The sequence below is a fragment of the Stigmatopora nigra genome, chromosome 14, assembly GCF_051989575.1.
Source record: "Stigmatopora nigra isolate UIUO_SnigA chromosome 14, RoL_Snig_1.1, whole genome shotgun sequence".
Taxonomy (NCBI): domain Eukaryota; kingdom Metazoa; phylum Chordata; class Actinopteri; order Syngnathiformes; family Syngnathidae; genus Stigmatopora; species Stigmatopora nigra.
This window is the reverse complement of record NC_135521.1, coordinates 12,321,232-12,393,320: the sequence shown is the minus strand read 5'-3', so window position 1 is coordinate 12,393,320 and position 72,089 is coordinate 12,321,232. Positions and strand designations below refer to the sequence as shown.

At 39.4% G+C, this 72,089-nt stretch overlaps 4 protein-coding genes across 5 annotated transcripts; 1 reads left to right on the top strand and 3 right to left on the bottom strand.

The window, feature by feature from the left end:
- Positions 1 to 13,471: 13,471 nt before the first annotated feature.
- pcdh12 (protocadherin 12) lies at positions 13,472 to 29,072 on the bottom strand. 2 transcript variants are annotated; one of them, XM_077733522.1, is made up of 5 exons: positions 25,929 to 29,072; positions 19,981 to 20,072; positions 19,298 to 19,449; positions 16,820 to 16,987; positions 13,472 to 14,467 (listed from the first exon to the last, which is right to left on the bottom strand). In XM_077733522.1, exons 1-5 carry the CDS (start codon positions 28,731 to 28,733, stop codon positions 14,244 to 14,246), a joined length of 3,441 nt encoding a protein of 1,146 aa, XP_077589648.1. In that variant the 5' UTR covers positions 28,734 to 29,072; the 3' UTR covers positions 13,472 to 14,243. The 2 variants fall into 2 exon arrangements, with proteins under 2 accessions (XP_077589648.1, XP_077589649.1); XM_077733523.1 differs by having other exon boundaries at positions 19,981 to 20,069.
- Positions 29,073 to 31,776: 2,704 nt separating this feature from the next.
- LOC144207064 (ganglioside GM2 activator-like) lies at positions 31,777 to 36,716 on the bottom strand. Its single transcript, XM_077732283.1, has 5 exons — positions 36,631 to 36,716; positions 35,182 to 35,387; positions 34,929 to 35,078; positions 33,687 to 33,869; positions 31,777 to 31,932 (listed from the first exon to the last, which is right to left on the bottom strand). Exons 2-5 carry the CDS (start codon positions 35,272 to 35,274, stop codon positions 31,777 to 31,779), a joined length of 582 nt encoding a protein of 193 aa, XP_077588409.1. The 5' UTR covers positions 35,275 to 35,387; positions 36,631 to 36,716.
- A 4,955-nt stretch (positions 36,717 to 41,671) lies between these two features.
- On the bottom strand, positions 41,672 to 57,992 carry shtn3 (shootin 3). Its single transcript, XM_077733477.1, has 17 exons — positions 57,671 to 57,992; positions 53,773 to 53,836; positions 51,297 to 51,391; positions 50,945 to 51,116; positions 49,896 to 49,993; positions 49,746 to 49,827; positions 49,584 to 49,678; positions 49,359 to 49,505; positions 47,766 to 47,919; positions 47,090 to 47,246; positions 46,275 to 46,345; positions 46,114 to 46,211; positions 45,998 to 46,012; positions 45,867 to 45,929; positions 45,191 to 45,317; positions 43,357 to 43,609; positions 41,672 to 42,937 (listed from the first exon to the last, which is right to left on the bottom strand). The coding sequence occupies exons 1-17, from the start codon at positions 57,734 to 57,736 to the stop codon at positions 42,781 to 42,783; spliced, it is 1,914 nt and encodes a 637-aa protein (XP_077589603.1). The 5' UTR covers positions 57,737 to 57,992; the 3' UTR covers positions 41,672 to 42,780.
- A 1,240-nt stretch (positions 57,993 to 59,232) lies between these two features.
- On the top strand, positions 59,233 to 64,126 carry thoc3 (THO complex 3). Its single transcript, XM_077733478.1, has 6 exons — positions 59,233 to 59,453; positions 60,732 to 60,888; positions 61,497 to 61,701; positions 62,206 to 62,367; positions 62,435 to 62,535; positions 63,809 to 64,126. Exons 1-6 carry the CDS (start codon positions 59,274 to 59,276, stop codon positions 63,967 to 63,969), a joined length of 966 nt encoding a protein of 321 aa, XP_077589604.1. The 5' UTR covers positions 59,233 to 59,273; the 3' UTR covers positions 63,970 to 64,126.
- The last annotated feature ends 7,963 nt before the right edge of the window (positions 64,127 to 72,089 follow it).

The window sequence follows — 72,089 nt, the reverse complement described above, 5'->3', positions numbered from 1 at the left end:
CTGCCGCGCGGTCACACTCGCCCACACGACGTGACACCCCGTGGCCCCCGCTAGATCAAAAGAGACGACTGATGCTTATCAGATAATTTTGGAGCGCGGACCCAAGTGGTCTGCGCTGTTCCTTACAGCCTGTTGGCCTTTCCTCTTCTTATCAGTGTGATGTCCACCCCGCGATAAGGCACTGCGGCCTGGGGACACTGCTGCCGGCTGGCCGCCCTTGTTGATGCGTCATGTCAGGGGAGCAGTGGAGAGGTCATCTGAGCTCTGTGTCAGATGCATGCTAACAAGAGTGAAAAAGTGAGACATGTATTGAAATAGTTATTGTGGTCAGGAGTGATTTGCCTACACTTAGACACTTTATTGCTTCTCTCTTAGGGTCATCTGTTGTAAATCATCTGTTGACTTGATGTATTATGCTGACATTCATAATTATAAAATTATTATATATATTATTGATAGGTTCATTAATAATTACCCTTCTTTGTAATTATCAATAACTGCAGGCAGACATCTTATTAAATTATTGACATTTAATTAAATAGATTGGATCACAGATAAGAACCTTAAGGGAGGAGATCTTCAAAAGTATCCTCCCGAACAGTATGTTGCGTACGGCTTTAAGGCATTTTGGATAAAACAATCACGCCTTCATTTGACTTTGCCTTGGATAAGTCCATGTGAGATTTGACTAGGCGGCAGTTTATGAAGCCGAACAATAGAAGGACTTTTAATGATTTAACAAAGAAATGAATTACTGCACATATATGTATAATAGTAATACAGAATAAACCCAACAATTATATATATTATATTATTGTAAATATAAAAAAGAGTATTTACTCGATCCCCTTTTTCAGAAATTATTTAAAAATATTTTCATTAAGAAGCATTATATTACTTTTGGGGGGCTTATTTCTGACATGCATCAACTTTTTTTTTTTGCTAAAATAAAATTCCAGCATTCAGATAAAAAAATTAAAATATACTATTTTACCTCCCTTTCTGATCAAGATCTGGAGATAATTAAAAGATATTTCGATATTTATTCATCCACTTTCACGGGGTGCTGGAGGCTTTCCTAAATGATTTGGGGTAAAATACAAACTAGATGCTAGAACATATTACTTTCAAAAGGGAATAGTATTCATACTTTTATGTAAAATGTTACATTAAAAACAAAGAATACTAACTTTTTAAACATTTTTAACAAAACCTTGTGTTTTGCTAGATAATTGTATTGTCGATTATTTATTATTTTTTTCTTGCCAAAAATTTATATCATAGACGATATTCACATTTTGGTGGGCATGCGCAGGTGTTTCTGAGTGGGAATGGTCATTTGTCTCTGTTTTAGGGTGTAGTTTACCTTTCCCCCAAAGTCAACTGGGATAGACTGAATATTCACATTTTTCCTTTTTTTTAAAAATGTGAAATTGTAAAAAACATAAATAAAATATTTTTCATAGTTCCTCCAGTTTTACTTCCTTAAAATGGAAAATAAAAACACAAAAAAGAGATTTTTTTTTAAAACGACCCCTCCCTAAGCTCTTAAAAAATTTGAGGTCATCATATTTATTGAATACCCAAATAGATGACAGTTCATTTGCAAATCTGTTAGTCACACATCAGTTCTAGTTTTCCTGCCAATGACAGCACGAGATGTCCAGTCCATTTCAACTCTGAGGTATGAATGAACCAATGCTCATTTACTAAATGTATATTCATAAAAACAGTCAAAATATCTTCAATATTAAGAGAAATTGGTGATCGACCGGTCTCACAGTTCTCGGGTCAAGAGATAGATCCCGGGTGTGTCATCACTTTGTTGAGTTTGCATGTACTCCCGGGCTTGCGTGTGTTTTCTCCGGGTTTTTCTGGTTTCCTCCCACATTCCAAAAACATGGCGGGTAGGCTGGTTGAAGACTTTAAATTGCCCCTAGGTATGAGTTTGAGTGGTTGTCTCGCTCTCTCTTGTGTCCTGGGATTGGCAGGCCACCAATTCACGGTGTCCCCCGCCTGGTACCCGTGGTCACAGGAGATGGGCTGCAGTACTTCCCACAACCCTTGTGAGGATAAGCAGAAAATGAATGAATGAATAAGAGAAATGATAATAAAACCTCATCTCATTTTCTGAACTGCTTTATCCTCATTAGAGTCACAGGGGTTGCTGGAGCCTATTCCAGCTTACTCTGGGCCAGAGGCAAGGGATACCCTGAATCGATGGCCAGCCAATCGCAGGGCACAAAGGAAAACACAACCATGCACACACACACCCATACCAGCCTACCATTGGAATGTGGGAGGAAATCAGAGTACCCAAAGGAAACCCACACAGGCCCAGGGAGAACATGCAAACTCCACTCAGGTGGGCATGGCCTGGATTTGAATCCAGGACCTTTGCGCTAACCACCCGCCCCACCGGGCCACTGAATAATAAAATACAAGTGATATTTAAATATTTTTATGCTTCCTTTGGTGGCCAAAGCATGCACAACAAAAGGAGCAGCACTAGGTCCATTGAACTTAAGTAAAAAGTCCGTGGTTTCAAATTCAACCACAACTAATTTGGAAATTCTTCTCATTCGGGTTCTGGATAAATAAAAATTTGACAGTGTTAATCATTCATTCAGTCATCATCGGTACCACGCATTCTCGCAAGAGTTGCGGGGGTTATGGAGCCTATCCCAGCAGGCTAGGAGCAAAAGGGAGAGTACACCCTAGATTGGTCACCATTCAGCCATAGGCCACAGAGAGACAGACAAACATTCACATTCACAATCATATGGCACCAGGGGGGAATCGATTCCAAGCTTGCCCGCATCAAAGTCAGGCGAATGAACCACTACAGCATTAGGTGGCTTGGAACAGATTTATGTGATTTCAAACCATTGTATGGGCTAATGTTGATTTTCAAATTGATTTACAATGTCAAAAGTATCGTTAGTTACTAGTGGCATAGTAATTTAATGATAGCCAATGATTGAGACCGACAGACTGACAAGGCAAGACAGTGTCCAAAGTCACGACCCTGCCCTGACCCGGATGAAGGAAATGGTCACACCAGCGGAGACAAAGCCGGCCAAAGGAGAGTCTGAGAGGGGTCGGTCTGCTCGGTCCGCTAACAATGGCCGCGTGCCCGGAGACCTTTGGGAGCACGGGCCACACAAAGGCTCTAGACCCCCGCCACACCTCCTCCTTCCCCCTTCTCCCACATTGCAATGGAGCTGGCATTTCACACCAGCCTGTGAACAGCCATTCAATCAAACTACTGTTTAACCTGACCCCTGGCCTCCACTCAGACCTGGAAGAGTCTGAATTCTCAGTAATTATTTTTGCCATCGCTCAACTCATCAATTCATGTATAAATCGCTTGTATTGCTCTGGGCTTAACATTCTATTCATTAATTGGTATTGGACGCAAATACGTTAACATAACATTTGAATTATTTTTAAAGATCTGCATTTGGCAAGAGCTCAACCGAGCTGTGAATAGCCATTCAATCAAACTACTGTTTAACGTGACCCCTGGCCTCCACTCAGACTTGGAAGAGTACGACAGAATCTCTGTCCAGCTAACTGACCTTTAAGCGCGGACTCTTCAGTGTGGCACGTTCAAATAAAAAAAATGCCCTTTTAAATTATTGTTTATACCGTTCGCTACGCAACAACTCGAGACTCTGCCTGAGATAGCATAGAGTGTTATTTTAATAGCCGATTCAATCGGTGACGCTAGATGTCCGATCTATTTTGAGTGGCAGGCCAAGCAGTCAACGAATGGAGGAACAAACAAATATACTCGTACTTAAATGGATTTGATGTCCATAGCTCTAAATTGCAGTGAATTCCCATTATTTTGGCCACAAGTTGACTTATCAGCTCCAATAGAAATCACCCTATTTAAGCTTTTATTAAACAACATTTTATCTGATACCTAAGAGGGTGCATTGATAAAAACTTGGATGATTATTTTGGAACGATCATTCATTTGGAAAGGAAAAGCAGATCTTTACAAATACCTCATTCTGATCAAAATCACGATGATCCCTTCCCTTAATTGGGGACGATAAAAACATTCCATATGTACTCTTTTTTAATATGATAAATTAATTTATTTAAAACCTTAGAAAACCTTTTGTATTCAAACTATTATAATGATAAAAAATAAACATTTTTCCCCTGTTGTTAATTATGATGAAAAGATCATTGTTTACTTTTTGTTTTTATATATATATATATATATATATATATATATATATATATATATATATATATATATATATATATATATATATATATATATATATATATATATATATATATATATATATATATATATATATATATATATATATATATATATATATATATATATATATATATATATAGGATATTTTTAAAGGGAAATATGTTGTAAATCATATCCGCACAAAGATTGCAGGAGGTGTCATTAGCATGAAGCGTTGGTTCATCCATGCTTATTTGTCAATTTTTTAATCTTTTGATTGCCTGTTCCATTTTAATAAATTTCTGGACCCCTCCTTCCTTTGCACTCACTGTAGATAAATATTTACATAGATTATAGATTTTACAGCACCATATCAATGAAATGTTAATCACAATTATGTCTGTTAACCCTCTTCAACCTTTTAGCCAATTTTGTCAAAATGGAAAAGAAATCATCTTCCTTTGCTGCCTTAAAATAATTCAATACACCATTAATCAAACTAGTCTTGATTTCAACCGGAAAGTATATATTTGGTATCGTAAAAGCCATCATCGTGTCATTGATATTATATTTATATAACATCCAATAATATTTTTTTCTGGATTAGATTAGATTTCAATTCCATGCATTGACTTTCCCCACTGAGATGAACGTGCAGTAAGGCCTCCGTCTGAGGAGGCCCCCGAGGCAAGGAGCAACAGCAGCAGACCCCTCGTCTGGATCGACTCCCCTACGGCCTCCTCAATGGGCTGCTCCTCCCCGCTACCTGCACTCGGGTGTGATCAAGGTGCGGGTGCCGCATATCAAACAGGCCGGGGGTTCCCTTTGATGTAGACGGAAACACAAACAGTGATTTGAGGAGAGTCGTAATAGCTTATTTGTTCCCTTTAGTCATTCATGGAGCCGCTGCTCGCATGTGTAAGCCTTCAAAGGGAGGCCCGGCCAGCGGCCTGCCAACCGCCAGCCCATGGCTAGCTATGGTAGCTGAGTGGGCCTCCAAAGCGCCCCACTTGTGGGAAGGCCATCTGGCTTCCTCTTCCTTTAGATTTGATATTGATTTATTGGCCGTACGCAGCCAGATAAGGGCCACCAGCTGCTGCGACTTCTCCGCCACATCCTCGCAGACAATGGCTCCCCCTTTTATCTACATCCTGCTAAAGAGGTGATGTACCATTCCTCGCTAGGTTTTACAACTGGCGTCAATTCACCCTGTGTTTTGAGCTCGCTGGGCCCATTCAGCCAAGTGACAGTTTACGTTGAGAAAAACATTACACACCAAGGTTGTCCCATTTTGTGGAAGAAGGAACATAAAAATCTCAAGATTATTTTTGCGATTCATCAATTTATCGAATAATATAAATGATTTGAGTTTATTAATCAAAATGAAAAAATATTGGCAGTGCGCAAACGCCATTTACTGGCTAAATTGTAACCTGCTCCATGCACCATGGGTAGTAATGTTTGCAATTAATCAATGAAAACAACAAGCACAATTGTATTATAGCACCAATGGCAACCAATGAGTTAAATAGGAAACAACTAATCACAACATTCTTTTTCTGACCTGTGTGACCTTTGACTTTATGACCCCAAAATGTAATCACCTCTTACATTTCATATCCTGTCTGATGATAATCCCTTTATTTGTTCTTGAATAACTTTTAAACCTAAATATAAAGACATACGGAATCGAATAAAGAAGCGCTGCACCTGTGAATTTTCCTACTGGTGGATGTAATAATTACAGGTAAAAGGTTAATAATAATAACAATAATCGGACATAGGCTTTGTCATCATCATTGACCCGAAAAAAGCTTAATTATCATCGTACCCAGAAATGACGAAATTAAAGACTGAACATTTTTGGTCAGAACATCAAGGGGTGTCCAGTTTTTGGTGCCCTGAAGCAAATTGGATTGGATTGGATTGGATTGGATTGGATAACTTTATTCATTCCGTATTCGAGAAATTTTGTTGTCACAGTAGCAAGAGGGTGAGGATGCAAAAATATGAAAGGCATTTTAGACATGAATAGATAGTTAATAAGCACGTTGATAAATAAATACATGAATCAATATAAAAAAAAACGTGTTGCTGAAATATATTTATATATACATACACATACATATAAATAAGCACATATATACATACATATAGATGTACATGCATGCTTACGGTAGGTCCTAACCATTTTGATGAATGATGGAATGATAATCGCACAAGAAGCTGAAGTTCAAGCTACTTTCTGTTACAAATCACAGCTTTCAATACTAGTTAGAGCTAGTTACTTCAATGGTTATAAGCTATTTAAGTGTTTTGGGAGACTGCCATTTTGGTGAGTTTATTTGATGTAGTTTTTCACATTTATATTTTTTGCAATTGTATTCACTCATACATTTTACAGCTAATCGTCACAACGGTCATGGGGGTCCTGGAGACTATCCTGGCCAATTATGGGCAATAGTTTAGGGAAAACGTGAATTGGTTGCCAGCCAATTGCAGTGTAATTTTCATTCCTAAATAATATTAAACGGATTATACCAAATGATATATTTGAATTTAGTTTATACATTTCTATCTAAAAAAAATAAAGAAATTGGAGGGCAATTTAACATAAAAACTTGAATAAGTTATAACACATAAATTGTACAATCTCAAGCAATCTCATTCATAGATTTACTAAATCAGATTTTTCCGTTTATTAAATCCACAAACGTATAGAAAATGAATAGGGTGAAAACCTTCCGTTTTGTAGACAGTTGCCCCATATGTAATTCTTTGATTAAAGTGAAAACATTTTTTGCGACAGCCCTCATTTTATGATGAGTCCTCTCGCAAAAAAAAAAGCCAAATATATGTGAGAACTGAGGCTAAGAGAAATTAGATGAGTTCCCGCAGCACCCTTGTGAGGTTAACAATGACCGTATTAATGCAAAGCGAATGTTGGCTCTAATGAGGTGCAAACCTACGTTAAAGTAAACCCTTTCACAGAAACTATATTATAAAGTGGGCTCTTTTGCATAACATGTCTCCCCTTCCTGCTAAGTGAGCCGGGAAGATCGGTGGATCAGGGTCTTGTTGTTGGAGGTGGCAACATCAATTGTACTTATGCTTGATTTTTCTCACCAGTGCACCACCCTCAGAAGAAGACACGCAAACAGACAGACTGGGGTGTCGCCAAGCTTGTACCACTAAAGAAAAAAAATCCAGGCCTTTCTTCATTGGGGAGGGCCACTCCGCACCCCCTCTCCTCCCAACACAAGCCTGTGATGTGACTGTCTCAGATAATGAGGTGAGAATTTTATTGCGGGTCTCTGTGATCCTGGCACCAGTCTGCGAGGATGACATCGAGCCCAGTGCCCCCCACCCTCAAAGACCCCGTGTCGTAGTCCCGTGCGCCCCCTCTTGGCCTCCTGTGTCTCTTCCACTGGTCATTCAGTCATTCGCAAAGCTTGCTGCTCCCTCTAGAGGTACATGACATATCACGCAATGTTCTACTAAACTCCAGTTCACTCCTTGGGAAAAATTCCCGTAATTCCCATTCCATGCTAATATCGGGCCTGAGTCAACGAGTAAATCTCATTCTGTCCCACTTCTGTGGAAAGACTCCGGATTCCAACACCTCATCTCATCTCATGTCATTTTCTGAACCACTTTATCCTCATCAGGGTCACGGGGGGTGCTGGAGCCAATCCCAGGTGTCTCCAGGCCAGAGGGGGACACCCTTAAATCGGTGGCCAGCCGATCGCATTGCACAAGGAGAGGGACAAGCATGCACACTCACACCCAAAACTAGGGACAATATAGAGTGTCCAATTAGCCTACCATACACGTTTTTGGAATGTGGGAGGAAACCGGAGTACCCGGAGGAACCTCACGCAGGCCCGTGGAGAACATGCAAACTCCACACAGAACTGAACTTGAACCCAGGACCCCTGAGTTGTGAGGCCGCCGTGCAAAACACTCTCTCCCGCCTGATTCCACCACCTTTCCAGTCCAAATTATTCCTTTTGAAGTTTGTTTTTTAAAAATATTTCTTTTACCAACATCTGTAATTAGATAATTCGGTAAATACATGTATTGCTATTTTTAGATCACTATGTTTTATGCAGTAAAAATCAAATTGACACCAAGAACAATCTGTAAAATTTCAAAAGGACGAATATATGTACTACATTACCAATATTGTTTTCAAAAAACAAAATTGTCATTGCCTTTTGTCCTGATTTTTGTATTCCAGGCAAGCTGCTTGATACCAATAGCTCTATAGATTAAATAAAAGTTAACTGAAACCAGCATTGGTCACAGAATGCCTATCTTGAATAAAGAAACCAAAACATTTTTTCAAAGATGGTTAATTTCAATAAGAAATAGTGCAAAGAAATATGACAAATAAACGTATTAGCATTTTTGGAGTCTGTGTATGGAGAGTAGTGGTACCGTCACGTTTCATGCTCATGAAATTTTCCTACTGAGACCTTCCAACAAGTTGCTCCAATTAATGGATACGTCATTACTGCGCGGTATCATGTGTAGCTCTCTCTTTATACTTTAATCTCCTCCAACCTTCATCTTATTATTGTGTTGTGCTCAAGAGTCCAGTCTGCTGTCTGCGAGTAGTCAGAAATCAAAGCTTTGGGATGTTGGATTGTGTCGTTTTTATGACATGTCTCACAGATTACCAAATGTCGAATGTTGAAATCTTACATTGTAATAACTCCTGGGAAAAAGGGTGAATGTAATGGATGGGTTGATGGCTTGACTCGTCATTGGAATAGTAATGAAGCGTGGCCTTGTAACAGTGTAAACACCTCGTTTGACATTGTACTGTGGTTCAGAAATCTTTGTAGCAGTGAGGAAAGGAGAGTTTTTTTTGTCAAGTTATGTCAAAAGTTCATTCCAGTGACAATAATAAAAATCAAGAAAATTATTAGCAAGAGATTTCAATGTATCACATTACATCATTTCTTAGAATGATTATAATAGTCCAGATAGTAAAATCATACATCGGCAATACATTTGATAGTATAAATATATATATTTACTCTAGTGAAACAAATTAAGCAGAACAAACAGAGCCTTAAATTCTAGAAAAAAAAACATGCCACACAACTGATTTGGAACCCCCCAATTTTTTTTCGCTAATAATATAGTAGATATGACTTGAACGTTGGATAGCTTTGTCAAAATTGGGGGGGGGGGGGGGGGGGGATTACACTTGGATATGCTAATTTTCCATTCTTACTAGATTTCTGAGGTGTTGGATTGGAACTCAGTATCAGCAGATACACAAAATCTGGTGAGTAGGATTCGATTCGCATGCAAAAACATGTATTTGGGAACATTAGAGAACGCGGCCAGTTCAGATAAATGGTATATTATGGTCATCAAAGGCAGCCCATTGTTTATAACTGAAAGAGTGAATCATCTTTACCAGTGCACCCAAGGTAGTGCACTTCAAAGTGAGACTACAAGGGTGGATTTGCGCATGCCATGCAGGGAATGACAATGCCTAAGGCGCAGCGATTCAACGCTCACCAGAGACAATAGCCGGCGTGAGGAATTCCTCATTCAACAGTGGCTTAATGCGCTGGTTTGACTATTTTCAATACAAAGGGAAGAACGAAGGCCACACATAAATACAAATATTGTCAGTGCTGTCCAGTCACAACGCAGATTTTGACCTTTACCCACATTGAGTTGATGCCATATAGAGAGCTAAGATCGAGCCAAAAAATTCCAGCCGACATGGCCCGACGGATTAAAAACCCGACCCGACATGGCCCGACGGTTTAAGAACCCGACCCGTCACGGCCCGACGGTTTAAGAACCGAACCCGCCCCAAACCTGCCAAATTAACTTGATTTGCAGCCCCGAGCCCGAAGCAAACCAGCAATGTCATATTTTATTTGTGGGCACTTGGGTCGGGAGGAGGAGTAGTGATTTATGGGAACAGGTTAGAGCCTGTTTTTTAATAACAAAATGTAAGTTAAGCATGATTGTATAAACATTTACATTTTTATATGATAATATGTAGATGTGTTGAAGATTTCAAGTGTTTAAATGCCTACTCAGCGTCGAGGTGCCAGTCTTTTTGCTGTCGTATGAGAGCTAAGCGACACCTTGACTACATTCAGTTTTCCTGTTTATTTCTCCTTAATGTCTTGCAGCATTCCCGTGACGTGCGTAGAGCATCCTCTGGCTCTGCGGCTTTGCCTCTAGTTGCAATTACATTACAGCGCCTTCTCTGCTTATCCAAATTATCATTTACATTTTTTAATTCTTAGTTAAGTGTCCACACATTGTTATAGTATACATTTTTATGAATATATATATATATATATATATATATATATATATATATATATATATATATATATATATATATATATATATATATATATATATATATATATATATATATATATATATATATATATATATATATATATATATATATATATATATATATATATATATATATATATATATATATATATATATATATATATATATATATATATATATATATATATATATATATATATATATATATATATATATATATATATATATATATATATATATATATACATACATACATACAAAATAAGGTACTCCCTGTAAGACAGTTCGTTGTTTTCCTGAATGAGGCTCACAACTGCTGTGTCATCCGCGCATTCATAGCGTACTTTACTAACCGTTGCGTACAGGAATGAATTCGCTGCTGTACCTGGGGCAACAGTTGTTAGTCATCAGTAGCAGAGGGCTCAGGACATATCCCTGGGGGGAACTAGTGTACAGGGAGATGATGAGACTGCATGTGTGGTTAACCTCTCTTAACAGTAGATGGCAATAGTCACTTAAACAGTACCTCCATATTTTCTAACTCTCTCTCTTTCTCTCTTCTCTCTCTCTCTCTCTCTCTCTCTCTCTCTCTCTCTCTCTCTCTCTCTCTCTCTCTCTCTCTCTCTCTCTCTCTCTCTCTCTCTCTCTCTCTCTCGCGCTCTCTCTCTTTCTTTTTCTGAAGCACTTTATCCTTACTAGGGTCTCAGGAGGTGCTGGAGCCTATCCTAGCTGACTTCGGGCCAGAGGCACGGGTCAGCTAGTGGCCAGCCAATCGCAGGGCACAAGGAGACAAACAACCATTCACGCTCACACTCATACCTATGGGCAATTTAGAATGCCCAATCAGCCTACCACGCATGTCTTTGGAATGTGGGAGGAAACCGGAGTACCCAGAGAAAACCCATGCAAGGAGAACATGCAAACTCCACACAGGTGGACCGGCCTGGATTTGAACCCAGGTCCACCACTGTGAGGCCGACGCGCTGACCACTCCACCGCTCGGCCACCCCCTCCAAATGTATCATCTGAAATTAAAACTGGATTATTTTTACAGTTTTTTTTTTTGGGTGACCCCAGCCAGGACAAAAAAAACCCTTGTTTTTGTTTCCATGACATTGACTAGAGCAGAAACGAAAATTCAGACACAAAGAGCCAACATTTTAAACTGTGAAAATCAAAGAGCCACATCAGAAGCAGCATTAAAAAAATCAGCAAAATTATTCTTTGAATATAATTTATTATTTATTTTTAATGAACCCTAATGAATCTGAGTGTGTTTTTAGACATTACAAATTTGAGAAACATGAAACAAGGCAAAGAGCCATAGTATGTACAAAATAGAATATAAGGCAAAGAACCGCAATCATTTTGGTCGGGAGCCGCATCCGGCTCGAATGAAGCGTGTTCACCATCCCTTCACAAGGGCATTGCCGCATTTGTGTGTTGGGTCAAGAAGGGCATCCAGCGTGAAATTGTGTGCCATATCTATCAGGAGATTTTACGGATTCGCTGTGGCGACCCTTAAGGAGATGAAAGGAAAGTCCAACACCGCCAGTGCCTACTAGGCTGTGCCACGGGATGAATAAAGTTAAATCTAATCTAATAACACTTTTCAAATAAAACAAATAATTATTTTGGAAAACAAAAACAAATGTTGGCTGTTAGAGTAATGAAACTAAACCGAAGAGGTATGTGAAGAGCCCATACCTGTCAATTTACACTATTTACACACAATTTACACGTTTTTTTATCATTTAAAATTGTGTACGCCATATAACAGTTTTTGAAGGTTTTCTTTTGCAACAACCAATCTCATTTTACCTATTTTGGCACCAATCCGGATAAATCAAATCATTTCAAAAGCCTTTATTGTCATTATACACTGCTGCGTATAACAGAATTGGTGGTGCTACTCCCTAAAGTGTGTTTTCCCAGTAAAAACATAAAAAAAGTAATATAAAGATATAAAAAAAGTCACGTCCAGGGAAGGTAAACCTTGGATAGACTAGGTCCTTGGTAGCAGACGAAAACGTCATCATGGACCTCTAATATTGTCATGCTTTAAGCATGATATACGCATGTGCATTCCCCTTTCACACTTCTGCTTTGTCAGCAAGCAATGTACCCAGACAGTCAAGCTGTCAGCGTCATACAGTGACAGTTACAGAACCTTGAATTTAGTGTATACTGATTGGAGTGGTTGAGTGTTCAAGCAGCCTAGCATGCATGTTTTGAGATGTGGTAAGAAACCAGAGTACCTGGAGGAAAATATACAAAGGGACAAACAAGTTATGTATATAATGTACTTTTTATGTGTACATCTACGTACATATAAACATGAACTTAAATTTATTGTAGAGAGGTACAAAACATGTTTGATATGGAACATAAGTGTATACAAATATTTTTTTTTCCCACTAACAACATTTTTTTTGTGTCTGCTCACTCAATCTGGTCAACATGTTTTCATGGCAGGTGAAGGCAGCCCCCACATACATAAACCGCCACATATGTGCACCTCCCTTTAGAAGCCAGTTTAAAAACAAACAAAAAAACTTTACATGCCATTAACCCGACTTCCTTTCTCAAACTTCCTGTTTCCAGTTTCATTGTTTCCAACTACAAACCTCCTCATGACTATTTGTCTATTTGTCGTCAAAGACAAAAGTATCTTTGTCTACCTATTTCCAGTACAAAGTCAAATTATATTCAGTGATACGGCAAATAAAATTGGATCAAGGCAAAATGGTGCTCATTTGTCAGTGCAATCAATTGTCACATTTCAACATTTTAAATCTACTCTAACATTTTTTTGGAACTTCAGTTTGACTAAAATATAAAAATGCATATATAAAATGTGAAACACTTCAATTTTGATTACAATTCTGTTAAAATACAAATACCACGAGAAGTATCAGAAAGAAAAGACAGAAATTTAACAATTTTATGTTTGATGTTGGCATTTTTAGGGTCACTTTCAGAACTCTCTGATACCTGACCTGTTTTATTAACAAAAAATCTACAGCCCTTGGAGTAAGTTTCTCTAAGCCTTTTGAAATGTGGCAAATACGTTAATCACAAGTAGTTGACCAAAAAAGTCTCAAGAACCTGAAGTAAAAATTGAACAGGGTGGCTTCTATTCTGCTTTGAAGTACCAATCATCGGAATCATTTTCTAGGGTCTTTGTCTACCTTTGGTACATTTAGTGGACATGTCAATCTGGAGTTGTCGAACAAAAAAAGTTAAAAGTAAAAAATAAAAATAGCAGGAAGGCTTCTATTCTGATTATGAAGTGACTGTTTTACACTAATTTGTTGCAACATCACAGATGGAAGATGCTGAATAGCAAAAATCAAATTATCATCATTAGATGTCACCTTTACCACATTCTTATCTTGTCATGTTCTCCTGTGTAATTAGACTTGTAAAAGTGTTTTGCATTTTACTATGTAATTTTGTAAAGTTAAATATGCTACCTTAACCACTATCACTACAACAAAACAAAAACAGCTATCTCCAAAGGACAATGATCAAAAGAAACTTGGGTCACTTGGGAACTATTTGGACACACGTCATGTGCGGCAAAAGTTGCAGTCCGGCTGAATTGATTTAAATTAACAAACAAACAAGATAATGTAAAGCTTCTTGTAATATGTTTTGGTATCCAGTGTTAAAAGCGTCCAGGGAGCGGCGCCAGGTTCATCGGGCCGGCAGTAGCAGGTGTAGCAACGTCTGCTTCTAGTGAGCACCGATACGCCGAAGAAAGCCGGTAAAGGATATCGGCTCGAGGACCTGGATGGGTATCTGCCTTCTGCGTCATTAGCATCTCGAAAAGTGTGCTGACTTCCGACAGCAATGTCCCGCCCAGTGGGTTGTCTTTGTCCGGGCTTTTTCCTGAAGGAAATAGTAACAAAAGTCTGAGAACAGATTTTTTTTTCATCATTTATGAAATGATGTGTCAAAGTGGCTGTACACACACACACCTCAACCCAAAACCCTAACAAGGCGTGACAGTACCCCCCACAAAGGGACAAATCCCATAAAAAAAGAAGGCAGCAGGTGCATAGTCCAAAACGCGAGACAAACCCTGAATGTTTATGACAGAAAAAAAACACAGGCTGGGTGGGCATGGTAGGGCTTTGAGACATAGTCCAGCCAGTCCGGCAGCCAGTCGTCTGGTCCGACCCTGGTCACCTGAAGGGCCACCGGCCGCTCCGTCCATTCTGGTCGCCTGAAGGGTCGCCTTGTCCTGTGAGCATGAAGGGACTCTCGTCACCTCACCCTGGAAACTTGGTGGGTCCCAGGCGTCGGGGGACTGTCTTGGTCAGCGTCGACATCTTATGGCGGAACAGGCGCTCGGACGTGCGGCGTTGGCACTGGGACTCTTATCTCTGCTGGTTGAGAACCTGGAGTTTCTAAGGGCTCTGGATGTTGTGAGGCTGTCTTGGTTGACAAGCCTCTGCAACATCACATGGACATTGGGGACATTGCCACTGGATTGGCAGACTGGTAGTTCCCCTGTTTAAAAAGGGGGACCAGAGGGTCTTTTCCAGTTATAGCGGATTCGCACTCCTCAGCCTCCCCAGGAAGGTCTTTACTGGAGAGGATCGTCTGCCGCAAGGTAGAATCTTGGATTCAGGAGGAGCAGTGTGGTTTTCGTCCTGGCTGTGGAACAGTGGATCAGCTCGACACCCTCAGTTGGGTCCTCGGGGGGCATGGAAGTTTGCTCAACCAGTCCACATGTGCTTAATGGACTTGAAGAAGGTGGTTTGACCGTGTCCCCTGGGGAGTCCTGTAGGGGGTATTCCAGGAGTAAGAGGGTCCTGAACCCTTGTTACGCCTATCCCTGTACGACCGGTGTCAGAGTCTGGTTCGCGTAGCCGGCAGTAAGTCGGATCAGATTCCGGTCGGGGTTGGCCAAGGCTTCCCTTATGTCACTGATTCTGTTCATCACTTTTATGGACAGAATACCTAGGTGCAACCGTGGGATTGAGGGGGTCTGTATTGGTAGGTTCAGGATTGCATCCCTGCTTTTTGGATACGTTGTTGTTCTGGTGGCTTAATCAAGCCGTCATCTCCAATTCTGGCTGGAATGATTTTCAAAAAGTGTGGAGCGGTCGGGATGATAATGACCCTCAGTTGAAAAAAGGGGGCAGGCCCACTGAGGGTAAGGGATTAGGTCCTTACCCAGGGTGAGGAGTTTAAGTATATTGGGGTATGGTTCATGAGTGAGGGAAAAATGGAAAACGAGATTGACAGGTGGATCGGTGCATCGTCTGCAGTGATATGGACTCTGCAGCGGTAAGTATAGACTTTTTATCTCTTGATATATTTTTGGGGGATTTTTGGAAATACCTGCTAAGATGCCCAGAGAAGAGAGCTTTGGGTTGGACGGTCACGCTCTTATTTCACAGGTGGCTGCTAACCAGCTCAGGCTGGCTCTTGCGTCTACCTAGAGTGCCCTGTTTTCGGGTCAGCCTGGCACCGTTCCCACCTTTCGCACACATTGGCCAATAGCCTGCTCGGGGCGGCTCTTGCGTCCTCCTACAATGTCCTAACCTAAGGTCTGGCATCTTGGAGATGCAACTCCCTTCTAGCCAATAGGAGGCCAGCGGAATGCGGGGACAGTCATGGAAGAGCAACTCTATCATGACAATTTCAAAATAAAATATAGGATGTCACACAAGGAAGTTTGAATTTTCAGATTTTAAGTTTCGATACTTGATATCTTTCGGAACTGGCGGCCCGGTAGGGCGAGTGGTTAGCGCGTCAGCCTCACAGCTCTGGGGACCTGGGTTCAAGTACAGATCGTTCCTCCTGTGTGGAGTTTGCATGTTGTTCCTGGGTCTGCGTGGGTTTCCCCCGGGTACTCCTGTTTCTTCCCACATTCCAAAAGAATACATGGTAGACTGATTGGACCCTCTGAATTGCCCCTAGGTATGGGTGTGAGTGTGCATGGTTGTCCATCTCCTTACGCCTTGCGATTGCCTGGCCACCAATTCAGGGTGTCCCCCACCATTGCCCCGAAGAAAGCTAGGATTGGCTCAATCACCCCCTGTGATCCTAATGAGGATAAAGCGGGTCAAAAAATGAAATTTCAGAAAATAGTCTATGGTGCATTTTTTTTACAAGTCACAAACAAATAAGTCCCTGCAGAATGTGGGGGGTAGAGTGTGATATATTCTAATGGTTGAACTGTTAGTGAAGTTACAAGACATCGTGATAGAGAAATTTGGTCATGCTTACCAAAAGTGGAGAAAGAGGACGAGGAGTCCAAGGCATGACGGGGCATCAGTTCACTGTCGGAGGACGGTGGTTCGTTGGGCACAAAGACGTTGTCGTGATAATCTCCTGATAAGGTAACGGACAAACGTGCCATCCACGATGGGTCACCGACTTCTGAAAAGGTGTCATCTGAAGAAACAGAAATGTTTGATTGGCAGCTTACTATTTATTTTGTGACAGTGAAGACATTTGCACACACGTTATGCATATTTTGTACATATTTATTTTTATTTGTTTTGCCCGTGTCCTGTTCGAGACATTTTTCTTTCAGTTTTATACTTTTTCATGCTTGTTCAAAGTTTTCATATAGTTCTGATTTTATTCTTCAGTTCTTGTGATCTATCCTGTTTTTGAGCCATTTGTCTCAGGTTTTTTTTTACTTTACCCCTAGTCCTGTCTTGTTTCGTCCTTGTATTTCTGCCCAGGTCTCGTACTGACCTTGCCACCTTTTCTCTCGTCTCTGTCCATTTTCATGTTTTGGTTTGTTGCTCTTATAGTCCTGTTTGTCTGACCTCACTGTGTCCTATTCTTGTTTTTCCAATCTGTTTGTATTGTTCAACTTTTCAGTCTTTTTCTGTTCCTGTTTTACTGTGGCCTCTTTTTCTTCTTTTTTATGCTCTTCTGGTTCAGTGCTTGTAATGGTTCTATGCTTTGTTTTTGTCCTTTTTTTTAGTTTTGCCATTTTTCTTATCGCACTTCTGTCCTGTTCTTATTTTCTTTTTTTATTGTTCAGGCCTTCAGTACTTGTTATGGTCTTTTTCTGGTCCTGTTCTAGTCGTTCTGTTCTTCTTCTTCTATGCTGTTCTGGGTTAGTTCTAATACAGAAATACTGCAACATACCAGTGGCTTAAGATACGAGAAAAATTTGAGATATGAGTAAAATTCCAACCAAATATCTGCTTTGAGATAGGAACAAATTTTGAGATACGAGCATACGAGACAGGCTGCTTATGATAACAGCGCGGTTGGAATCTTCATCGAGGTGTCTCCTGAGAGGGGTCTCCCTAACCCTTCAAATCCAACACAACCACCCAGGAATGTGGTGCCCTACGTTTTTCATACAGCCAGAGAGTATGCAGTACTTCAGCATCCACCTAAAGCTGAAGGCCTGCCGAGGTGTCACTCAGGTAGTTGTTGTTTTTGTGGAATCTAGATTTGAAGTCCTATTCCTGCACCATACATGAACAGTCCTTTAGTCCTGCTGATAATTAAAATAAGTTTGTTGATAGAAGATGAATGGATTGGACGTCTTGTCGCTGATTATAGCAGCCAATGAATTAATTAACTGCAGGCCAATCACTGCCTTTGTTGCCTGTAGACCATGAGTTAAGCCTTCATGACTTTCTCTGTTTCTCTAAACTTTTTTAGAAAATATTATTTTATTATATTTTTTACAGTAATTTTTGTGAATCATTGCTACAAATTAAAACTAAACCATTTTTAAAAAAAAAATTGTTATGTTTTATTTGCCTACTGAATTATATTTTATCATTACTTTTAATTTTAGTTATTGGGATTTTACAATAATTTCTTTTTTATTTCGAATATGTTGTTGACTTTATTTGCCTTTATTTTTTTTTCTTTTGGCATCTGTCACATCACCACTAACTAAAGTATACACAATAGATCTGAAAACTGTAGACAGCAACTGTTCTCTTCATCCATCTTCTTCGAGTTTAACTAAATTGTCAGCCCGCAGGAGAAAAGAAAAAAGTCAAACGACTCAAAAAAAAAAAAAAAGAACAAACGAGCATTGGAATGTTGGCAGCAGAATCAAAGGTTCCACTCATTGTATGTAACACAGGTGTGAGCTACACACGTAGTCTTTGAATGTTGCATGTTAACTCATTCCGTGCCATTGATCAAGACAGATTTTCAATCGCATGGTGTATGATAATCTTTCTGTCGTGGATTTATATGAGCTTCTCAGAAGTAGGTGTCGAAGTTTCCTTCATTCGCTCTAAGCAAAATTGATTGATTTCTGTTGGCTTCTATTTTGAAATCTAACCTAGTATTCATTCATTCATCTTCCACGTCGTCAAAAGAGGTGCTGAGGTTTCTAGAGGGCTAAACTCTAGACTGGTCGCCAGTCAGTCATAGGGCACACAGAGAGACAAACAACCAGTGGGAATCAAGCCTGTGGCTACACGTCAGACAAGTGATCGTCTATCGTGTAGACTCTACACCACAAGGCGGTGTAATGGGTTGTTATGTGATTTTTTCACTTTTGATTGTAGTGCAGCTAGTATGGCAACACACAGGCGAGCCAAGTGCGGGCGGATGTATGTGATTTCCTCTTTGCATTGCAAGCAAGGCCATTGTTCAAAGTTTTTTCCTTTTTTTCTGCCAAAGTAGCTTTCAACAGGAAGTCGACATAATCACAAATGACCGCCCGTAGCGCTATTAGAGCAAATTCAACATGTCCGCTGTTCTCTGTACCTGTGTCGTAGAGCAGGTCGTGTAGCCCATCCTCCAGCTGTGGGACGTCGGGCGACTCCCTTTCTGCCTCCCAGTCCACGTCGCCCGCCTCACTCTCGCCATGCCCACTGTCCTTGGTGCTGTGCCAATCAGAACAGTCCTGACCCGTGTACCTACAAACATAGTTCACCTTAATTGACAACTCCAATATACAGTAATACCTTGAGGAGTGCCCCAACATACGAGAAATTTGAGATACGTGTAAAATTCTGTGCAAATATTTGCCCTTAAATATAATACAAATTTTGATGTACGAGCATACGAGACCGCCAGGTGGCCGAGAAGATGAGAGGCTGCAAGTTCCATGTTTATTCACATTTTATTTCATTCATAGACCTCAAAATATGTTTTTTATAATTTGTGCACATATAAGCCACACCCTTGATTCAGTTATCTTTTCCTTTTTCTTTTTTTTTGCGACAAATACAGCATCCATGCGAGAAAATACGGTATATTTTTGCTGCAAAAAGTGTTAGGTGATGACCAACTATTCATTTATTCCTAGCATGGAAAACCTAAAAATATATATATATTCTTAAAGCTGTCCCTGAACTCACCTTAAAGAAAACTTACAAAAGTTGGTGTTTTTTTTATGTGCAAAAAAGGAGGAAGAAATGGAGAGGAAAAATAGAATGAACACTGACCTTGCACCTCGCTGTGAGTATTTGTTCCCGCGGAAGTTGGTCCGAGGCTGCAGCTGACCTTGACGAAGAAGCGACAGCAGCTGGGAAATCTGCTACAATATGGAAAAAAAACAAAAAAAAGTAAACTGGCACCTGAGCAATAGAATAACAACTATATTCCGTGGTGTAATAAATCTGTTGTGCAAGTAGTAATTGATTAAATTGAGTATACAAGTTTGATGCGGAAAAAAAGCTTTTTTTGTATCGATTAATTGTTTAATCAGAGTTGGGTTTTAACTGTTTTTTTAAATTGCTGTAGTACTTAGTTTTATTGATTCGGGAAAGCTGCCTAATGTGTCATGGTACTTTGTTGGTTCTGAAGTCCGAAGTCAGCTGTAATAGCCTCCGGCAACCTTTAGGACAGGGGTGGCGAACACGTGGCTCTCGAGCCATATGAGGCTCACGGCCAAAATTAATGCAGCTCTTTGCTTCTTATCATATTTTTTTTATACTGTGGCTTTTTGCTCTGCTCATATGTCGATTTACTCACATCTTAATTCAATGTTTCCCATAGAAATGACCTAAATACAAATTAATTAGTTCCAAAACTCTGAAAAGACACAAAAAACTGGATATTACAAAGGAAAAACATTTTATTCGTTTTAATTCGTCATCTATTAGCAGAGTACTAAATTTAGACGCATTTGGCGTAGGGGAGAGAGAGAGAGATTGAGGGGGAGAGAGAGAAAAAAAGAGAGAGAAAGAGAGAGAGAGAGAGAGAGAGAGAGAGAGAGAGAGAGAGAGAGAGAGAGAGAGAGAGAGAGAGAGAGAGAGAGAGAGAGAGAGAGAGAGAGAGAGAAGGGGGGAGGGGCAGAGAGAAAGAGAGAGAGAGACTTTTTGCATGGCAACGTGGTCGTAACATAACATAAACAAATTTAAATGAACTTGGATTACAATACAGACACATTCAAAAATAAATTTAATCTAACCTTACACTAAACTTAATTCAAATTTTGTTTTAAACTTGTATACCTTTCTTTTTTCTTGGCTCTATTTGCCCCGCCTCCACCCTGATTTTCAGCAGTTTTTACAAGGAACCTATCGAGGGTTGTTTGCTTTTGTTTTCAAAATATTCAGAAAATGATGAACACAAATGTCCTCACAATAGGATAACACACGACCACTTGCGAACGAGAAGTAGCATACTCCTCTCATATTGGCGAGCAAGATCCACCACGCATACACCATTCGGCACTGACTAACGTTCGTATTCGACAAAATATGTGGAAGCCGTCTCCAGAAGGACTGACATGTGCACTTCAGCGTGACACAAGGTGGAATTACTGACTATAAAATGCACGCAGAAGGACCCAAACACAAAGATAAACCTATTTCCATTATGCCATACAATTTTAAATAGTTTGCAAAAACACAATATTTCAATTATTTTAAAAACATAATAATAACAGTTTGATTTAAATTGTCCTAAGATGACTCTTTTTAGGTTTCTTTTTGTGTGAATCGCCTTCAGTCCAGAAATACTCCGGAAAGGGACAAGGGTTCTCCTGAAAACGGGTTGACGGAGGTTGGTAGTTCCGATTAAGACTAGAGGTGGGAACCGCTGGATACCTCACAATACGAAGCAATTTACAAAACAAGGCTCACGATAATTCATATCTTACGATAAGATGATACAATAATAATCAATACATTAAAAATAACTTGGCAATATTAAATTAAATTATAAAATTGATTTTTGTTTTTTATTTCTTGTTTGAAAGTGACAACTATTGCAGTAATATGAACCATCGAAAAAAAAAGAGAGATATTTTGACATTAGAAGCAATTTGGTATCCACATCTTAAACTTCTGAAAAGAAAATTATAATTTCTGTCATTAAAAAGCAACATGTCAGCATAGACTTATTTATTGTTTCAAATTGAATTATTTGATATTTTACATTTACAAAGATAGACATATTAACTTCCTTATGATATTGACCCTAAGAATGTGCTTCTGATTCATACAGTATCTCAGAAATACCCGAGCAATGATTTTTCTTTAAAGTAACACATTTGTACTCCCTATTAAAACCATAAATAAAGAGTTGAAAATTGTGAATCAGAGGGCGGCTTATACGCGAGAAATTGTAAAATTCAACTTTTTAAAGGCAGCTTTAAGGGAGTGGCTTATACGCGCGGGGCAGCTTTATGCGAGTAAATACAGTAATCTATGTAAATCATATAGGCATTTTAGTAGTCTCATGATGGGCAGAAGTTGAGATATAAGACAAATATAAATGCCAATGAAACAAAAACGACAAATCGCAGTGAGTTTGTTTTCATATTATGTGAAAAGTAGCTGCTGATGTCCATCACACACACACACACACACGGATATACATACACATGACAGTGAAGGTTAATCTCTCAGCGTACGTCTGTTTTTGCACGACTATTTTACAGGAAGTGACCTTCACGTTAAAAAAAAAAAAAAAAATCTATTCTCCTTTTCTGGCTTCTTTCCTTCCAGGATGGGAGGGCGAAATGAGTGTAACGTCGGTGCGCTGCCAAATGGGCCATGGGGGCAGGTGGAATGGGGTCATTGTAGAGTGACGCATGCTGGGAAGAAACATTAATGGCTTCCTTTTCCGGCCAAGAATTTTGTCGGAGCGTCAACAGTGCAATGTGAACATCCTCCGCCATGACAAGAGATAAATGTCTAATTAAAGCACATTAGCTCCTTTACAGGAATACATAAATTACCAAACAGGTAACGGCCTCAAATTCAACACAAAATTGAACAGGAAATGTGTGTGCCAAATATTTAACTTGCATTAAGTGGCATTGTATAATGCCACGCAAACAAATTATACACACATTGACACACGAACACAAAAATAGAGGCGGGGGACACCCTGAATCAGTGGCCAGCCAATCACAGGGCAGGAGACGGACAACCACGCACACTCACACCAATACCTAGGGGCAATTTAGAGTATCAAATCAGCCCACCATGCATACTTTTCAGAAATTTGGAGGAAACCGGAGTACCTGGAGGAAACCCACAAAGGCCCGGAGAGAACATGCAAACTCCACACAGATGGACAGGACCTGGATTTGAACCCAGGACCCCTGAGCTGTGAGGCCGACGTGATTATCACTCACTCCACCGAGCCGCCCTAATTATTAATTATGGTTAAAAAAAAACTATTATTTGATCATATGTCGGTCATTGATATGAATTGAAGTTTTAGCGAAATAAAAAAAAGTAATGGGACAAGCGCCAGCCGATTTGTATGAACCCCATGCACTTTCAGTTCATCTTTGAATAAAAATGTCCGAAATGGCATCCTATTTCAAAAAGGAAAACCTCGTCCACGTTTCAAAACTTGCTCCGATAGATAACCAACATAATCAACGTAGCTTTTTGCTGCTTCCCGCTCTGTCGGCCGAGGAGGCTTATTCACGGCACTTAGATGAGTCTGAGGTTCATCTTCATTGTCTTCGTCAGGAGCTAAGCTATCGTAAAAGGTATTGGCTTTAGTTCTAATCATGTTGGTATCCAGAGGAAGCATCTTCTCCCAATAGGGCATTCTCTATCTTAACAATGATTTTATTCCTCGTGGTACCGAATGTTCGCTTCTTCTTGCTGTAACGCACAATGGTTTCATTTCTGATGCATTAAATCAGGTGTGTCAAACATACGACCCACGGGCCGGATCCGGCCCGTCTGGTGGTTTGGTACGGCCCGGGGAAGAAAGCTGCATTGTATAAAAAAGTATGAATTCTCTTTAAAATTTGTAGTTCTTGTATTATCCGCTAGGGGGCACAGTGTTTTAAATGTGCAGACAACATGAATTGACATTTATTTATGTTCTTATGTTATTCTCTTGTACATAATATATTGTTCATAATGTAAAAGGAAAATTCTTTTAATAAACATTTTGATAATTTACTCATTCTTTGCACTAATTATTAGAATTAGTGACTAATACAAAGGAAAAAAAGTGGGCTTATTGTTAGTTCTATGTAATTTTGCAATGAGTTTACTGGTCAGAACCGCTTGATCTCAAATTAAGCTGTATTCAGCCCGCAGACCAACGGGAGTTTGACACCCCTGCATTAGATGATGCAGGACGTTTAAGAAGTATTTTCAACGCCGATTCAAAATCCATACAATGCTGAAAGAGGCTCGGTGTAGTCTATATGCGCGATGTGAAAAGTATGTCATGTAATTTGAAGAAAAGGCACTAAACTGTTTGCATTATCGGTGCGTGATTCTTCAACTGTGAATTCATTTTTTCTTCTGGCTGATTGCCACCTATTTCAGCGCCAAAGAAGAAGCGTTGCCCTGACCACTGACATTTTTTACTGCCATTTTTCACCACCAGTTCTCACTGCCATGGTTCTTTTCCTGTCTTTGCGAGTTTCAATGTATATTTTGACACTTTTATGATTTTTTTAATACTTATGATTAAAAATAAAAACACGATGTACTAAAGCCGCGAATGTTAAAGCCGCGAAATGGGGAAGATCACAGTAATATCGTAATAATAATTGCGGTGATTTTACTCAGTGGTTTTTCGATTATCACATTTTCTAGGAAATATGAGGGATTACTTTATTGTGTATTCATTCATTTTCCATAGTGCTTATACTCACAAAGATTGCAGGGGGTCTCAGCAAACTGTGGGCACTAGGCAGGGACCAGCAGGGATTGTTGGACCAGCCAATCACAGGGCCTGTTTTGTGTAATTATTATTATTTTCCATTATTTTGGCATTTTGTTTCTTAAAATTAAAAATTGCCATTGGGAAAAACTTAAATAAAATGAAAATAACATTTAGAAAATTTAATTAAATTTGATTAAATCAGAAATACACTAGTTATGCCACCAAAACTACAAATTTGTGTTTAACTCTTTGACTGCCATTGACAACGATAAAATATTCCTTTCTTTTAAACGGGGAGAACAGTCTGTAACATTTGTAAATGTTCATACTTGAGTGCCATTGACAGCACTAGACGTACACTCTATTTCAAGAATGAACATTCCCGGTGTGTGAAATGTTCACGACCCGCCTGACTTTAAATCCTTTCCATTTGCCTTTGTAAGTCAAGTCAGAAAACGAAACATTTTAGCTGCTTTTGTCAGCGCGGTATTGCCTTACACGCATTCATTGTACTCTGATATCCGAGCTTGACTTGAAAGCAACATTTCTGGAGGCAGATGACAATGACAAATGACACCACAGCGTGCATACAAATTCGGCTTTTTGGCCTTCACACACACATTTTTCTCAAGCTCCTATTTGATGACTTCCTCAGACTGCCTGTTCGTTACTCCCAAGTCTCCAGTGGACTTGGTTTCAGATTAATTTCAAAGCCTGCGGGGGAGGGTGGAAGGGGAGCGACGACGAGGCTGGGTTGGGGGTGCGCAAGTTAATTAGCCAATAACCCATGTTAACTGTAAGCACATGTTGGATGCAAAGTGATCACAGATTTGGGAAGGTGGGAGAACACTGATGACTTCAACAAAGCATGTTTAAAGACTGTTCTGCCTAAGTTTATCCAGTATATGAAATGTAGAGGAGATAAAACTCTAGACCATATTTAATCTAATATCAAACATGCCTATAGAGCCACATCCCTCGCTCACCTTGCTGGATCAGACCATCTCTGCCTGTCCCTCACCCCCACATACACCCCACTCCAGAGGCTAACAAGGCCAAAACGAAAGATGATAAAAACATGGCCCGAGGACTCTCTTTCTCAGCTGCAGGACAGTTTTTCCCGCACCATTTGGGATTTTTGAACACCACAACCGCCAGGACTACACAGACACTGTACTTTCCGACATGAAAAACTGCACGGGCAACGTCACTGTTGATAAACGGATGCAGGTTTTTCCTGACCTTAAACCCTGGATGACCAGTGACACAGGCACTCACACTTTTTAGGACTCACCTGCACTTCGGGGGAGGCGGAAGAGAGCTCAATGGAGTCCGCGAAGGCCACCATGGACAGCCGCACCAAATTCCGGAGCAACTGCTGCCGTTCGGCGTCGCTCGATCTGTGACCCTCTGACATCTTGGGCCTCCTGAGCGTCGCTTGAGGCGCGAGAGCTGCCGTCTCCGCCGTTTCCATCTTCAATGTGCTCAAACAGGACCCTGACGAAGACGTGGACGACGAGTTTCTCGACTTTCCAACGGTTTGGTAAGATGTTGCGGGGGTCAGAGTTAAAGTTGGATCCAGCTGGATGTTCGCGGGTTTCCGTAATGTTCTGCTGGGAGGGGTGTCGCCCTCCAGGTGGGTTTGGGAATGGAAGCTCCCATTCGTCATCAGCTGCGTCAATTCAAATTGTTTCTCTGAATGTGGCAGAGTTAGCGGGATTTTTTCGCTCCAGTTCGACGGGGGCTCCTCTCTGCTGTCCCTCAGTACGGGAATCAGCTGAATGTCTGACTTCCTGATGTTCTTCTGTGGGCGTCGTGGGTGGCGGGTGTATGTGGATTCGGCCTGCCTACAATTATAGGCCCGGTGGTCCCTTTTGTCAGCACGGCAGAAGGTGGTGACTGTGGCGATGGCAAAAAGAAGCAAGAAGCATGTAGCGCCCAAGCAGATGGCTAGCATCATGGTGAAGCTGAGCCGCCCCCGATCCCCGGCAGATGAGTTTTTCAGGTGGTCTTTGAGGTTGATGAAAGTCACCTCCAGTTTTGCCTCGGTGGATAAACTGGGGGTCCCCATGTCGGACACGGAAATGTCCACCGTCACCGTTTTCCCAATTAGATGAGTGGCATTGGTGGTGTTGACGAACAGTTGGCCAGTGACCCGGTCCAACCAGAAAAGCCCATCAGGGTTCCCCTCCGTGATAAAGTACTGGAGTTCTCCATTCAGTCCAGAGTCAGAATCTTCGGCTTTAATGATGTAGGCAATATATCTGTTGAATCCCTCTTGGACTGAGTGGCTGGCAGCCGACCCTCCTTCTGTATCATTTACCTGCTCTGAAACAACCTCTCCATGATCTGAGTCGATGGGGACGCTAATCCGAGCGACACCGCCTTTAAGTCTAGGCTCCTTGATGACTGGGGGGTTGTCATTCTCATCCTGGATATTAATTTCCACTCTGGCCGTAGTCCTAAGAGGCGGGTGACCCTGGTCCATGGCCTCCACCAGGAACATGTACGAGCTGTGTTCTTCGTAGTCCAAAGGCTGAAGGACATTGATGACACCGCTTGTCGGGTGTATGGAGAATGGCCGAGTGGGTGATTTTGAATCGCTAAGATTGTGAACGTGGTACAAAACTCGACCACTGAGCTCAGAATCGGCGTCGTGCGCTTGGACCTTCAGTGCGCAATAGCCTGCCATGTTGTTCTCCTTAAAAGATGCTTTGTAGACAGCAGACGAAAACACTGGCGCATTGTCGTTTTCATCCAAAACTCGGACCGGCAGATGTTTCACGCAGGACAACGGCGGATCTCCATAATCTTGTGCCACCAGCGTCACGTTATAGTCCGTCACTTTCTCCCAGTCCAAGACGCCAGCAGTGACAATCAGGTAATTGTCACCGTGGACTTTTTTAATACGGAAGGGCCCAGAACCGTGTTGCATCATAGCTGTCACTTTTCCGTTTTCTCCCGAGTCGGCATCAGAAACAATCACCAAGGCAAGGAAAGTGTCCACTGGAGCACCCTCCAGTACTGTCGCGGCCAGGGAGCTGGGGTGGGTCCAGGTCATGTGGATTCTAGGGGCATTGTCGTTGATGTCCACAACCTTCACGTGGAGCTTGCAATGAGAGGGAATGGAGTTGGGTCCACGGTCACGGGCCTGGATGATCACTTCGTGGCTTGTCTGGGCCTCATAGTCCAGAGGAGCTCTGATGCTCACAGCGCCACTGTGTGGATCCACAAAAAAGAGCTTCTGGATGTCAGGATGGGCGTGTTTGCTTAATGAGTACTCCACTTCCCCATTGCTGCCCTGGTCAGCATCCGTGGCTCTCACCTGAATAATTGTTGTGCCACGTTCGGTATCCTCGGGTATCTCGACCGTGGGAGCATTGTCCTCAAATGTGGGACTATTATCGTTGGAGTCCAGAATATGAACTTGGATTAAAGTACTGCCGGACTTTGGGGGGTTTCCTTTGTCCCAAGCCAGCAGTGTTAGTTCAAAGGACCCCTGAACTTCCCTGTCAAGTTCTTGGATCACCACTAGCTCTGCCTGTTTGGTCCCACCTGGTCCAGAAGCTAGAGCAAAATGCTGGTTGTCAGACAATGAGTAGGTCTGTAGACCATTGCTCCCCGCGTCTGGATCCACTGCGCACTCCAAAGGGATCCGCATCCATAGACCGGCCATCTCTGAGATTTCTACATCCTGCACGGAACTGGAAAAGCTGGGATTGTGGTCGTTCAGGTCCATCACCTCCACGTGAACTCGCAGGTAGTGCACCACTCCGCTCTTCCAGTACAGAACACTAAAGGAAATTTCACATTCATCTGTCCCGCGGCACAGCTCTTCCCGGTCCAAGCGGCCTTGGGTAGTGACTTCGCCCTCTCCGGCGTTGACGGCGAAAGGAAGAGCCCGCCCGTGTTCCACGATTCGGAAGTTCTCCAGAGGACCCAACTGGTCCATTTGCCGGAGGTCATCCACCAGGCGGCCGACCCGAGTCCCTGCGAGTTGCTCTTCCCAGACACGGTACCGGACGGTGATGGGCTCATGCTCTGAGCAGCCAACCTTCCAGTTAATGCCCAGGAGCAAAATTAAATGAAGGAGAAGCATGGCCAAAATGTCTACTGAGTTACCGGTAGAATCACATAAAGTGAAATTTTCGATTTGTGAAAGTCTGGACAGAGGAGAGGTTCAAGTCCGGTACATTTCAGGTCCAGCTCGGTCAAAAAAAGATCACGACCGTATCAAAAAAAAATCCAAAACAATGATCTTAACATTGAAAGTGAGTCAAATCATTTTCTCAGTTGTAAACCCTCCCGAAATTAACTTTTAGGTCCAGATGCAGATTCACTTTAAGTCTAGAAGATAATAATTTCCATTCTGGCGGTCACTCTGACAGCTGCTGCCACCATTCAGTCGCACATTTCATCCTCCTCCTCTCTGCTGCAAAGTTTTTCCTCAACTGAGGAAGTTTGGAAGCGAGCACCCACATGCTGGCAGGCTCGGCCAATGGAGAAGCAGGTAGGAAAGGCGCTATGCAAATCAATCCTCCCCCCATCTGGTGGAAACTTGACACCGAGGTACAGTTTTTTTCCCCCCAACCTGAGGATAATTCCCAAAGTTTTTTGTGTCGAGCGGAGGTGGCTGGAGGACATAGCTGGCGCTTTTGTGGGGACCTTTTGAATCTGGCGTCAAGTCACACATTACAATTATAGCCTTCAGATGCTCTATGCAAAACTTGTTGTTGTTTGTGGTTGTGGATGGCAGTAGGGAATTTGAACTCAAAATGGTTTCAGTGACATTGGCGGTGATAGATATCCAATCCAGCCAATGACTGGATGAATTCCAGGCCGTAAAAAAATGTCGGACAATTTTCTAATGCTATAGTGGTCAGTCAGTTTCACAACACACACCACATTAACTCATATTTCTACGCAGATGCCCCTTAACCTAAACTAAAATGCTACATATTTTTTTGATGAATGCAATGATAGCTTAATGTTGCATTGATGAGGAAATTGACATCGAGTGAAATATTGGGCTGTTGCCTACCTGTGGAAATGGGGACTTCTTTGTATTAATTAAAAAATGGAGTTAGCCCTCTATATGTCCATAGCACAATGCAACCAAAACTCAGTAAATAAATCCGATGTTCTGTGTGAGTGCCTATAAAATTGTTCAAAAAAGGGGGAAAGGGATTGCTGTATACCTGTTAAAATGGGCATTATTTGTAATTATTACAGTAGCTTTGGATTGGAAAAAATCTAAATGACGTGAGCCCACTATCGTTCAGATGATCAATTCATACTTCATGGAAGCAACTTTGTTTTGTGTGTGTGTTGTATGTGAAATGAGTCCCAAAATTCTTCAAATCTACCCAAGTTTCACAACTAAAACACTACTTACATTCTTCTATTAATGTGTTGATAGCTCAGCGTTGCTCTATCTTTGTCAACTGATTTAATGCACGAGATGTTTTCAGTCAAATGTGCGTCAACAACCATTGAACTTATTCACCTTTTTTTCTCTTCAATTGTTCTGTGCTGCCGATTGTGGCTGACCCCTGACCTCTCGGCTTCCCTCCCCATCAGCAGTCCGTCGACTCCTTCGTCTGTCTTTGCCTCCCTCGCAGCTTTCTTTTCGCTTCCCGTGGAGGAAGCGTGGAAGGTCGCGGGAGGAAGGGGGAGGGATTTCAAGGGGCACACAAGACACAACAAATGTTCTTTGTTGTTCTGTATTTTTCTAGAAATGTAAATCCTTCACTGATATGAAGTGTTTTTACATATAATTTACTATAGTACTATATTGTATTTTTTTTCTATTGATTTCATCTGATTGGCTGACATCTATACAGACCAGGTAAAAATTATATGTAAATTTTAAGTTTTTACCCTTGTCCATTACTATGTATACATCATTATCTTATCTTTGCCAGACCCCCGATGGACATCTGATATTGTCCAACACGCCCACACAAAGCCCAGAGGCCCCCCTGAAGCCTCCGTCTCCCCTCAGACAAATAAACACTTAGACCTTTCAGGGACCAAAGGTCATGGCTTTGTTCGGTGCTCTGTTACATGAAGGTAAAGTAATGCAATGACTTACTAGCTTTTTAAAGTTATTTAATGTTAAGTCACATTACAAAATGTTGGGTGCCATCATTTATGGATTATTTCAAGATGTGTGTGGAATTCCTCACTTTTTCCATTTATATTTTATTATTTATTTGTATTTGCACCCCACGTTATGATAAATCTCTACAATGAGACAACAGTTAAATTTCAAACATTAAAAAATGTAAAATTTATTTTAAAAAATATATAATTTCATAAGAAAACTAATGCAATATTTGCAGTGTTTTTATAGTTAGCAAAATTTGTTTAGTACTAAAGGAATATATATAAAAAAAACTAATCATTAGAGAATACCTAATGGAGAAAATTAAATTCTACCATTAAAAATAGCCCTTCCAGTTCAACTGGATTGGACACCTTTCATACTCAATGGAAACGGACAGTTTATTGTGTGCTTATCATGTGTGTGTGTGTGTGTGTGTGTGTTTGTGTGTGTGTGTGTGTGTGTGTGTGTGTGTGTATCATATGGATAGTTTCAAAACTTATTCATACTTACTTTTCTGCCTTCTAGTGGATAAGTAATGTGCTACTCTTTTGTGTTTGTCTTTTTTAAATACATTTTTCCCTCATTAAGGTTGCGGGGGGTGCTGGAACCTGACTCTGGTCCAAAGGCAGGGAACACTCTGAATCGATGCCCAGCCGATCGCAAGACAGTGGACGGACAACCATGCACAATCACACTCATAGCAAATTAGTATTCAATCAGGCATCCATGCATGTCTTCGGAATGTGGGAGGAAACCAGAGTACCTGGAGAAAACCCACACAGACCCGTGGAGAACATGCAAACTCCACATAGGATTTAAACCCAAGACCCCAGAACTGTGAGGCTGATGCCCGCTCGCGCCACCGGGCCTCCACTAAGTGTAATTTTTAAAGAAAATCTGGGGTTATTGATATAAATGTAAATTCAGAATTTTGTTATATCAGTAGTTAAAAAAACACGATAATGGTTATGACGTTTTATTGATTCCAAAGATATTTAGGAGTCATTCATGACGTCTTTATACGTGCTACTCCTCATTCAGCGTGCACGGACAGCGTCGCCTTGAGGCAGCCTAGCTCTTTCTTGTCATCACTCAAATGCACCTCAATTTTATAATCGCCATTTGTGAGCGAAGATGGAAAATTTATGGCGGGGACCGTGAAGTCGGTCGGCGGGAGCTTATAAAAGCCCTGAGAAAAAAAGACATTGGTAGTTAATACAGCACAGCGAGTAAGAAAAAATGAATAAATAAACAAGAAAGTGGCTCAAATCTGTAAAATTAACAACAGATTAAAAACGTTTTTTATCACGTTAGAGATGGATTCTATATGCAGAAGCCTGAATTTGTTCCAACCGTTCTAAAGTCCCCAATACTACTTATGAAACCTTTCATATGCAAAAAACTAAAAAGAGAAGATTATTATTTAATAAGGCATGCCAAGACTCAATTAGGGTGACTTATTGAGGAGGCAAATGCAAACATACCTACATACAGATACTTAACTACACGACTTGACTTCAAATTATGTTACGTTTAATGTATTTGCTCACTTTTGATAATTTCCTCAAATGCGAAGGTACCGTATTTTACCGTATAAAAGACTGAATCAAGGGTACATTTTAAATGCGCACAAGATACTATAATTATTTTTTTTACCAGTAGATATTGGCAAAGTAACTTAGCATTTACTATTTGTTGGTTATTTTCTGTTTTGCAGTGAGAAAAAAAACATTGCGGAATTAATTAACTTTCTATGATTATTGACCCTAACAATGTGCTTTTTATTCATAAGCTTATTTTTAAGATGTTCCCTTCAAAGTAACACATTTGTACACATTTGTTGTCCCTATTAAAACCATGAATATGGAGGTGAAAATTGTGGGCGGCTTATTCATGCGAAATTGTAAAATTTGACAATTCTAAGGCAATTTTAAGGGTGCGCCTTATATGCGGTGTTGGCATATACACGGTGTCGGCTTACATGCGAGTAAATACTATATGTCGTCAAGCTTGGCAAGTGTAAAACATTTTTCGATTTCGTGTTTCTTATCTAGAGAAAAAGGTTTCTATAACGTGAATATTTTATATGGAGACGTTCAAAAGGTGAAGTACCACTGTATTACATATATATATATATATATATATATATATATATATATATATATATATATATATATATATATATATATATATATATATATATATATATATATATATATATATATATATATATATATATATATATATATATATATATATATATATATATATATATAGATATATATATATATATATATATAGATATATAGATATATAGATATATAGATAGATATATATATATATATATATATATATATATATATATATATATATATATATATATATATATATATATATATATATATATATATATATATATATATATATATATATATATATATATATATATATATATATATATATATATATATATATATATATATATATATATATATATATATATATATATATATATATATATATATATATATATATATATATATATATATATATATATATATATATATATATATATATATGATTGCTGCCCCGCAGTATTGAAATGTTTGTTTGCAATTGATCACATAATTTAGATTTTTTGATTTTTTAAAGTGCCAATTATTATTATAAATTATTATATGCATAACAGTATTCTTATCTTTTGATTATTTTTCCTGGACCCCCTAATCAATTCACTGCCATAAACATCAAATCTATTTCAGCCAGGAAGGCTGCCATGGACTAATCATATTTCACATCCATTGACAGCGATAGAATTTAACTGGGGGGCCAGCAGCAACCAAACTACAATAATGTTACAATTAAAAAAATAAATGAATAAATTGATTTTTTTTTCGCCTGTATAAGAAAGGACACTAGATTATATATTTTTTGATTGCTTACGCTCTCAAAGGGACAGTGACAAGGCAGACCATTTGTGTGTAGAGGTTCTGGGCAGTCATTTCCAGGTGGGGTGATATGATTTAAAATGTCACAGATGTTGGGGTAGTAACAACTTCCCACGTTGGATTTACACGGCACTTCCCACCAAAAGAAACGCGCCGACTTCTTCAGAATGACCTTAACCTGGAACACAAATCCACAAGAAGAATTCCGTGTTATTTAACTTCCTACATACCATTGGCAACATTGGACATGTTTCTGTGCAATTGATGGCGACAATCCATTTTGACTGGTTGGGAATTTTCTAATATTTTTGCCCCAAATTTTTTTTAAATGTAATTAAAAGTAATAATAATGAAAATTATATTTCTTTTTCCTTTCCTGTTTATTTTTGTAACTTAAATATGTATTGGTAAAATTAATATTTACGTTAAGCTGGTTGGATGCTCTCCCCAATCCCCTTTTTTATTATTTTTATCAAATGTTTTTTAATTTAAAAAAATGAAAAATATTGTATCTGATTTTCCTTTCATGTTTTTTATGTTAAATGTGTATTGAGAAAATATTTATCTTGAGCTCTTTAGATGCCACTGACACCGTTAGACGGCCAATTCATTTTGAATGAAAGAAACGGCAGCAATTGTTCAATTACTGCTTGTAGAAAACTAAATTTTCATTCAGTCTTTTTCTGAAATGCTTATCTTCAAGGGTCACGGGGGTGCTGGAGCCTATCCCAGCTGACAAGGTGGGGGACACCCTAAATCTGCGGCCAGACAACTTTTAGTTTGCACAGTGTTATTTGTGAATCTGTGCCAAGATGGATAGAATAAATTCATCACTTTGAGAAAGCTGGGCCGCCTGTGGGCTCAGTGGTTAGAGCGTCGGCCTCACAGTGGGGGTTAAAATCCAGCTCGATCCACCTATGTGGAGTTTGCATGTTCTCCCCGGGCCTGCGTGGGTTTTCCCAGGTACTCCGGTTTCCTCCCACATCCCAAAGACATGCATGGTAGGCTGATTGGACACTCTAAATTGCCCCTAGGTGTAAGTGTAAGCATGAATAGTTTCTTGTCTCCTTGTGCCCCGCGATTGGCTGGCCACCAATTCAATCAGCAGGGATAGGCTCCAGCACCCTCCATTACCCTATTGAGTATGACGCGGTTTGGAAAATGAGATGAGAAAGCCACTCGTGTCTGTCGGTACCTGGAGGAGTTACAATAAGTGTTTGTGGCAGCTAATACTAACATTTAAGGGGGCCCGAAGCTCCACGGACATGTTGCCCGACGCAGACACCGTCACACGACCAGGTATGTTGATGGGGTCTGGGGACACACTGAGGGTGTTCAGCACCACCTCTTCCGCTGTCCCGCAGTTCTCCCACGAAAACTTGGAAACCTACACAGGTAACATAAAAACGTTTTGTTTCCATACTAAATTCATTGAATTGCTTTTCATCACCTTTTTCATACTTTTTGTGTCAGTGAAGTGTCCACCTTACCTTTGCGTTGTTGATTTCTCTCCAGTCGTGCTGACTTTCACCTAACACTACAACTCCCAGCATGCTTAGTGCCAACATCGCAACAGTCTTCATATTTGTTTCGTTTCGGCGAAAAGTCAAACGAATCAAATGGAATAAAAGACAGCCGAAAAGGGTGCCAAGACAATGTTGTTCAGGTAGAGCCGTGTAGAGCAGCTATCTGGAACCTTTTTGACAGAAAGAGCCATAAAGAATTAGTATTTTAAATGCTTTTCCTTGAGAGCCGTACATGTAAAAATACATGAAAATGCATCATGTTTTGTCATGCCACCACTTTTAAAGTCTGAATTATTTAGAAAACATTGTTACTCTGTTTCTCATCAATGAGTGGAAATAAGAGAATACAAGCAGAAGAATGTAAAAAAAAAAGAAAAAAGAGGATTATGATTAAAGCGGCGGTAAAGCGAGGTAATGTTGTCAACACAATGTCGACGTAACACATCAATTGGTATGTTCAGGACTATTAAAAAGGCGGTAGAGGTAGTGCTGACGTGACACTCCTATTAGTGCATTCGGGATTCATTTCTTTCAGCAGTGGTTTCCATATTGTAGCTCATAGGTTAGCGGAAAGCCATATTCAAATGAGCCACATATGGCTCCCGAGCCAGAGGTTTCCTACCCTTAGTGTAGAGAGATGTGAAATGATGGTCGTGGCTGGTCGGTCACATAGTTCACGGAGGCCCGACTAGTTCCAAAGACAAGCGAGCATTGTAATGTATTTCTAAGGAATTAACTGCCGCAGTTGCAATATTTCATGATAAAATAAATAAATAAACCATTAGCATTGCATTATAAAATATACCGGTTATACGACGATGTTTTTGCATTGGAATTAGTCAGAAAAATTGTGGGTCGCCTTATTTTCGGAATCTATACATTATACTCATTCACAACGCTACATGGTGCTAGATATCTTTAAAGCAAATTCTGAACTGAACTTCCTAGGTTCAGAACAAACCCCTTTCACAAAGAAGAAAAATAAAAAGAGCTGTAGTGCAAAGAAAAATAAAAAATAGCAGCGAGAAAGAAAAGAGAGGAAAATAAAAGAAGAGCTTAATGGAGAAACGTAGCGAGAATCTGGAGCATCGGTTACGTTAACCGGCAGCAGAGGAGAAGTTATGATGCAAACTTCAAGATGATGGGGTTAAATGAGGCAGACTCTTCAAACAATTTCAAAACGGCTATGAAATATGGTGTCATAGTGAAATATGCGGAGATGTGGAGTTAAAACAGATTGTCTAAAGATGCTCTCAGTCAGAGATAAGCTTTCCATGGTCCTCAGAGAGGCAGCTTCCAAGAGCTCGACAGGATACTGTGCAGGAATGGTGGACGTGAAACAAAAGAACAGCATGCCCATGAGCAGAGCCAACACAAAGCTGTGGAAATAGCCAAAGAGCTAAACGTACCTACCTATTGACTTCAATGCAAATCTCGGCTAGTATAAAAGAATGATGAGGCGAAACGGGCTAACGCTGCGACACAGAACAAGTCCAGCCGAAGTCAGCGCTATGTGATCAACTTGAGAAAAAATCCCTTTTATACACTGGATCAGGTTGGCGATGCCGATCAGACACCTGTGTTTTTTGACATGCCAAAACCGGTCACTGTACACATGAAAAGGGACAAATCAGTTCCTTATAAAATCCACTGGAAATGAGAAAAGGAGACTTAATCATGTCAATGCAAGCCTCGGATGGTGCAAAAGGATGATGCGGCGTAGCGAAATTACACTGTGGGCCCCAAATTGTTATCGTGATAAAAAAATAATAATAATCAGTCTATCAATAATTATCACAATAACTAACATCTTTTTTAATTCAAATTTGAAACTTCAACCTTCTGTGAATAAGTAAATAAATTAATTTCTTCCTTATTGAAATATGACACTAACTATGTTAACTTGCTTTATAAGAAAAGAGAATATGAAATATGAGGATTTTTAAAAGTGTTTTTATCTTTCTGTTATCCAATAAAGATGAGACAACTCCCTCCTTACACTATGAAAAGTAATGAATAAAACCTATAGACTTTATTTTGACAGGTGTCTCAATAATAATCAAAAGTTGCTGTGCAATATGAATTAAACAAAATAATCAATTGAAGACAACATCCCTATAGTCAACTTCACAAAAATAAACTGTAAATTTACCTCACATATAGCCATTTACAAAAAATAAAATAAAAAAGTTGGATGTTTTTTGACCTGCCAACACCTGTCACTGTACACAAGAAAATTGAGAAATCTGTTCTTATAACATACACTGGAAATGAGAAGAGGGGTGTTACCATCATTTCAAGGAAAGCCTCAGATGGTGCAAAAGAATGATGTGGCGTAGCGGAATTACACTGTGACCCCCAAATTGTTATCACGATAAAAAAGTAATATTAATCACTCTATCAATAATTATTACGATAACTAACACATCTTTTTCTATTTCAAATTTGAAAGCTCAAACTTCTGTGAATGAGGAAATAAATTACTTTCTTCCTTATTCAAATAAAAACATCTCTATCTTAACTTGCTTCATAAGAAAAGAGAATATGAAATATCACGCTGTGATGCCCAAATTGTTATAACGATAAAAAATAATAATAATAATAATCAGTCTATCAATATTTATCACGATAACTAACATCTTTTTTTATTTCAAATTTGAAACTTCAACCTTCTGTAAATAAGTAAATAAATTACTGTCTTCCTTATTGAAATATGACAGTAACTATGTTAACTTGCTTTATAAGAAAAGAGAATATGAAATATGACTCCCTCCTTACACTATGAAAAGTAATGAATAAAACCTATAGACTTTATTTTGACAGGTGTCTCAATAATAATCAAAAGTTGCTGTGCAATATGAATTAAACAAAATAATCAATTGAAAACAACATCCCTATAGTCAACTTCACAAAAATAAACTGTAAATTTAACTCACATATAGCTATTTACAAAAAATAAAATAAAAAAGTTGGATGTTTTTTGACCTGCCAAAACCTGTCACTGTACACAAGAAAATTGAGAAATCTGTTTTTATAACATACACTGGAAATGAGAAGAGGGGTGTTACCATCATTTCAAGGAAAGCCTCGGATGGTGCAAAAGAATGATGCGGCGTAGCGGAATTACACTGTAGCCCCCAAATTGTTATCGTGATTAAAAAAATAATAATAATCAGTCTATCAATAATTATTACAATAACTAACACATCTTTTTCTATTTCAAATTTGAAAGCTCAAACTTCTGTGAATGAGGAAACAAATTACTTTCTTCCTTATTCAAATAAAAACAACTCTATCTTAACTTGCTTCATTAGAAAAGAGAATATGAAATATCACGCTGTGATGCCCAAATTGTTATCACGATAAAAAATAATAATAATAATCAGTCTATCAATAATTATCACGATAACTAACATCTTTTTTTATTTCAAATTTGAAACTTCAACCTTCTGTGTATAAGTAAATAAATTAATTTCTTCCTTGTTCAAATATGACAGTAACTATGTTAACTTGCTTTATAAGAAAAGAGAATATAAAATATGAGGATTTTTAAAAGTGTTTTTATCTTTCTGTTATCCAATAAAGATGAGACAACTCCCTCCTTACACTATGAAAAGTATTGAAGAAAAGCTGTAGAAATTTTGACAGGCCAAAAGTTGCTGTGCAATATGAAATAAACAAAATAATCACTTGAAGATGACATCCCTATTGGCAAGCAGACTATTGTCAACTTCACAAAAATAAACTGTAAATTTACCACACATATGGCCATTTACAAAAAAATAAAATAAAAAAGTTGGATGTTTTTCGACCTGCCAACACCTGTCACTGTACACAAGAAAATTGAGAAATCTGTTCTTATAACATACACTGGAAATGAGAAGAGGGGTGTTACCATCATTTCAAGGAAAGCCTCGGATGGTGCAAAAGAATGATGCGGCGTAGCGGAATTACACTGTGACCCCCAAATTGTTATCACGATAAAAAAGTAATATTAATCAGTCTATCAATAATTATTACGATAACTAACACATCTTTTTATATTTCAAATTTGAAAGCTCAAACTTCTGTGAATGAGGAAATAAATTACTTTCTTCCTTATTCAAATAAAAACATCTCTATCTTAACTTGCTTCATAAGAAAAGAGAATATGAAATATCACGCTGTGATGCCCAAATTGTTATAACGATAAAAAATAATAATAATAATCAGTCTATCAATAATTATCACGATAACTAACATCTTTTTTTATTTCAAATTTGAAACTTCAACCTTCTGTGAATAAGTAAATAAATTAATTTCTTCCTTATTGAAATATGACACTAACTATGTTAACTTGCTTTATAAGAAAAGAGAATATGAAATATGAGGATTTTTAAAAGTGTTTTTATCTTTCTGTTATCCAATAAAGATGAGACAACTCCCTCCTTACACTATGAAAAGTAATGAATAAAACCTATAGACTTTATTTTGACGGGTGTCTCAATAATAATCAAAAGTTGCTGTGCAATATGAATTAAACAAAATAATCAATTGAAAACAACATCCCTATAGTCAACTTCACAAAAATAAACTGTAAATTTAACTCACATATAGCTATTTACAAAAAATAAAATAAAAAAGTTGGATGTTTTTTGACCTGCCAAAACCTGTCACTGTACACAAGAAAATTGAGAAATCTGTTCTTATAACATACACTGGAAATGAGAAGAGGGGTGTTACCATCATTTCAAGGAAAGCCTCGGATGGTGCAAAAGAATGATGTGGCGTAGCGGAATTACACTGTGGCCCCCAAATTGTTATCGTGATTAAAAAAATAATAATAATCAGTCTATCAATAATTATCACAATAACTAACATCTTTTTTATTTCAAATTTGAAACTTCAACCTTCTGTGAATAAGTATCTAATATGAAAGTAACTCTATTACCTTGCTTTATAAGAAAAGAGAATACAGTGGTACCTCGATTTACGATTGTAATCTGTTCCGAGACTGTGATCGTATGACAAGCATATCGTAACTCAAGCGGACGTTTGCCATTGAAATGAATTGAAAACAAATGAATTTGTTCCAACCCCCTGAAAAAACACCAAAAACAGGATATTGGATTGGAAAATAGGTTTTATTTCTTCTAATTCGCCATATCTTGACAAAGTAATAAATAACAAGTGGTTTAATAGTAATAAAATGTGTTAAATAGATGTAAAATTAGACGCATATCGCGGAGGGGAGAAACAATGACACACACGGAGGCGGAGGTGGGGACTGTTCGGAGGGACTTTATCCACGGCAACAACGCACTCGTAAACGAACTTTTTTTTTTTAAATTAACTTGGATAACTATATACAGACACTCAATTTTTAATGTAACTTCACACACCACTAAATTCTAATTTTGTTGTCATCTTTTTTTTACCTTAGTTCGGTGGGTTGATCCCACCCGGAAGTCTTCAAAATGAACGCATCAAGCGTTGTTAGGAACTTGCCTACCCTTGGAAATGTTTCGAAAATGACGCACACAAGTATCATCACAATACGCGTTAGAACATGTTTCCTCATCAGATATTTCTTCGGCCAGCAGAGAAGGCCTTGAAGACCCTGACGGCCCGCCACTGTGTGCCCGAGCCAATTCATCTGACTCTCGATAAAGTGTAGCAGCAGTTTTGCTCCGAGCACCTCCCATTAGCGTCTCAACTTATCCTGTTTCTCTACTAAGTTAGCCCTCTGCCCTAAACATTTTCTAAATTCGTACCGTACTCAACGGGGACAGTGAACACGAAAAATGTCCTATTTGTCCATGCGACAACCACACATGGGGACCAACCTGGTTTTGAACCCACGACCCTGGAGCTGTAAGGCCGACGCGCTAACCATTCAAGCCGTCATGTCGCCCCAATTCAGTTAAATTGAATTACCATCCTCTAACATCGACTTCTGAAAAAGATTGAGCCTTTTGGAAACACGGATCTGGAGTTCTGGGTTCAAATCCAGTTAAGTCCACCTGCGTGGAGTTTGCATGTTCTCCCCGGGCTTGCATGGGTTTTCTCTGGGTACTCTGGATTCCTCCGACATTCCAAAAACATGCATGCTAGCCTGAATAGTACTCTAAAGTTCCCCGAGGTATGAATCTGAGCGTGAATGACGTCCATCTCCTTGTGCTCAGTAATTGGCTGACAACCAATTCAGGGTGTCCCCTGCATGGTGCCTTAAGTCAGTTGTGAGGATCTAGCACCCCCCGCGAGGATAAGTGATTGGAAAAATGAATAAATAGATGAATTAAATTCTGGGTATGGCTCTCTTGGTCAAAAACATTCTTAATCCCTGCACTATGATAGCTTTGGGGATCGTTTTGCTGATTTAGTAATTTTAAATCATTTTTCTTGACTCTACTATTGTTAATTTCATATTTAATTTGACCTGTAATATACAAGGAACACACATTATTTACTGTCTTGCAGTTTATTTCAGGTGACGTTTACCAAAAAATTATTCATAAAAAACCTTGAACACAACATAAAGTTATCAGAATGGATATTATGTATATTCCGAAACACACACACAACTCCGGGTGTAAAGTAATGATGGATAACTTAGAGCAGGGGTGGCCAACTCCAGTCCTCGAGGGCCCCTATCCAGTCTGTTTTCCATATCTCCCTGCTCTATCACACTTGACTCAAATGATCAACTCATCAGCAAGCTGTCCAGAAGCTTCAGAACAATCCTCATTATTTGATTCTTGGTGGAGGGTTAGGCCCTCGAGGACCAGAGTTGGGCACTCTTGACTTAGACTTTGAGGAAGCATTGATATGCAGAAGAGAGACAAAAGGGGCTACACGAGTTCACAAAAGTCTTTTTGCTAGATCTTGTCATAGGATTTCCAATAAAATAACAAAAATATCGGGGAAATAGCGCGTCGACCACAGAACTGTGAGGCCGACGCGCTAAACAATCGCCCGCTGGGCCGCCTATCAAATTATGTTATATTAATTTTTTCCCTTTCTTGAAAAATATATTTTTTCAAACTATTTTACTTTTTAATTTAGGAGTTTCCAATTTTTGTCGTACTTTTCAATGTAATTTTCTATCATTTTGTATTTTACAAAATAATTGATGTACTTGTGTGTTCCTCCAATGCTTTATGTATATTTGTTAACTTATTAGCTGCCATTGACAATGCTAGCAGGGGTGAACAATCATTCAATTGCTGCCATCCTTCCCACTTTAAATGGACATCTATGAGTGAAACATTTCATTATAACTCACAGCAGAAGAATGCTTGGAAGTATTATTATTTATTATTTATGTACTTGTGTATTTCCCAATGAGTTTTGATGTTTTGTTGTTCAATGTAAATTCAGGCATCAAGAGATTAAACATATGAATAAAAACTAAATAAAATGTCAACCTTATGCTGACAATAAAATGTATAAGGATTAGTTAGTAGAACAAAATTCCGCCACCTCGGCACATCCTCTCGTGAGGCTTGGAAAATGAATGAACAAATTAACTTTAGATTTGCTTAAGAAAAACAAAACAAAAGTACAGTGTCTCTACATTGCGATCTAAGCGTGCATATTAGGCAAACGTGGCTCCTCCTGGCTGTCAGCTTCGGCATCATCGTTCATGTCACCCACGACAAAGATGGCGCCAATCGGTCCCTTGTCGTGGTCGACGCCGTTGGACTGAACGGGTGTCTTTGCGCCGGCGTCATGGTTGACACTGTAGATTGGACATGAGTTAAAGGACAATCTAAGAATGGCATCCAATAGGGATTTCGATAAGTTATCAGCTGATAAGATATATTAGTAATGCTGCAACCTAAAAATATCCAGTTTTTTAATGCTATGGCTGCGGTTGACAAATGTAGACATTCAAACCATTTAAAGTGGGAGGTTGGTAGCGAATGAACGTACCTTAATTCACTGGCAACCACCCACTTCAAATAGTTTGGGATTTTAATAGTGATAAACTGATTTAAATTCCTAGTAGAACACGGTTGTCAAAGTGACATATCACTATGTGCCTATGAATGTCAATCATGTGTCTTGACTTCATATTTCCTGCTAAAAGCACATAAAAATGATACATATTTTTTACCTCTACGGAGCCCAATGCACGATTACAAAAAGAAGAGGAACCTGTAGTCGCAGCTGTTTTGCATGTCTTTTTCTGAGGAGGTGGATCGTCTTTCTTGCCAAATTCCCGATTTATCTGAGCTCTTCCTCCTGGGCACAACGGGTCCCGGACCGGACTCTCCACGCTCCCCAATCGGCCGCCCAGGATTGGACGGCGTGACAGATCCGTCCGGGTCCTTGCCCGACTCGCTGCTCGCTGGTCTAGCGATCAAGCTGTCGGAGGACGACACGTGCTTCAAATGACAGTCACGCTCGTCTGAAAGAGTAAAAATGAAAACTTGTTAGCCCAATGTTAGATTAGGCCAGATCCGGCACGCCACATCCTTTTTAGCGGCCTGCGAAAGATAAATATCTGGTCAGTGTTTTAGGATAAAATTAAAATGAACATTATGGATATGGTATAGAGAATATTTACTCCCTTTTCTAAAAAATATGTTTAAATAAATTCGTGAATACACATTTTAAATTCAAAAGATTTAATGTTTTTGGGTAGATATTGGGTAGACATTTTTATAAATCTAAAAAGAAATTTAAATAAACAAAATATTTCCAAGCGGCCTGGCAGCTGAATGGTTAGCGCATCGGCTTCACATTTCTGGGGTCCAGGGTTTGAATCCAGGTCGGTCCACATGTGTGGGGTTTACATGTTCTCCCTGAGCCTGCGTGGGTTTTCTTCAGATGCCCTGGTTTCCTCCCACATTCCAAAAAGCATGTATGGAGTTATGTTGCAGCTCGTCGGTGTGCGTTTCCCTGTCGAGTTTGTGTCTTTGTTTAGTTTTAAGTTTGTAAGGTTTTTATGTTGTTGTTTTTGTATTAAACCTAACGTTTATGCACCTACATCCCCTTTTCGTTATTAACTCGGCTTCAAAGCCAAGTCGTTCGTAACAAAAATAGAACATTTTGTCTCTGCACACGAAAGAAATTTCAAGTAACGAAACGCAAAATCTCTCGGTCGTCACTTTGTAGAGTTTACATGTTCTCCCCTGCGTGTGTGGGCTTTCTCAGGGTACTCCGGTTTGCCACATCCCAAAAACATACAGTATAGGCTGATTGAAAACACTAAAATTGCCCCTAGGTACGTGTGAGAGTGTGAATGGTGGTCCACCTCGGAAAAATTATGAAAAGTCTTCAAAGGCAAACATTGTTAGATAGATGGTTCCCCAAACATGTTATTAGTTGTGTGCAGTGTTCCCTCGGTTATCGCGGTTAATGGGGACCGGGACAACCCGAATTTCTGCGAAGTAGGGAATTCCAAAAAATATATATATTTTTTTTTAATCTTTTTTTTTTTTTATTTACCCCCATCCATATAGTACACCATATAGAATACGGGTAGAGAGTGAAATTCATGTTATAACAAAATTAACTGTAAAATATGTTGTTTCAATGTAATATTTGTATTTTTTTCCAAAAACAATACGCGAAGCTCTGAGTCCACGGTAGCTGAACCGCGAAGTAGCGGGGAACACTGTATTTACGTGTGTGTGTACAATTACTGAACTGCCAAATGTTTACCTCGCTAATCCATCCCATGAATGTCTTATTAATTTTGATGGCTTAATAAATAGTTTCCTCATTTATTTTTATTTGTGTATTTTGCACATATTTTATACAAAATTGTTCTACATCGATCTTTTTTAAAGGGTTTTGGGGTGAAGACCGTAGAATGGGTAGAATGAATTACGCCTTATCCATGTAAAATGCATCTCTACTTATGAAAAACTGCTTCTTCAACAAATTAATTTTGTAAGAAGAGGTATCACTGTACAATAGTTATATATATTTTTTAAATTAATACTTTAAAAATTGAAAAAAAAAATGAAAAAATCAGTTTCACCTCCAGAATCAGCATCTCCAGCTCTGTTTCGACGTCTTCTCAGGATAACCTCCAGTTCGCTGTCTTTTTTTCCTGTTGGTGATGGCGCGTCCTGGGAGCCTCGGCTAGGACTGCGCTTCACCGTATCCTATGGGAAGAGACGTAGCAGGTAAATACCGTATTTTCACAAATATAAGGCGCACCGCATTATAAGGCGCAACCTCAATGAATGACATTTTTTCCATTTATAAGGCGCACTGTATTATAAGGCGCACTGTCTATTTTGGAGAAAATTTAAGACTTTTAAGTGCGCCTTATAGTCGTGAAAATACAGCAATTGCTATTGACTTCCAGGTATGAAGCACTCACTACAGTCACCTCTAGAGCCAGCTATTGTTGATGTCTTGGATTTTTTTGTATAAAATCTTGCAGTGGGGGAGGAGCTATATGATGGAAGATTTTGTAAACTAAGATGGTATCTGCATATTTAACAGAATTGTTTCAGTTCATGCGTTTGTGTTTTTTTAATATCCGACAGTGGTGGTTTTTTGTTTTTGGTTTTCTGTTTTTTCCATATATAAGGCGCACTGGATTATAAGGTGCACTGTTTATTTTGGAGAAAATTTAAGGCTTTTAAGTGTGCCTTATAGTCGTGAAAATACGGTAATTGGAATTGACATTTGCTCATATGTCGTACCAAGATGCATTTGAGTTCGTCCATGGCACTCTCCTGAGACTTTTCTTCATTGGTCAGATGTTGCTGGTCAACAAAACAAAAACAAATTACAACTAAGCTTACTTAATGCATGGCTTTTTCTCTGTACTCACTTTGACGGCGACTCTCTGTAGCATGGTTCAAGTTTGAGCCAAAAGCAAAAGATAAAAAGGGTTTTAACTTATTGTCAGAGAAGAAATGACAGTGTCATGCAAAAAAAACTGCTGACCTTGCTTTCCTGTGTTTTGACGGGCCGTAACACCACGCCAAGTTTGATACGCTCCATCATCTCGTTCACAGCCTTCACCTTCACGGTATCATCGGAGGCTAAAAGATGTTTGTGTCTTGGTTAGCGTGTGCTAGCCGGGTGAGCAAAACAAATAGGGTTACCTGCGGGTTGCTCTTCCTTCGGAGACCCTTTGGAGCCTTTGGATGTCTTCCTCATGATGGCGATCAAAGAACTAACACAAGTAAAGAGGGGACAATTCAAAATAACATTTTTTTTTTTAAATTCTTCCCGCTTGTTTTTTTTATGGAGTTTGAAAAGTCTAAAACATTTGCCAATCAGATTTTTTTAAGCCAAAATGATCCAAATTTTAGAAAAGGAACTACATTTCAGAAAATCATGAAATTAAAGACAAAAGAAATCACGTCTCGAGGAATCAGTCAAAAAAACAAAACAAATAAAAAGTCATAGAAAACAATTTATAAATCACAAAAATCAAATCACAAGACTCATCAAAATAACCATCCATTGACACAAAAAAACAAATAATCAAGCACAAAATATAAATGAAAAGTCACGGAAATGCCAATCACAAAAAACAAAAATAATAGGCAAGGTAAAGAAATTCCAAATCACAAAATAAAAATAATCAAAGATCACAAAAACAATTCACGAGTCACATGGAAAAAAAAAGTTATGTTTAGGAATGGCCCTCAGCACTGGTTGACAGAACTAGTGAATTGTTTTTGGTCATTTATTTTTTTGGATTCGTGATTTGTTGCCCATGAGTTATGATTTTTTGTGATTAGTGAGTTGTTTTCTGTGACTTGTATTTGTTTTGTCTTTTGTTTTTTTTTCTGAAATGTAACATTTTGGCTTTGGTTCATTTGTTGTCTGATTTGAAGAGCTTTCTAATTTTAAGTTACTGTTGATGTCCACTTGACAGCGACAGAAAAACAAGACATTTGAAGCTGAGCACCTGAGGGGATTGCATCTGGACGGCGGAGGCGGAGGTGGCGGTGGTGGCGGAGGAGGGGGAGGCGGTGGCTGGGGGAGGGGTCCTGGGGGTGGGGCCAGACAGTGAGGCGGAGGGGGTGGGACGTCGGTTGTCACAGCAACCCTCGAGAGCAGCTGGACTGTGGATGAAAAGAGGATGAAACCATCTGCATTTGGTTTTGGGACCATAGACCAGTGTTTCCCAACCGTTTTTTTAGCTGCGGCACAAATTTTGCATTGAAAAAACATCAAGGCACACAACCAGGTGAAAATCTTCTAATTTAAATATTACAAAATTAAATATTATAAAGTTGTTCTCATCAAAATTGTATTAAGAGTAATTAAATAATCTTAACCTTGTAATAGTTCAATTTTAACCTCGTAATAGTTCAATTTTAACCTCGTGATAGTTCAATTTTAACCTCGTAATCGTTCAATTTTAATCTCTTATTATTTAGATTTCTCTCTTGGATTATTATGATGTACAACTTCTTGTAATTTCCCTCGGCACACCTGAGCATTGCTCAAGGCACACCAGTGTGTCGTGGCACACTGGTTGGGAAACACTGCCATAGACTACAAAAATAGTTGGTAACCAGTCCAAAGAATATGGAGCGTTAGGTAGATAGCATTTACATTTTCTGCACAGTTGTACATACACTGAGTTTGCAACCGTTGATTGTCCTTCTCCACGCCTTCCAGACGTCCCTCCACATCTTTTTTCTCCTCATCTAGCAGCTCCACTTGTCTACGTAGACTGTCTAGTTTCTTTTTGGCGATGCTGTCATCCCGTTCGGCCTGGAGCTCACACACCTGTCCGCGCACAGATGGGTTCATAACATTCATTCATTTTCCGTGTCACAGAAGTTCTCAGCCTAGCCAACTACAGTGGTACCTTGAGATATGAGCTTCATGCGTTTTGGTATCGAGCTCGTATGTCGATTTACCATAACTCAAATCAACATTTCCCATAGAAATGAACTACTATATACAAATACATTTGTTCTAATCACTCTGAAAAAAACGGAAAAAACAGGATACAGTTGTACCTAGAGATACGAGCTTAATGCTAGTATATCAAAATTTGTCTCGTTTCTCAAGATAGATATTTGCTCAAAATTTTACTCGTACTTCAAATTGCTCGTATGTCGGGGCACTCGTATGTCAAGGAATTACTATACAAGTATCAGGTGGGGGACACCCTGAATTGGTGGCTAGTCATTCGCAGGGCACAATGAGATGAACAACCATTCACACTTACACTCATACCGGGTTAAATTGGAAGTGTTCAAGCAGCCTAGCATAACATTATGGGAACGATTGAAGAAACCAGCGTACCCGGAGGTAAACCCCGCTGGCGTGAGAAGTACATGCATAACATAGGAAGGTCTGAAACTACCCTTGATCTGAGAACTGGGAGGCAGACTTGATAGCCACTCGTGCTACCACAACGTGTCACCAGGACTATAGTTTTGCAGCAAACCATGTCTTAGTTATGGTTTCATTCAACTTTTATACATTAAAACTATACATTAAATATTTTATTTTTTAAATGTATTTCTTTCCATTGAAAAATAAAACGGAGAAAAAGGAACATTTTGTTGAGGAGTTGTTAACATGTCCTCATCACACAAGGGCACGAGGGTTCAATCCCAGCTTCAGGCCTTCCTGTGTGGAATTTGCATGTTCTCCCCAGGCTTGCGTTGGATTTCTCCCACGTCCCAAAAACATGCATGGTAAGATGGTTGGGCATAAATTGACCCTATGTATAACTGACAGCGTGAATGGTTTACCGTCTCCTTGAGCCTTACAATTGGCTGGCCACCAATTCAGGGTGTTGTCCCCCACCTGGTGCCCACAGTTGCGTGGGATAGGCTCCAGCACCCCCTCCCCTCGACCACTATGAGGATAAGCGGTACGGATAATGGATGATTTTTTTTTAACAGTAAATATTTTCTTTGCATCGATATCTTGGTTGTTTATGTATACGATTGGCTGACAACCAATTCAAGTAGCCCGGGATCCAGCACCCCCGCGGCACTTGTGAGGATAAGCAGATCGTTTTATTTACAATAATACATTAAGTTAATACACTTGATTTAGTATGGAGGCAGAAAATGATGTGGAGAGCCGAATTCAGCTACTATGACACTTGTGGTCTTTAAGATTAAGGGTCTATTGAGTTTAGAGTCAGTCGGCAGTGAAGCTAAGACGTGTTTTTGGGAGGAAGCCTTTGAAAAGTAAAGCGTTACCTTCTGCTGATGTTGCTGTCGCTCGTCCTCCAGGGTTTTGGTGAGGACGGCGACCTCTTCCAAGGCACTGAGGAGCTGCAAACTGGGATCGGCGGTCTGCAGCAGAAGCGTGCTCTGACGATTGGCCTCCTTCTGCTTGATCAGCATCTGTTACGCACATTCAATGCTTGAAGCGTTTTAAAAACAACTTACATCCCGGTCTTTTCGCTTTCTGCGTTTTCAGACCTCGTGGGCGTACATCTCGGCTTTGATGCGAAGGTTCCGCTCCAGGTCCAGCTGCTCCGTCATGCCCTCGTACTCCTGCGTCGCCATCATAGACACTGGTGCGCACAGTGAGACAAACAATTAGGAAACATCACGACAAATGACCGTTCACCAATAACAAACCTCTGTTAAACCTCTTGATAGTTTTGCAGTGTTCCTCAACAGCGTCCCGAAGTTTCTGTATTTCTTTCTCATCTTGTTCGGCCTGCGATCAGCGTCAATCATGTCAACATGGGAGCAATTAAATGATTACTGCGGTTATGAAAAAGGCACCTTTTCACTCAGCTCCTCGATTCTTTTCTGCTGGTCATGAATCTGACACAGGAAGTTCTTCTTTTCCTCCAACAAGCTGCCCACGACCTCACGCAGCTCTGAAAACAAATCCAAATTGTACAGTGAAGGTTGTCCCTATGTTTTGTTATTAATTTCTGATCATTTTCTATGTGACTCAATAATTGTTGTGCTTTCTGTGTGTCCTAGCATTTTTTCTTTTGCCCAGACTCAATGTTTTTACTGATTAGATAATACAGTCATACCTCTACTTACAAATGCATCTAGGTAAGAAATTTTGCAAACGAGTGACTCGAGATACAAAAAATCCAAGTGACGAATTTCCCCAAAAAGTTAATACATTTCCTTATTTGTTATTTTATTTTGTAAATATTGTGGCGGATGCATTTATTCTTACTTTAGAACATCCCTACTCTCTACTGGGCTCTCATTCTATCTCATATAATGACAATAAAAGCATTCAATTCAATTCAATTGGCTGTCTCACAACAGCCAATATCCATGTTTCAAGATTCTTACATATCTGTCCACCTCGGCTAAATGCTCCCCTTATTAATGATTGCAATTATCGCAATTATTGCAACTTATTAAGCAATTAAAACCGTAGAAATGCAACGCGACACATAGGACCCGGGAAAAAGTCTAAAATGTAGTACAAATTGGATGGCTTTCGGCCCTGGTAGAACGAGCTCTTTCTGTCATCTGGCGGACAAACGCAAGTATAACATCTCCCATTATGACGGCCGCGGAGGGAAGTAATTCAGAATTTACATGTAAAGTACACCTCTACTTACGCAATTTTCAAGTTACAAAATAAGTTCTGAAACCAATTCATTTCGTAAGTAGAGGTACGGCGGCACATTTTATTTTCACTTCCCGTGTCTCAACACTTTTATTTTTGCTTCCAGTGTGTGTCCCAATTCTTTTGTCTACTCATTCCTCCCATCCATGTCCTGTTTGTTCTCCACAAAATTTAAATAAATGTTCATTTTCTTTTTGAGCTTTCTTTCCACTCCCTGTGTTTTGCTTACCTTTGACCTGCTGTTGGCACTGTGCGAACATGTCGGACGAGGTTTCCTTCGGGGCTGCCTGGGCCTCCGTTTCCACGGCATCACAGTCAGAGATGCTTGGAAGCAGCTCGTCCAAGCATGACACCCGTGACGACAAGCTCAGGTATTTCAACTTCCTGTTCTCGCTGTTCAGCTGTTAGGGGGTGGAGCATCATAGGTGTCAATCAACAGCACTCTTGAAGTTCGTTTGATTAGATTCTCCCTCTCTCTTTATTATTCTAAATCTCCCTTCATCTTGTTTTTTGGCGACATGACAGAAGATGTCATCCGCATTGTGCCGAGTTATGCTGAGCATGCAGGCGTACGGTCAGACCTTTGTGGCGAGTGCCTCAGCATTCTCCCGGCAAGACTTTTCAATCTCCAGCTGAGTCTGCAGAACGCTGACCTCCTCGATCACCATCTGAGACACTGAGAAGCACACACATGAAACATTATGAAAAAGTAAAGTATTATTTGCATTATTTATTTTCATTACAATTTCACACTTCTCCCAGAATACAGACCCACACATTATGCATATCATGGATTAATTACATCCTGAAAACTTAAGTAAGCTATTTCCATTTTTGATATTTTGAAGTGCAGAAATAAATACAAAAACCTCAAGAATTATTTTTGTGAAACATTTTCCATGTTTTGTTTGGGTTTTGATGGTTGGACGTGTTTTTCCCTTGTTTGTGCTGTCCACAAGCAAGATTTCTGGCGATTTCTAACAAAGTCTCCACGTTTTTGTGGATTTGTGGAATCGAACACTGTGACACTAAGCTGTTTTATTCATTTGATATTTCACACAGAATACAGGAGGTCATGGGTGTTGGTAAATCCTATCCGAGCTGACTTTAGGCACCAGTTGGGGGAGACCCTGAATTGGTGGCCAGCCAATTCCAGGGCACGAGAAGGGGGGACAACCATTCACGCTCACACTCATACCTAGGGGCAATTTAGAGTGATAAACCAACCTACCATGAATGTTTTTGGAGTGTGGGAGGAAACCGGACTAGCCAGTAAACCAACCTGGGAATCTAACCCCGGTCCCCAGAACTGTGACGCTTACGTGCTAATCATTCAGCTGCTGGGCCGCCCTCTCTTATGAGAAATTTCACCCAAAAATTGAAATTTATTTAAAAATAACATACAATATTTTTTTTAAACTTATTTAAAATGTTTATTCTAGAAAGAGATTTCTGCTGTAGTCAAAAAACGTTTGTCCATTATTTTTGTTGGGCAACAAAACTGAAGTGGTGCTGACTTGCAGTGTCATGAGTTCATTTTGCGTCATTTATTCATGTGTTGCTGTTAGTGCAGTCAATTATTCAACTCTTGCAGCCTCAATAATTCAATGCAAGAGGTTAGGAAGGAACTAAAAAAGGGGAGTGGAGGGGTACGAGTGAACAGTAACACACTTTATTAACTGACACCCTTTAACTCATGCCGCTTAGGAAAAAGAGCATTTTTTTCCATGCCTAGAAACTGAAAAAAATACCAAACCTATTTGAAAAAGTGTAACATGAAAAGATACGTTCAAAAAAAGCCATCAAGTCAAAAACAAATATAACAAAATAGTAAAACCATAACAATAACTATTTTCAGTGTCACTGAGAACAATGTGTTTATTTTCCGTCTTTTGTCACAAATATTCAAGCGTTTATCACTCATAGTTGTCCAATCCGTTTAGAAAGGGAGCGCTTGCAATGAATGAAGGGAGTGTTCATTGCTATCAGACCTTCCACTCCAATCAGGCTAAAAAAAAATCAAACTATAACAGAAAGGGCCGCAGTGGGTGTGTGTTTTTGTTCCAACCTATTAGAGGAAACCTTTTCACCAATCTGGTATCTTAGAAATGCAATCATTGGATTGCAGTCAGTTGCTTCTTGTTTCAGCAGAAACCTCATTGGTTAAACTGTTTGTGTTGAATTGGTTGGAACAAAAATCTGCACCCACAGTGGCCCTCGAGGACCGGTTTGCCCACTTCTGGGCAAATACATTTACTAACATCATTGGCAGACAGTGGGCTAATTAAATTGTATTTAACATTTAAAAATATGTAATTAAACAAGGTGGGCCGGTGAATAAGTAGTTAACGTGTTAGCTTTCATAGTTCTGGGGTCAAGAGTTCGTTCCCGGGTCGGTCCTTACTGTGTGGAGATTGCATGTTCTGCCTGGGTTTACATGGGTTTTTTTTTTCTGGCGATTCGGTTTTATCCCACATCCCAAAAACATGCAGGATAGACTGGTTGAGAAATCTTAATTACCCCCTGGTAAGAATGCGAGCGTAAATGGTTGTTCATCTCATTGAGCCCTGCGATTGGCTCGTCACTGATTCAGGGTATCCCCTGCCTCATGCCCATAGTTACCTGGAATAGGCTCCACAGCACCCCTACGATCCTTGTGAGGATAAGCGGTTTGGCAAATGAACGAATGAGTAATTAAATAATTAAAAAACAAAAAACGACTTCAATTCATCTCCATAAAATAAAATAAAAACTATATACATAGATTGAAAAAACATAAATATAACAAGATAAAAGTTGTGAAATTAATTTTAAAAAATACATACCTAAATCATATCATCCATTATAAATCCTTACCTGTATGGATTGTCATAATGGGCAATGGAGCGATTGTGCCACTGCGAGTGACTAAAGCAGTAGTCGCCGTGACAACGGTAACTTGCGGTCCCCATTACACACGCCTACTCTGCAGCTGTGTGGGTGTCCACTGACCTATTGTATCCTGAACATATGTGTCTTTGCGCATGTCTTTTGTTGACAGCTGTTGGGCCAACTCACCCCTCTTGATGTGCTTGAGTTGTCTCTCAGCTTCGTCCCGCTGCTCCGTCAGTCGGCTGCACTGCTGCACAACGTAAACATTTTTTACACAACATTACACAAACTTATAATAATGACCTACTTGCAGGGCGATACAATGCGTTACACTGAAAGATATATGTTGCAAAACAATACACAAATGTATATGCTGTTATAGTTACCTACTTGCAGGGTTATATACGGACGCTTACACAGTGTTACACAATGAAACAGTCACAGTGTTATATTACAAAACCTTGCACAACATTGCAAGATTTAATGAGTTTGTTAAATGTTACATGATGCTACCGACATTACAAATTGTTACACGTGCATTGTTGTGGTACACCTCTCCATTAAGGCATCAATTAATCGTGGTGATGCTGGTGGTGGTGGTGGTGGTGGATTGGTTTGATAAAATTGTTGAATTTTACAATTTCTTGCTTATAAGCTGTCCCCTGATTCATGACTTTCACCTCCTGGTTTTGATAGGGAGGACAAATGTGTTACTTTGAAGGGAAAATAATCGCACATGGTATTTCTGAGATACTGTATGAATCAAAAGCAAATAATTAGGGTCAATATCATAAGGAAGTTTGCTATTCATCCACTAATGGTTGTTTTTTTTACTGCAAAATATAAAATAACCAACGAATAGTAAATGTGAATTTGCCGACAATTAGTAAATGTGAATTTGCCGACAAATAGGAAATGTTAATTTGCCAACATATACTGGTGAAAAACAGTATATCAACGCTCAAAGTTTTGTGTGCATATAAGCCATACCCTTGATTCAGTCTTTTTTTTTGTTACAAATATGCGTTATATGCGAGAAAATGGGATAAATGGAGAACATTTGCACACATTTTGTGGATATAGTCAATTGTTTTCTAACATTAACAACAAAGGGGCACTACTGTTTTTCTAATCATTCATTTTCCGTTTCGCTTTTCCTCACAAGGGTCATCACAAGGGATACAATGTAGTGAAGTAGACAGACCCTATATAGTAGTACAATGTTACCTTGACATACGAGAAATTTGAGATACCAGTTAAATTTCAGGAAAATATTTATCTTGAGATACGAGACAAATTTTGATATACGAGCAGACAGCGACTCCCTCTTTGTAATGTGTCTGCGAGCACTAGTCGGATTGTTTTTTCAGGGGGTTTTTTTCCAGTTAGTCATTGCGAATGGTGAGGCAATATACGAGTTATATATATTTGTGTGCGTAATTATCTGAATATTTTGAAGGGAATACAAAAGCAAACTACCATCCATAGGTTGCTTCTGAAACTCAGGGTGGAGGCGGGGCAATCAGAGCCAAAGGTATAAAAATGTAAAACAAAATTAGAATTAAGTTTAGTTTAAGGTTGGATTAAACTTATTTTTGAATGTCTGCATCATAATCCAAGTTCATTTAAATGTGTTTATGTTATATTACGATTCACCGGTGCAAAAAGACCTCTCGGGTCAGGAAAGAGGCCTTTCCCCAAGTGGACGAGTTAAATATAGAGCAGTGGGTTGTGACAAAAGAAAAAGATCCTGCATACAAGCGGACGAAATGAGTTTACCCTGAAGTGTTTTGGGGCTGTCCCTTATATATAGTGTGACAAGCTTGTTCATCTGAGAGGGGAGCATCCAGAAGGGCCAGATGAGGTGGCTCTGTCATCTGATTAGGATGCCACCTGAACAGGGGTTTGGCCATAAATAATTGGTAGAAAAGTAATGCAAAACATTTCCTAAAATATATGTTCAGTTGAGCTTTCACGATATAAGTATATTATTTTTTATGCTGAAAAATTATCAATGATTGGTTGCCGAGCATATGAGAAATTTGCAAATGCATGTGCGCAGAAAAACCCGCAAGACACGCACCTGCACACTTGCAAGGATATTGCGAGCATTTCTCAACGTGTTCAAAGTAAAATGCTGTGATCGCACACACTAGAATGTGTAAAAATGCTGTGGTGAAAATTCAAAACTTCAAAATCGGCAAGTAAACACTATAGCAAGAGGCATCTGTTGAGGCCCTCAAAGTGGATGCTAATTCATCAGATGGTGATGAAAATGTATCGTCTAAAAAAATCCAAGATGTCTAATGGACAAAGCCTACTACAGAGACATCAGCTCAGCATGGAGAAGCACGGTCGAACCCAATTTATGGACATGTCGTTCATTTTGCCATCTTCAATTATCACTCATCGTTTTTTCAGCGTGGCTTCACCTGTTTTTGGCGACTCTAGGCACAGACTCTTCCCCGAGTGCTTGGAAATTGAACTTTTTTTACACACTAAATTACGTTTTTTTGGGATCGTGAGTTTGGCTCCCGGATCACTTCATCAAATACTCCTACGGAAGGGCCCCCGGTAGTTTTTTTCTTTCCCGAACGAATCGATTTTATCTTGTAAATCCACAATTGCAAATACAAAAGACGGAATTTTCTTCTTGATTTGGAATGGGAACTTTGGGACTACAACCCTGACTGCTTGGATGTTGTATGGGAATCATTTAATGGATAGACTATGGAGAGAAGAAACTGATGTCAATTTTTCAACATTTTTACGAATTGAAAATGACGCATAAGCCCTAAACATGCAGTTTATCGCAAAAATACTTTTTTTCAACTTAGGGAGTTAAGACTGATTTTCTTTTATAAAAGTGCAAAACATTTAAGGGCGGATTACATTTTTTGCAATAATTTTCAATTATTTATTTTTTGACTAAAATTTTAATTAATTAATTTTTTGCTTCCAAAAGTAAAATTGATTTACAACTTTTTGGCACAAAATTTTTTTTTTTCCAGATCGTGGTTCTGGGTGCCTTCCTAGACACCTTGTAGAAACTATGTTTCCTGGCTGGCCCTTCAAAGAGACACATTTGTACTCCCAATTCAATCTATTATTATGGAGGTGAAAATTGTGAATCAGGGGGCGTCTTATACCAGAGAAATTGTACATTTCAACGATTTTAAGGCAATATTAAGGGTAAGACTTACAGGTGGAGGCAGCTAATAAGCAAGGAAAGATGATACTCGCTTTAAGCAATGCTTAGGGATCTCACATCTACTTGGCTTGCCCACCTCAGCTACAGCAGAAAGCACTTGGCCCACTTTTTGGCACTCAACTACCTTCGGCTTCTCGCACTAGTAGCTAACATTAGACAACCTCGACGATGAGACAGGGACACCTCTTGCATCATCATTTCTGAACATGGAATATTTTAAAATGTGATTATTTGATACTGTAACCATTTATCATAATCAATCAACATTCAATAGCCTACAATGCATGTTTTATTTATATATATATATATATATATATATATATATATATATATATATATATATATATATATATATATATATATATATATATATATATATATATATATATATATATATATATATATATATATATATATATATATATATATATATATATATATATATATATATATATATATATATATATATATATATATATATATATATATATATATATATATATATATATATATATATATATATATATATATATATATATATATATATATATATATATATATATATATATATATATATATATATATATATATATATATATATATAAAATAAGTGAACAAAGAATATATAGGGGAACGAAAGAAAACCTATATGGTAATGTACAATTAGGATGAGTGCGCACATGAATTTAGGGAGGGGTCCTGAAAGCATAGAAAGCCGGTACGCTCATAAATCACAACAATAAATCACTGTCTTTCATCTTGTTGTTGTATAGACACACCACATGCGCCACAATCTTTTTTTGTGTTTAATTGTTGCTATTTTCTAGAGCTAAATAAAAGTATAAGTGATTAAATAAATGAAACGCCGGTTACCTTCGTGTACATGTGCGCCTCCTCTTCACATCCTTTCCTTGGTGAGGACGATGAGCACGGAAGCATTTTCAAATCACTTTGGAATTGGACAATATTGGAAATTCATCAGTGAGAAATTGATTTTCTCAATGCAGAAAAGATGCAAATACGTTTGAATGAGGTCAGTTCCTTCGGTCCAGTCATCGTTTTTTTTTTTTCTTGTGAAGAAGGAAAGAAGCTCAGAGGACCATTGCAGCCGGCAAACACGGCCCCCACCTTTCTCTGACGTCACCTAACGTGACGTAAAAATGCTGATCCAGCAATAATAGCTATCGTATTACATCAGTTATTCACGCCAATTTTCACTAATATGTCTCATCTCATTTTCTAAACCGCCTTATCCTCACTGGGATCGCGGGGGGTGCTGTAGCCGATCCCAGCAGACTGTGAGCCAGAGACGGTGGACACCCTGAACCAGTGGGCAGCCAATCACAGGGCGCAAGACGACAGACAACCATTCAACACACACACTCTTAGCAAGGGGCAATTTAGAGTGTTCAACCACCATACCATGCATGTTTTTGGGGTGGGAGAGGAAATCAGAGTACCTGGAGAAAACCCACCCAAGACCGGGATAAACATGAAAATTCCACTCAATAGGGACATACCAGGGATTGAACTCACGACCCCAGGTCTGTGAGGCCGATGGGCCAACCGCTCAAACATCAGCCTGCCTAGTATAAAATATATATTTTCAATATAATGCAGTAGTAGTAACAACAGTGATGGTGATAACGAATTTGCCTATTACCAAACAAGCTTGCTTATTTGTCAACAGTGAGTTTTATGGACCGTCATTATTTATATAATAATTTTAAAGGAGTTAATGATCAACTTTTTTCAAGGTTTTGATTTTCTATTCATGAGCGCGAGTGGTTAGCGCATTGGCCTCAGAGCTCTGGGGTACTGGATTCAAATCCAGGTCATGTCCATCTGTGTGGCCTGCTTGGGTTTCCTCCAGGTATTCCGGTTTCCTCCCACATTACCAAAAAAACATGCATGGTAGGCTGTTTGGGCACTCTAAATTGCCCCTAGGTATGAGTGTGAGCGTGAATGGTTGTTTGTCTCCTTGTGCCCTGCGATTGGCTGGCCACCGATTCAGGGTGTCCACCGCCTCTGGCCGGGAGACAGCTGGGGTTGGCTGCAGCACCCCCCACTACCCTAGATGAGGACAAAGCGCTTCAGGAAATGAGAGGAGAGGAGATTTTCTATTCCTGATTCATCGTTTTCAAACCTGCTAAATACAACAAACAACAAACAACATTCAACGTTTTGTCCAGTTAACATCTGCGTTGATTCTCCGTTGCAGCAGGGGTCGCTCAAGATAAACGGTCGGCTTTGCAACATTTTGTTTAAAAAAAAAAGAGAATTTGATTAGCATTAAATTTCTACAATTCCTATCATAAAAATCTAGATCACAACTATTATAATTACGATTAAAATTTCATTTTTATGAAAGTATTCATCTGTCTACCCTATCTGGATGATAACGTCAACTTCTAGGTGAAAATAATGTGCTGGTTCAGCCGCAGAAACTTCCGGCTTGTGATGCAGTCGAGGCAAAATGGCGTCTCGCTACTACCAAACAATGCAGGAGACTTTCAAAACGAACAACAAAAGTCGCGAGTTCCCGGCGCATTCGGCTAAAGTTCACTCGGTGGCCTGGAGCTGTGACGGCAGGAGACTCGCGTCGGGATCCTTCGACAAAACTGCCAGCGTTTTTGTCCTGGAAAAAGACCGACTGGTTAGTTTTGGCCATGATGGCGGTACCGGTGGATAGAAACCAACTATCAGGCAGGCACTAACAATAAATTACATATGTTATCATTTGCATTTGCTTTACAGTCTAATGCATACATTGATACATAAAATACTAGAGCAACTTTTATCAGCACATAAATATGTTTTCTCACTGCTCTGGGCTTCTGGGTTCAAGTCCAGGTCGATCCAACTGTGTACATGTTCTCTCATGGCCTGCGTGGGTTTTCTCTGGGTACTCCGGTTTCCTCCCATCATTGCAAAACATGTATGGTAGGCTGATTGAATACTCTAAATTGCCTCTAGTGTGTATGGTTGTCCTTCTTGTGCACTGCGTTCGGCTGGCCACCGATTTTAGGTGTCCCCCGCCTTTGGCCCGGAGTCAGCTAGGATAGGCTCCATCACCCCCGGGACCCTAATGAGGATAAAGCGTTTCAGAAAATGAGATATGTCGAAATTCAATTATCTTTCATGGGGACGCTGAAAAGTGAAAGAAAACATGAAACAGGTTTTAAGAAGGTCCAAAATCAAGGTTTTTTTTTCATTTCTTAGCTTGACGGTAGGGTAGACGCCACTTTAAAAAGCAGATAAATGCTGCATGTGCGCCCGTATAGTGCTGCAAAAACAAATTTAAATCGGCCGCGGTGCAGCCCCAGAGGCGTAAATTCGCCAACTTTTAGTGAAAACCGCATTGAAATCGGACTTAAGGTCTTGTCTCCATTTAATCCAGACCTCAATAATAGATATTATACACTTGCATATATACATACAGTATATATGTATACATGTGTGAATATTTGTATACATGCATGGATGTGTGTATATATATATATATATATATATGGATGTGTATATAATTATTTTTTCGCAATTTCTCCTGGTTTGGAGAAAAGCGCTCACAAGGTACAGAAGATTCTCCTGTGCATAGAAACTGTTGTAATAAACATTTACATTTTCCATGGAGGTCCTCCATCTTTGACTGCAATATTCACCAAGAAATGAACGTGTCAAATACTCAATACTTGTTTTGAAAGTTGTGTTTCTTTATGAACACAGTTTGACTGGCAACTGCCGTGTTGGCACAGTTCCTTCACTGGTCACGTGACTTTCTTAAAGCGGTACACGCACCAACAGGGTTTGCCAAGGAGCTCGATGCATGCACCGGCTCATCTTCGTCACTGGACCCATCACTAATATATATGTATATCTTAAATTTGAGTAACTTGCTGTCTAACAGGCCCACTAATGCTGTGCTTGTTTTCAGGTTAAGGAGAACAACTACCGCGGCCACAGCGACAGCGTAGATCAGCTGTGCTGGCACCCCAGCAACCCAGACCTCTTCGTCACAGCGTCTGGCGACAAAAGTGTCCGTATCTGGGACGTGCGCACCACCAAGTGCACTGCCGTTATCACCACCAAAGGTCAACCTCATAAAATTTTGTCATAACCTTAATTAATCTTAGTAAAAAAAGAATGAAATATGTAGAAATAAATATAAGTAAGTGTAAATATTTAAATTTGACTTTCAATGATTTAATAAGGGTCACCACATATTACAACATATTCATGTTAATGAACATATGTATATATGTAAAATTGTAGGGGCTAATTTCCATTTTTAGTCCATTGTGTAGGTTGAAGATAAACAATGGCGCATGCACACACACACACAATTGCAATTTTGTTCAGCCAGACTTAAAATTGATTGGAAGAAGCAAACTGCCGTCTAACCTCTGTGTCAGATCTGGGATCTTCCTTTTTGGTACTCTCATCTGCTCTGATATGGTCTTCTGAGAGCATGAGTATCTTTTTTAGGAAGCTTTCTTGAGAATAGGGCGAGGTTATGGTCTGATATACCTGTCATCATATTAAACGTCTACTACGACATGGCCCATGATGAACATTTTGTTTGAAACCCTGGTCAGTCGGTATAGCTGAGTCGGGTACAATCTATCGAATTCAGTAAAGTACCCACTGAGTCGTACTTTAACACCCTAAACTCGAACTTTGTTTCTGATGTCGACTACAGGCGAGAACATCAATATCTGCTGGAGTCCAGATGGGCAGACAATTGCCGTGGGTAACAAGGAAGACGAGGTCACCTTCATCGATGTCAAGACGAACAGGGCGAAGGTTGTAGAGAAGTTCAAGTTCGAGGTCAACGAAATCTCTTGGAACAATGACAACGACATGTTTTTCCTCACCAATGGGAATGGATGCATCAACATACTCAGGTGAGAAATGGCAACAAAATATCCCCATGCGGCAATTTCCAAATAAAAAGATAGGGAACCTCGGAAGCTATCTGTGGGTCTTTTGATAGGTGCAAAAGGCTCTCCGCTAACCTGTGAGCTAAAATATGGTAACCACTATTGAGAGACCGCATTACCAAATGCACCAATAGGAGCATCACGTCAGCACTGAGCCACTGACACTACCTCTAAAGGCGCTTTAATCATAATATTTTTTTTCATTACACTCTTCTCCATTCATTCTCTCTTTGACTAGCAACAACACAATAATGTTGTCAAAAGAATTCACAGACTTTTTATACTGGTAGGGGAATGACAAAAAAAAAAATCACACATTTCATTTAATTTTAAATTCCGAGTGTGGTTCTTAAAGAATAACATTTAAAAATATAAATTGTCTATGGCCGTCTCTGTTAAAAGCATTCCCGGCCCCTCTTCTAGTGCCACCAACAGCGTTGAAGCATAATAGTTACTATGTTTTTTTAGTTACCCTGAGCTTAAGACCATCCAGTCCATCAACGCTCACCCGTCCAACTGCATCTGCATCAAGTTTGACCCAACGGGCAAATACTTTGCCACGGGAAGCACTGACGCCCTAGTCAGCCTTTGGGACTTGGACGAGCTGGTGTGTGTGCGTTGTTTCTCCAGGTAAATGAGGCCTGACGCTCTGCTCGACACCAAGCTGATTGTAATCTAACCTGATGTGTCTCCGCAGGTTGGACTGGCCCGTGAGGACGCTGAGCTTCAGTCACGACGGGAAGATGTTGGCGTCGGCATCAGAGGACCACTTCATCGACATTGCTGAAGTGGAAACAGGTAGAATGTTAACTTAGTTTTTATGTATATAGATAGCATAGGTATGCTACAAATGGGTTGTTCTTTTGGGTATGTTGCGTTGAGTATTTGGCTGGTCAAAACAGAAATATTATTTAATAATGACTTGCGTGCTCGGGACTGCAACGCGTTATGCTTGTATCTCAAGGTATTACATTGGTACCTTTAGATACGAGCTTAATGCGTTCCGGGACTGAGCTCTATCGATTTACTTATATCTCAAATCAACGTTTCCCATAGAAATGAATGAAATACTAATGAATTCGTTCCCACCCTCTAGAAAAAAAAAACGGATATTGCAGTGGAAAAACATATTTATATTGGTTGTAATTCACCATCTACTAACAGAGTAACAATTACCTAGTGGTTATGATGTTTAATAATGAAATGAAGCATTATTTTATACAACGGGGAGTTCGTGGATGGCGGGGAAAGAGAGTCACTTGACAGATGCGCTCATAAAGTAACAAAATTTAAATTTAACTTAAATAAACTTTGATTCCTATACGTACACACTTAAAGTTTTATTCTTACGTTACACTAAATTTAAACCTTACTATGCAATAACCAAGGAAAAGAGGTTAATGTATCCCACTGTGGCTTTCGGGGCGAACTTCCTGCTTCTCCATACGTATTGGCGAGCCAGCTCAGTCATGCCTACACTACTCCATGTTTTTTGATTATTTCGTGCTTAATATCGATTGTCATCATACGTCTATTCTTCGCACTATTCTTCATTGCACCGGCTTGCTTTGGATCCATTTTGTTTCCCTTAATTCTGCACTGACTAATGCAAAAACATAAAAAAATGCAACGCTCCGCAGAGTGCTCCTAGAGCTCTTTGCACGAGGGAGATTCGGCATGAGACAGTGCGGTGAAATCAATTGTATCCCCTCGCAGCCTGGCAAACTGGCTATCTCAAATGCTCGTATCTCAAAATTTGTGTCGTATCTCAAGGTACATTTTTACTGTAAATTTTATCTGTATCTCAAATTCCTCGTATGTCGCCACTCGTATGTCGCCACTCATATGTCAAGGTATTACCATACTGTACTTTCAAATAAGAAAAAAATAAATAAATAAAATAGTTTTCGATACCGGGGTGGCATGGCCGCTGAGTGGTTAGCGTGTCGGCCTCACAGTGTGGGTCCTGGGTTCAAATCCAGGTCAGTACACCTGTCTGGAGCTTGCATATTCTCCATGTGTGGGTTTTCTTTGGTTAGCTGACTAATAAAAGCAATCTTTGCCTTGGCAGGCGAGAAGCTTTGGGAGGTCCAGTGTTCACCTACATTTACAGTTGCTTGGCACCCCAAGCGTCACTTACTGGCCTATGCATGTGATGACAAGGACGACAAATACGACAGCAACCGCGAAGCGGGCACTGTCAAACTCTTCGGCCTTCCCAACGATTCCTGAATTTAGGACTACTGGTCAACATTTTTGCCATTCTTGTCCAGCAAGCATATGGGACGAAACATTCCATCGGCAATCTCTGTGGGTCTTTTGTAAAATATTGTTTTTTGTGTAAAAAAAAAAAAAAAAAACATTTTTACAATTAAACTTAAATTTGTAATGTTTTTGTCAATAAATTCTTTCATTTTCACGGTTTGATAAAAGTCCATAAAAATAAACTGCAACTGCCAACCAAACACCACAAAGAACAGGGGAGCTGCTGCAACGTAGACGCTGGTTCCAGACCGTCGTTAGGTAGATGAAGAAGATGGTGGGGAATAGCTAATCATTTTAGAACAGTGGTTCTTAACCTGGGTTCGATCGAACCCTAGGAGCTTGGTGAGTTGATCTCGGGTTTCGTAGAGCCTCTACCGCATAGGTCAAGACACATCGACTCATCATGTCTATGCACAATAACATGCCACACTTGACCAACACTGATTGCAGATGATCACGTGACATTGCTTGGCTAATCAGTGCTGCGAAGAATTCATACTTTTTTTTTTTTACACTAAAGTAGAGTTCGGTGAATGCGCATATGAAATTGGTGTGTTTGGTAGCTCCAACAAAAGGGAACCACTGATTTAGGACAAGGGTCAGGGATAGAATGATGTAGACAGCAAAAAATCGAAGGGCCAATGACACAAAAAAATGAGTGATAATTAGAGGCAGAACAACTCCGAGCCAAACCCACCAAATCGGGTGGCCATGTCCTTTCCTCGAGAGCCACTATCCAGTCTGTTTTCCATATCTCCCTCCACCAACACACCTGAAATAAATAATCGGGATGGGTATGAAGCTTCTGGGCCGCTTGCTGATGAATTGATCATTTGATTCAGGTGTGGTAGAGGAGGGAGATATGGAAAACAGACTGGATAGATTCTTTCAAGGACCGGACTTGCCCACGCCTGCACTAATGGATCCAAGTGAAATCTCCCTGTTGTGTACTTCATCTTATGAACGTACCTCAGACAAATAGCAAACACGGTTGTCTGAAACCCAAATTGTGTTTTTTTTGCATATTTATTGCACTCAGATTTTAGACTGAAATCAATTTTCGTAGGACAAAATCAACCCAAGTAAAGAGAAAATGCAGTTTCTAAATGAAGATTTTATACACCAAGGCAATTACAAACTTGTCTGGCCCTCTGTTAAGAAAGTTATTACCCCTTTGTTAAATTACAAAATAACTGACTAATCACAATTGTAGGAAAGCTGAGTTAAATTTAACGGGCCACTCCCACACCTGATAACCACCACGTGTTGAATCAAGAAAACACTTGAATAGAATGCGCCAGAAAAAGTGGCGTAGGCTACATGATCAGAGCATCATGCCATGGTCCAAAGAAATTCAAAAAGAAATGTGGAAAAAAATGATGGATATCTACCAGTCTAGAAAAGGTTACATATCAATTTCCATGGCTCTGGGGCTCCAGCAAACCCGTCAGAGCCATTATCCACAAATAAAGGGAACTGGGAACAGTGGTAAACCTTCCACAGAGTGGCCAGACAGCTTAAATTACTCGAAAAGTGCGACCACAAGTGATCCAGGAGGTCACTAAAGAATGTAGAAAACATTAAAAAAAAGAATGGTAAGGCTCGTCTTACGTTTGCCAAAAAAAACTTCTTGATGATCCTCCACTCTTTTGGTAGAGCATTCTGTAAACTAATGAGTCAAAAGTTGAACTTTTGGAAGGCGAACGGCCTGTTACATTTGGCAAAAAAAAATATGGCAAAGCATTCCATCAAAAGAACACTATACCATCAGTGAAGCATGGTGGTGGCAGTGTGATGGTCTGGGGCTCCTGTGCTTCCTCAGGACCAAGATGACTGCTGAAATGGATGGAGAAGGAAAACGTCCAGCCCTCAGTTTTTGCGCTCAAACTCCAGCACTGTTGGAGCATGCAGCATGACTGATGATTTTAAAAAATCAGAAATCAGGAAGAGGCCAAATATCTGTTCATGGCAGTGTAAATGGCCTTAAATATTGTGTGCAACAAAAATGCAGGTCACCCGAAAGATCAACTCCATAAATATTGCTCATTATTTCTGCCCGTCAACTAAGTTCCCTAAATATATAAAATATTATGATTATTTTGTATTTTCAAAAGTAAATACAGTAATACCTCGTTTATCGCTGACAATATGTTCCAAGACTTGACGCAATCAGTAAATAACCACAAGACAATGTTTTTATGTGCCTCTATGACCAGTGTCATGCGTTCCTACCCTCATCTATGGTTACGAGTTGTGAAGAACAAGATCTCGCATGTAAGCGGATCAAATGAGTTTTCTCCAGGATGTGTCCACACTCTCCCTTCAAGATAAGGTTAGAAACTCGGTCCTCGGGAGGGCTTCAGAGTAGAGAGGCTGTTCCTCCGGATCGAGAGGAGCCAGATGAGTTAGCTCGAGCATCTGATTAGTATGCCCACTCCCTGATGAAGAGTTCTGGCCACGTCCCAGCGGAATCGGGCCAAACCAAGACAGCTAGTCAAGACTATGTCTCCCGGCTGGGCCTGTAACGCCATGGGATCCTCCTGGAAAAGATAGATGAAGTGGCTGTGACCTCCCTGCCAAAGCTGCTGCCCACGCACGCCACCTGAACTCTGATAAGTGGAGAAAGATGAGACGAGAAATTAGATTCACATTTGGCTAATCCAACCTGCAATATGGGAAATCCGCGAAATGGCAAGGTATTACTGTATATTTTTGAGGCTGTACCCCATCACCGTGGACATATTTGCTCAGGATTGCTGTAGATTTTTTTACTTCCTGAAGGTGGCAGTGTCTCTTTGTTATAGTAAACATTGAAAAGGCCATACTATGTATTAACAAATCTGTTTTTTTACTGCTTCTTCATACAATTTCTTCTGCCAAATTTGATCATGTTGTTTTGGATTATTTCCACATGTCCAGTAATTTTTGGAAAAATTCAACAGGGAAAGTGTTGAAGTGAGTCGCTACTCAGCAGATAAATAGTTTCCCTGGCCAAACTTGACACAAAGCACGCGCGTACGTGCCAAAAGTAATTTTCAATGCCGTCGGCAAGCAGCCTGTAGATAATGTTGCGCGTGTGAGTTCAACATTCCGTCAAAAGGCCTTGACTAACTCGCCTCTGCCGGTATGCTAATGGCCCCACGTTCAGGATATGCACTAGCAAATGTTGGCATTAACCTCTCAATGCCTGAATTGACAATTATACTTCAAAAGGCTTTAAGGTAATACATAAATACTACATTTGAATATACATTAAGAGACCGGAGTACCCAGAGGAAACCCACGCAGGCCCAGAGACAACATGCAAACTCCACACAGATGGAAATGACCTGGATTCGAACCTACGGCCCCAGAGTTGTGAGGCCGACGAGCTAACCAGTCCCGCGACCGCTCTTTAAATAGTATATTTTTTAATTAAATTTAAAAAATGTTCAACAATGGTAAGAACATTTTTTAAAAATCTTTAAAACTACAAATTCTAAAATAAAATGTTTTAAAATAAGGGATTATTTAGGGAGAAATATGCAAAATATTCAGGATTAATTCACTGACTAATTCCTGTTTTATTATGTATTCATAAAATATTTTTTCTATTAATTTCTTTTATTTTTTTAATAAAAGCCATGGGCACAACAAAGTGATGACTCATCGTTTTTTTGGCTGTATTTTTTCTTTTTTTTTTTTATCTAGCATCATCAGTGACCCCTAAAGAGTTTAAACACCAAATCAAACATTAAAGGGTTAAATTAAGCAAAAAAAAAACATTAAAAGCCTTTTGGCTGCATTTACATGCACTTATTTTAGAGTATGTGATATGACTGTAGTTGATTATACAACTCAAAATGATCAAAACTCCTCTTGATCGTTTTCATATGGGCGGAACATTCAACTAAAGAATTCTCGGAACTTGGCAAAAAATGCATTCAAAACAAGCGGAGTCACGCTAGACACATTTTTGTCTTTAGCGGACACCGAGAAGAATGATAATCAAACGGTGTTCGATTTAGCCCAGAACAGAGGGAAATTCTTCATGGGATTAAGATTGATGTTTTTCTTCTTTTCTGCTTCTGAACATTTTCTTATCTGGCAGATATGAAAAGCAGCTGTGAACACACCGGTGTAAATAATTTCTCTATGGCCACCCATAGTGGAAAATTGTTTACCTAGGGATGTCCACATCGCATATTTTTGCAAGCAAGTGGAGTCCAATTCACCTGATTTTGTGGATCTGCCGATCCCGATCCAATATCTTGGAAATATAAACTGAAATGTATTCAATATTGGAAAGGCTGATATTGAGCGATGAATGTTTCATCAAAGATCACTGCTAACCCCAGCCAAACTGGATTGGACTTTTATCGCTGTCAATGGCAACCAGATTAGTTAAAAATACTTATAAATATACATATTTTAATAACCCAACTTAAAGCATTATTTTAACAAATTAATAGTTGACCATCACATTCTTTGATTTTTCTGAAAGAGAAACGTTTGAACGCCGTTCATTTATATGGACCCCAGTTTAAACCCAGTCTGAACGATCAATAAGCATTTTTATTGTGTGTTTTTTCATTTGCGAGTATAGCCAAAAACACGAAAAATAAGTTTCTCATTTTCTAGAAATGTAATTTTATTTATTTTTTATTTTAGAAAAGAAAAAAAGGAAATATCCTCTGAGTTTTGGAGTATAACAACATTTTACGTGAATTTTATTTTAGAGATGCATGTGATTTATCACGGGCCACACAAAATGACATGCTGTGCCTGGGACACCAATCTGACATTCTTGCTTTTGAGAACCAAAATTAAGATGTTGTTTTTGTAGTTTATTGTATAGTTAAATATGTGGACTTCCTTAGATTTTGCATAAAAGCAACACAAAACATGCAGTAATTAGTAGGCGCCAGTGAGACCAAAATCGGACAAAACTTTACACTTACATTTACTTCTGCCCCTTAAATCAAAACTCCCAAAGTTTTTGCTGTGGACTCAGCATACTGGTCCAGTCAATAACACAATTTTTTGGCACGGTGACGCTGTTGGCAGCTGCTTTTCTTTTTTTGCATCGTGCCCCAATTGGTGATAAACTGAGGAATTTCCAACATCAATTTTCCAGGAATCCAGTTCTTGACATGTTTAACCATTCACTGGTTGCCATTGATGGAGATCGACGTAAAATCTCACATTTAAAACGGATTCGATGTCTAGTCATACCTGTCAATTTATGTTTTTCCCATATTGAAAAAGTTTTTGATCATTTCAAATTGTGTACGCCGTCTCACGACTTTTGTAAAGGAATTTTTATTTTATTTTTAAAGTACGTTTTTTTGTAAAAGTGATCTTGTCGTCCCCATTTTGGCTCTAATCCACGTCGTCTCGGTCATTAGTAGTGTTATGAATTGGAAAGCTGATTAAAAATGGATAAACAACTAAGGAATGAAGAAGTCAAATCACCCCCAAATATTAATGAACAAAAAGGAGCACGCCAAAAAATGCCATTATCAAAAGGGGATAACTAACACATCACGACTGAGTCGGCGTATAAGCTCATATAAATACATATCACAAAATATAAACGTCTCTCGTTGGCTTAATCAGCTGCTGAAAATACACGTCATCGTAGGCAGTAGAACATAACGGGTAGGAGACGAAAAAGTCATCGTCTATTTCTAATGTTGTCATGATTTACGCATTCAATTCACAGCAGACGGATGATTGGACTTCTGTTGACAGTGGTTGCTGTCCAATCGGCTTGAAGTGGGATGGAAGGGGTTGAATGAACAAATGTTTGTGCGCTGCCATCCCTCCACAGCAAACAGACTCACCATTTATTCGTGATAATATAATAATATGATATAAGCCTACAGCGGAAGGATGGTTGGGCATCCTCTGACAGCCCAAGACGTCAAATCTATTTAAATTGGGAGGGATGGAGTGAACAGATTGCACATTGAAAAGTGATACTCCTTTCCGTTCACATGATCTGCTTGAAGGGCAGCCCAGTGGCGCGAGTGGTTAGGGCGTCGGCCCCACATTGGGGGTTCTGGGTTCAAATCCAGGGCGGTCTACCTGTGTGGAGTTTGCATGTTCTTCCCGGGCCTGCGTGGGTTTTTTTCTGGGTACTCTGGTTTCCTCCCACTTTCCAAAGACATCCATGATAGGCTGATTGTACACTCTCAATTGCCCCTAGGTATGAGTGTGAGCGTAAATGATTGTTTGTCTCCTTGTGCCCTGTAATTGGCTGGCCACCAATTCAGGGTGTCCCCCACCTCTGGCCCGAAGACAGCTGGGATAGGCTCCAGCACCCCCTGCGACCCTAATAAGGATAAAGCAGTTCAGAAAATGAGATGAGATTAAATGATCTGCTTGAAATGAACAACAAACGTTTATTCACTTCAAATGGATTGGATGTAAACTAGTAATAAACTACACTTGATTTTTCTCAGCAATTCTAACTCTGTACTTCCTTAATACTGGCACAGATATGACCTTCAGTTCTGATGGAAAATGATTGGCTAACTTGGCCCGAGCATTTAAGTGGCATTCAGGTGTTTCCTGTGTTTTTCACGCTCCAACAACTTTTCACATCATTAAAGAGAGAGGGCTGAGCGGTGTTAACGTCGTGAGGGATTATAGCTTGGTGACACTACATCATGACCCGGCTTAAGACCATTCTTCTTGTAAATATTTGCTGACACTCCTTCCCCCTCAAAGCCACACCACTTAAAGTCCTACCATAACCTATTTTTACACATTAGTTAAATGATAGGATAGAATCTTGTCAAAGACTAATAAAAATAATGTATTAAGGCTCACACAGATCCATAACTATTAAAATGGTACAAAAAAAAGCTAATTTATGTAATGTTGTGGATAAAGATTTTTTAAACGCTAATGAAGTAACACAAAGAGAAGGGGGGCAGGGCAATGATTCAATGGAAAAAGGCTATGTAGATGAGTACTCGTGTTTATCATGCAATGTGTTAGCAAATAAAATTTGCAGGTGGGTCAAAAGTGGAATCAAGTCCTGAAGAATATGAGATTTTACCGTACAAGTTTAGACCGGAGGCGGGAGCACCATAACACAGCTCCTGTGATGCCGAGTAAAGGAGTGTTTGGTGGAAGATCAACATCAGGTCTGCGTAATGGTAAATATCTTTTATATATGTCAGGATTTTTCACTGGTGCACTTTTGGTAACGCGAGCCGTGTTGTTTCGCTTTCAACGTTAACTACAACAGGTAGCTCACATGCGAACATCTAACACCGGTATATTTTCCTGCAGTTTCATCCAAAAAACAACCCAACCACTTACATGTTGTCATTTGTCACTTAGTCTTTATGAAGGCAGTTTACAGCTTTGGTTGATACGTTAAAAAAAAAATCAGTAAATCAAGGAAATGATATTGATTGATATTGTTTTTAACTCAAATATGACATTTATTTCCAAGAGCTCCATTCAGTTCCAATTGGAAGAGAAAATATGACTATATGAACAGGCAGATTTAACAAGGAATTGACCTGAAAGTGCCCCAAAAGTAATTAGATGTGACTGTTCTAACACGTGTTGACAGCCTCGTTACGTTCCGCTTGACCTTTTGGTTCTTATTCATGCAAACTGTCCTGAAATGTCTGTGGGCGGGCTGATCAAAGAGATCTTAATGATGCCGGACATTTCATAATGGCGCCGCGGCCCGGGATCAAACCTTTCACTATGTTTGTTGTGGGTGAGCAAAGGCCAGGTGGCTGGACCAGAACAGCTTTTCTCAGTGTGACAGGCACAAAACGCCCCTACGACTTGGCTTTCAACAGTAGCAAAATACACTATGTAAATACTTTTATATATTTATATATATATATATATATATATATATATATATATATATATATATATATATATATATATATATATATATATATATATATATATATATATATATATATATATATATATATATATATATATATATATATATATATATATATATATATATATATATATATATATATATATATATATATATATATATATATATATATATATATATCTATCTCTCTCTCTCTCTCTCTCTCTCTCTCTCTCTCTCT

What these genes read in the sequence shown, in the direction of transcription:
- pcdh12 (XM_077733522.1), bottom strand. Translation starts at nt 28,733, where the DNA reads ATGCTTCTCCTTCATTTAATTTTGCTCCTGGGCATTAACTGGAAGGTT. An exon ending in TACTCACAGCGAGGTGCAAG is followed by an intron (nt 19,450 to 19,980) that starts GTCAGTGTTCAT and finishes CTATGTTTGTAG; the next exon opens with GTACACGGGTCAGGACTGTT. An exon ending in GTCCTCTTTCTCCACTTTTG is followed by an intron (nt 14,468 to 16,819) that starts GTAAGCATGACC and finishes TATTTCCTTCAG; the next exon opens with GAAAAAGCCCGGACAAAGAC.
- LOC144207064 (XM_077732283.1), bottom strand. Translation starts at nt 35,274, where the DNA reads ATGAAGACTGTTGCGATGTTGGCACTAAGCATGCTGGGAGTTGTAGTG. An exon ending in GAGAAATCAACAACGCAAAG is followed by an intron (nt 35,079 to 35,181) that starts GTAAGGTGGACA and finishes TTACCTGTGTAG; the next exon opens with GTTTCCAAGTTTTCGTGGGA. An exon ending in GTCACTGTCCCTTTGAGAGC is followed by an intron (nt 31,933 to 33,686) that starts GTAAGCAATCAA and finishes TTTTTTTCTCAG; the next exon opens with GGCTTTTATAAGCTCCCGCC.
- shtn3 (XM_077733477.1), bottom strand. Translation starts at nt 57,736, where the DNA reads ATGCTTCCGTGCTCATCGTCCTCACCAAGGAAAGGATGTGAAGAGGAG. An exon ending in GACAGCAACATCAGCAGAAG is followed by an intron (nt 47,920 to 49,358) that starts GTAACGCTTTAC and finishes GTGCGCGGACAG; the next exon opens with GTGTGTGAGCTCCAGGCCGA. An exon ending in ACGAACTCAAATGCATCTTG is followed by an intron (nt 45,318 to 45,866) that starts GTACGACATATG and finishes CTCTTCCCATAG; the next exon opens with GATACGGTGAAGCGCAGTCC.
- thoc3 (XM_077733478.1), top strand. Translation starts at nt 59,274, where the DNA reads ATGGCGTCTCGCTACTACCAAACAATGCAGGAGACTTTCAAAACGAAC. An exon ending in TCCTGGAAAAAGACCGACTG is followed by an intron (nt 59,454 to 60,731) that starts GTTAGTTTTGGC and finishes GCTTGTTTTCAG; the next exon opens with GTTAAGGAGAACAACTACCG. An exon ending in GGATGCATCAACATACTCAG is followed by an intron (nt 61,702 to 62,205) that starts GTGAGAAATGGC and finishes ATGTTTTTTTAG; the next exon opens with TTACCCTGAGCTTAAGACCA.